Raw genomic sequence first — 57,283 nt, 5'->3', positions numbered from 1 at the left:
ATCTTATTGTTTACATTGTTTAAATGAACCTATATAAGAAAAAAAAAATATTGTATCCGTTGGTTAAAAAGACAAATATGATATTTACATATTTCTTCTTTTCAATAGATGTCATGACTAACATAGGAAAAATAGGTTGTACTTTGAAAGTAATTATCTCACTTATTAGATTTTTAATTTTTTCACTTATAGTATTTTTTTTTTAATTAGATCGGAAGCCAAAAGCAATTAGACCAAAAGGTGTTGATTTCAATTTGTGTGATTATTTAATTATGTTGCTTCAAAAAGAGTGTTTTACATCATTAATATAAAAATATTGTATGATACAGCTATAACTTTAGTTAAAGTGTTAAACTATTAGATTTATTACGAAACAAGTAGACTTATGAAAGATTGAAATGTAAAATATGTAAACTAAAAGGGGGGCAGATGGATACATCCAAAAAACAACGCTCCCTTGTAGTATGTATTCAAAAGTTGAGGGGGGCTGAGTGTCGGTTAAAAAATATTTAAACCGGCCAATAACAGTGACCCCCGCTTTCCCGACCGTAGTGCTGTGTACCCTTGGAAGGACCGGGTGTGCAACTTGGACAAATATGTGCAATAAATTAATTGGTCAATGGGAAACGCCTTTCGATATACTTTTTTGTAGTGATATATTATTTGATATTTACTTATTTTATATTGGGATTTAAAAAGAAAAAAATAGATCATGAATATGAATATGATTCAACGTATAGTTAAATTATACTCTATGAATCACCAAAATTAATAGTAATTGTTTATATAGATGTCTTAAATTATTTTAAAGATATTTAATGACGTGGTTTTGATGTGCCAAGATATTAAGACAATATAATTAAATAGTCATCTCAAAGTTTTCTTTAAATAGTCAATAACTCAATTTTCTGTTTTTTTCTTACCAACATAATCTTCTTTTGGCTTTTCTTTTCCCTAAAAACATTTAGTTATTCAACATTTTGGCTTTCTTGCCGAAATGGCCCAAATTGAATTAAATCAGCTTGTAGTTCATATGTTGCTCTCTATAAAAAAAAAATATGAGTTCGGTGTTTTATTTTATGAAATAGAACTTTTTTAATGAAGGTTTCGGACCAGTTTTTACGTACCGACTAATTATCCGTTGCAAATATAAGACTATGTCTTATGGAGTCATGCTCTGGAGTCACTGCAGATAAACATTGTAACATCTCATTTTTACAACAAAAAATTTGCATTTTTATTAGAGTAAAACATCCAAATTATAAATCCATTATTAAAAAAAATCGTTTATTCCAACATATATTTATTGAAAATCAGAGTAATATTAAAGCGTGTAATCTTCATTGATGTTGATGAATGTGTACAGTCACACATTCATCTGTCAATGATAATCGATGATACTTGAAACAATAAATAACTGTGTAGGCATAAAGCTTAGTGGGTTTCTCTCCAAAAAAACCTCATACGATAAACATACAAACATGCGTAACGACCCACAATCATCGGATTGGAATGTACATGCTCAATTAGTTTGCGGACTGAATGCCAACATGCAACGGGTCCAATCAGTCATCTAGTTGGAATTCCCATGGTTTGTTGGCCTACCACCTTAACCCAACCGCTCTTCTCAATCCTTTATGCCTATAGCTTACAATTGGCCCGCACCGGGTATCTTGGCCTACAGCACAAAGCAGGAGCGCCTCAACCCATTACCACCATATGTCGACATATAAACAGTCAAGGACCAAGTAGGCACATAATATAGGAAAACATCAATCATACAACTCACCATTGCCTACTAGTCATCTCACAACACATTGTACCGCTACCAGCTAACCTCCATGAAATACCAGAGGTGAGATAGCCACCCGAACAGATAATCCTACTCTAGAGCCACAACCAAACAAGGAACAAGCAAGAAAGCCTAGATCAAGAGTTCTCAGGCTATCCTACATGACTGCATATAGTCCCTATGACACTCTACTAAATGATAATCAGTATATCACTACTACAACATCCTATCATATAAGGGTATATACACAGATCTAGTAGATCACTATAGCACAACAAAACTAGTGGGCCGACATTGGCGCCTTCGACGGACGGATACAATGAGGCAAAACTCACCTAAATCGAAGAACCTTGAAACACTGCGATATGTTCCCTTCTGTACTGTTTGCTCCCGCGAATCCGCTAATCATCACAACCAAGTAAAACCTTAATCAACGGTCTAAAACCCTCAAGTTTGATCCAAAGTCAAACTTGGTCAAAAGTCAACGATCAACGAAAGTCAAAGCCCAAGGTTGTTGAGTACGCCCAACGAACTCAACATACGCCCATCGAATGCGACCTGTCCTCACTCCTCCATTAAGTAATTTATCCATTAAGGCCTTTTGTCCAGATCTTGGATCTAGACTTAGAACATCGACTTAAGTCAAAGTTTCCACCTTTAGGACTTTCCATTACTAGAAAATGTCCAAAAGCTAAAACCCTAACTTATTAATCCATTAAGTTATCATAACTCTTGCATGGAAGGGATAGAAGGACCAAGATCACATTTTTTGACAAACAATCCTGGAATATAAGAATCAAAGCACAATTTTGCGTCATACAAATTGGAAGGTTGTATAAGGGGGACACCTCACACCACGATTATGATGCATGAATGTTAATGAAGCGAGACACTTGATAAACGAAATGCATGAAGGGATAGCCAAAGCACACGAAAGGGCGGAGGCGATTATTCAGAAAATAGAAAGGTTAGGTTAGTACCGGCCCACCATAAATCAAGACATAGAGGACATAATCTACAAATGCGGAAAATTCCAAAAGCACGCCCCAATACCAAAAACAACAAGAGGAAAACTATTTAGTCTAGTATATAGTTCGAAAGCGGTAATACCATTGGAATTAATGGTACTCACCGAACGAATGAAAAATTATGATCAATAGACAAATCATGAGGGGTTAAAGATGAATTTAGAACTATCTATGGAAAGGTGAGAACTAGCAGCAATCAGGCAAGAGCACTACAAGAAGAAAACATAAAATCACTATAATCAACGAGCTAACAGTAGGTTTTTCAAGGTAGGGGAGCAAGTATTAAGGAACAACGAGGCGAGTAGACAAAAACCACAAGATAAAATAAAACCAGTATGGGAAGGACCTTATACAATATCCAAAGCAAACAAATATGGATCCTACATCTTGCAAATAACAGACGGGGAATGACACCCAGATCACAGCATGTGAAGAATTTAAGAAAATTTTATGTATGAATACATAGTTCGAAGAAAAAAGGGGGTTATAAAAAAAATCCAAGTATAATCTATCATGGGATACGCGAGAACCCAGTAGGAAGGCGGGAGTGTCTCGATCTAATCGAAATATGACTCACCCACAAGTAACATAACTTATCATGGGATACATGACAACCCAGTAGGAAACACCATGGTCTCGATCTAATCAAATTATGACTCATCCATACACAAAATAACCTATCATGGGGCACACGACAACTTGGTAGGAAGCGACATGGTATTGATCTAATAAAACTATGACACACCCATAAGCAACATAACTTATCATAGGAGACATGCCAACTCGATAGGAAGGCAACACAATCTCAATCTAATCGAACTATGACTCACCCATACAAAACATAACCTATCACGAGGGACATGACAACCTGGTAGTAAGTGGCATGGTCTCGATCTAATCAAACTATGACTCACCCATAAACAACATAACCTATCGAGGGATATACGACAACCCGGTAGGAAGGCGACATGGTCTTGATCTAATCAAACTATGAATCGCTCGTACACAACATAGCCTATCACAAGGAACATGACAACCTGGTAGGAAGTAACTTGATTTCATTCTAATCGTACCATAACATGCCCACAAGCAACATAACATATAACAAGGCCAAATATAACTCAACTGAAAGGCAGTATGGTTCTCCCCTAAATTAGAAAGAGATGTTAACACTATAGAATGAAAGAAAAAACCATAGTCTTGGTAAGGTAGCGGTGTTGCTTCAACACATTCCAACCATAACACAATCTTATACAACAAAACCTATCAAGAAATAGCACCATATCCTACACGATTAAAACAAACAAGGAAAGATGGAATATATTAGTTTTTAAATGTAGCATATCCCACAAGACATAACCCGATTACATTTGTAAGCCATCCCAAATTCAAAAGCTTGCTGCTAAAATGAGTGAAGTATAACCAGTCCACCCTATTCTTAAGACAATTTAGCATCAAGATGTGCCTGAAGAACATGAGTTTCTCACAAACAAGCTTTGTAATATGTCTTTAAAAGGGCACATTGATTATCTAAGACACATATCCTTTTTGACCTGGCGTAAAACTTATCACTCAAAAACTTACTGCTAAAAGGAGTAAAGTATAACAAGTCCATCTTGTTCTTACGACAATTTAGCAGCAAATTGCAAACAAGCTTTGTAATCAGCCTTATGGTGCCAAACCCGAACACTTATTTATGAATCTAATAGAAACGTGAAATAATAACAAAAGTATTTGACAAATAATAACAAATTTTAGTTATCGGTTTTTTCACTAAGAAAAATGTTCTCACAAAGAGAACGAGTACAATGATTCATAACTCACCAAGAACTCCCTTTATTTGATGATGTCAAAACTAAACTAATAAATAATGAAATAATAAATGAACCAATTAAATTTGAAGTGGAATTTTGATATATGTTCCCTCTTATATATAGCTCCCCCTCAGATAAACAACATCTGAGTTTTGCTCCCCCTTAGATGTATAACCTTCTTCTTTCAAGAGTGTCTATTATACTATGAATGATCAAGTAACAATATAGAAGAACTAAATATTTCTCCCCCTTTTTGACAGATTCAACAATCACTGCCTCCTTTTTTTATTTTTTTTAAGAAGACGACAAGTAACCTGTAATGAAAGAAACATCAAATAAAGTTAAAGGGAGGGATGTTTATGTCTCATACATTATATGGTGTAATACATGTGTTCTTTGACATGTGAAAGTTTGATGCTCTCAAATGTATGTTTTATGACAACGGTTCTTAGACATTAGTTTTGTTTTCATGCCTCTCACACTGTATGGGTGGTATAGTGTGTTCCTAGACATTGGGTTGCTGAAACTCCCTTATTATATGGTTTATTACAGAAATTCCTTAACATCAACAAAAAAGCATGTCTCATTCACTATCAGTGTCATAGCAAGATCATTAACATAGGGGAAAGATGTTTCAATAATTGTTGTTTTACAGCCAATCATTAACATCAATGAAAAGGATAGTAAGAGCTAGAATAAGATCCACCGTCAATTTAGATTGGCACCATGTCATACCTCAGACTAGGAGGTCAAAGACATGAATAACCCTTTGTCATTTAAGGACATGACAAGTAAATCTTACGCTGATGACTATGAAACCCCAATAATCCATTGGGTAATGCTCTATGTTTCAGCAGAACATGAGACTTGATGCATACGGTAATCATGCTTCCAAGGACAGAGTCAAGTAAGAAATGATTAACCAAGAAAATAAACACCCAAGCCTTTGAATAATTTTCTGATCTAGACTAGGAAGTCTCACACTGAAGGATATGTCAATGCATGAGAATCTTTGTGAGTGGGTGACTCAATGTCATTTAGGCAGATGGTCTCGTTGATGAGATACATAGAGAGATTTAGGCACGTACATCAACATGCTTATAGGGACAATGATTTGTCAATAGTTATATACTAGGCTTATGAAATGCCATCATCCAATCATGAAAAGCAAAATGGTCTTTAAAAGGAATGACCATATCTGATGGAGCTTGTGTAAGAGCCAACTCCAGAAATCAACCAGCTTCAAAGAATATTACAACCAACTTTTCAATTTTCATATTGGTTGCCTTTGTCAATATTAATTGCCCCCCCCCCCCTAAGCATGTGGTTCATTTCTTCCAGCATCTTGAGACACTTAGTCAATACGACTAGAGATTATATTTCGTCAATTCCATTAAAGTAGTGTAATGAATTAGCAAATTTTGAACCAAATGTGTATTGAAACATTAGCTAGACTGTCACCAAGACCTACTTGAAACTATCTAAAAACATCACATTATGAAACATCCATACTATCTCTTGTTTAACTTCAAATCAGTGTCTGATGCTAAAGAAATTTAAGCACACAAAAAGATAGTAGTGTTAGCACTTTAGGGGGTAAACAAATATAGATGTTCATAGATAATTTGAACACCAGACAAAACATTAAAATTTGTTCCCTAATGCTACTGACTTGAATTCTTTTCATTTTCATTGTTGCGGGCATTCTCCCCCTTATAATTTATCAAGATATAGAAAATATACACTTGAAATATTTTGCCAAAAAGACTTGCACAATGCTTGTTTTTTTAGTTTAGATTTAAAGTATAACTAGGATAACGAAAAAAATATAAAAGATGAAATTGAAATGAACTAAGAGGAAATAAATTTAACACCTAGAAACAAAAATAAAAAGTTTAACCTAAAAAGAAAAGCTAATTAAAACCTTAGAAAAACAAATTTTATTTTATTATATTATTTATATTTTTATTTAAAACATAACTAGAAAAGAAATATAAATATAAAACACAAAAAATTAAACAAATTAAAACGAAACAATTCTAATAACTATGAAGGAAAATACAAAAAAGAAAATTTATCTTGAAGAAAATTAACTAAAATGTATCGTCTCGAAAATTTCAACAAATTTAAACTTTTCAAAACGATCCTTTTACTAATAAACTATTTACAAAAATAGTGTTCTCAAACATTATTTGAAAATCAGAGTTTCCCAAGATCCAGTCTGTTGTAAAACCAAGGATGTGTACGGTCACACATTCGCCTTGCCAAAATCATGAGGAGCACCTGAAACAATAAACTAAAACCGTAAGCGTAAAGCTTAGCGAGTTTCCCCCAAAATACCACCACACAACAAATAACATATACCAACAAACAAACAACATGCATATAGAGTCTATAGTATGACCGAACCACCTTCACCGGGCCTACAGTCTATCTGGCTCACTCTCAGAACCTTCACCATGTCTGGTCCGCCCTCCCAGGCCTTCAGCCTATCTGGACCATTATCGGGGCCTTTGGCCTAACTGATATGTCATAATGGGTCTGCAGTCTATCCGGTCCGCCCTGGGTCTGTTGGCCTTCAGCACAAAGCAGGATCTCCTACACCCAACCAAAAACAATATGTCGACATATAACCAATCATTATCAAATAAGCACATAATACAGACAAAGAACAATCATACAACTCACTACAACATACTAATCCTCTCACAACATACAGTCCCGCTACCAGCTAACCCCCATAGATGTGTAACCGTAAGTAACCAGATGTGAGATAGCCACCCAAACAGATAGTCCTACTCTAGAGCCACAACCAAACAAAGAACATGCAAGAGATCCTAGACCAAGAGTTCTCAAGCTATCCTACATAACCACCGATAGTCCTTAAGGGAACCCCATAGATGATAACCAGCAAGCACAGATAACATACAGTTTTATAGGTTATTTCCACAAAGCAATATACTCGGTACCAAGAGACGGATCCAACTGATCACTACAACATATCAACATACTCAATACCAGAACACAAATCTAGCAGATCACTACAACATAACATCATACTCAATACTAGAACACAAATCTAATATATCATTACAGCATAACAGCATACTAAATATCACAATCCAAGGAATGCGTAACCGTATATACTTAAAGGTGAGGTAGTCACCCGGACAGGTGATCCTACTCTAAAACCACAACCAAGCAAGGAATAGGTAAGAGAGCTTAGATCAAGAGTCCTCCGTCTATCCTACATGATTATATATAGTCCCGAGGGCATCCCTCTACTACCAGATAATCAATAATAGTGGGCCGGCATTGGTGTCTTTGACCCACGGGTATAGTGAGGTGAAACTCACCTCGATGTGCATGCAGAAACCACTGTAGCAATGAAGGGCTCTACTAGCTTCAACTCACTTCCAAACACCTACAGGAAGATACTTGAGTCAATATCCGATCACATATCATAGTCACATGCAACAGTGACCACTTCTCATGAAATGATGATTAGGGTTTCAGATGAAATGACGATTAGGGTTTCACATGAAATGACGATTGGGTTTCACATGAAATGACGATTAGGTTTCACATGAAATGACAATTAGGTTTCATATGAAATGATGATTATGGTTAAGTAAGAACACTTAACCCATTATGGACTTAACCACTTAAAGGTATGATTGATTAAGGTTTGACTAAGTCATTTTCGTGTGAAATTATAATCTAGTCAACAACCCAAATACACACCCGATTATTGCCCAAAATAAAGCTCCTCGATTCTAGGGTTTTTACATAAAATGATAATTAGGGTGTTTGTAACACTCTAAAAATTCCAACCAATTTAAACTTTTCAAAACAACCCAATTTAATAAAGTTAATACAAAAAGGTTTCCAATACATTTATTATCAGAGTATTTCCCAGAAACCACATCGTAAACACATAAAACCCGAGGAGCGGTACGATCATTCCTTCGCCTTGCCACGGTCTCCTGAAGTACCTGAAAAACATTAAACCACAACTGTAAGCCCGAAAGCTTAGTGAGGTACCCCCAAAATACCAACCACATATGCCACGCATAACATATCATAACCGAACATAACAGTCATACACTTCAGGTCTACTAAGTGACTGGTCTTCCGCACTAGCCTACAGTCCACCTGGTCCACCCTCCAAGTCTAGCCATATACATCGAGTCTCCAGTGTGATTGGTCCGCCCGCACCGGGCCTTCAATCCACCTGGTCCACTCTCTGAGTCTACAGTATGACTGGCCCTCCCGCACCGGGCCTTCACTCGGCCTGGTCCACTCTCCGAGCCTCGGCACGTCTGGTCCGCCCTCGTGGGGCCTACAGCCTATCCGGACCGCTCGCTGGGCCTTCGGGATAACCGGTCCGCCCTGGGTATGTTGGCCTACAGCACAAAGCAGGACCCGCCTCAACCTAACCCCAGTCCAACAACCATGTTCACATAAACATATAATCATATAACAATCCATATCCAATCAAACCGATCTAGCAGATCACACAACATAACCTTATCCTAGCAAGGATACCGACCTAACTGGTCACTAGCATAACATCATCCTATATACCAGGATACCGACCTTAACCAGGTCTCTAACATATACCATCCTAACTACCAGGATGCAAACATAGCAAAGCAATAACATAACAACAATACCCGAATTACAATCCGATAAAGGGTCGGCCTTGGTGCCTTAGACCCTATTGATATAGTGAGGATAACTCACCTTGCAATTGCTGACTGAAAAGGATAAGATCACGCTGCTCCAACCTCCGACACGAACTCCACCACTGATCAATAGCAAAAGACTGAACTCAATAAATACCCATAATTACCAAAATACCCCTGGAAGTCAACCGGTCAACTCTTGGTCAAAGTCAAAGTCCTCAGTCAAAGTCAACCCTCCTGACTGACTCTACTCGCCGAGTCAAACCGCTGACTCGTCGAGTCCCCATGCTCTAAAACTCCCATAACACGACTCAACTCGCCGAGTCCCACAACTCTGAGTTTAACCGTACTCAACTCACTGAGTCATCCCTTGACTCACCGATTCACAGCTTAACCAGAAAAGGTTAGGACCTCACGACTAGACTCGCTGAGTCCAAGAACAGACTCGCCGAGTCCAAGGCTATCTTCAGCCAACTCGCCGAGTTTCTGCCTACCTTCAAGCAACTCGCCGAGTACACCCATGTTACTCGCCGAGTACCACTAGCTCTTAACCCATACAAAGGCTTTCCAAGCCACGCAGGGTCTCAAATCCATAGATCTACTCTTGTACAAGCCATCCATCACCTAAAGTAGCAAACTTTACGTGAATCCAAGGAGATCTAAGCATAATACACTCTTGGCTAAGGTTTGGGACTAAAAGGCTTCATCAACAGCTCTTGAACAGGGACTTTATGCTCTTTTGGATCATCACTACTCTAGATCTGAGGTAGCAACCTCAGATCCAACCTCCAAACTCAAGATAACACTAGATAAATTCCCAAAAATCCCACAAATGATAGATGTAGATGGATAACAGCTCAAGCAACGAATCCTTACCTCCAAAGAAGACTCCAACAGAAGAATAAGCCAAAACCTTGCAAAGCCCCTTGTTCCAAGCCTCTTAATCTTCAAAGATTTCTTCAACAAACACTCCTTCAAGATCCAAATGCTCTCTAATTCTCTGTGACACCTAAATTTTTGCAAAAATTTTAAACTTTAAAAACCCATCTTAAATTAAATTAAAACAACAGAAATAGTCATAACATAATCCATCAACTTAATAATCATATAAAATAAGTGCGGAAGTAATAATAATAATAAGGTCCCAACAAAAATAACTAGTAGCGATGTCCCGGTGCTCCATGTCAAGCCTTAGCCTCTTTAATCTTAACTCCTGAAAAGTTATAAGGGAAACCATAAGCACAAAGCTTAGTGAATTCAAACACAGACATTGTACTAACATTCATATTTACTAACCCTAATACATTTCCAATTATAATTATATGATAAGGGCAAAGAACGAATCAATGCCTATAATACAAGAAGGACTTGTAGGTTTGAGCCGCACCGGGAAGATCCCGTATCACTTGGCCCTAATCACCGCACCTCACGATGAGTATTACGTTGGTGATCTTACCTACCCACCGCACCGGTAAATCCGTATCCTTTGGTGGGGTCCCCATATCCATGATTAGTTACATACAGTGCACATGTACGAATTGAAACAATACTTATATAGCATGCTTTTATAATAAATTCAAATAATCACACACGAGCTAACTAGCAAACACAATCATCAATACAACGGTGTGAGAGAACTCACCTTGAGTGAGTAGTAAGGATGGATAAGAATCAAATAATGCTACCAAGCTCGAGCAAATTTCAAAACCTCACCTAAGAAGGACTAAAGGTTAGAAAGGAGAAGTAATGAAGCTATGAGTTGAGAAAAGAGTAATCACAGCAAGGTCTCTAAAACAGACCTGCTGTTTAAAACGGATTTACTCCAAAATCTAAAACAGAAACATAACTTTAACTAAATTTTATAGGAAACTATGATTTCTTAGGATTCCAGAACTATAAAAAACTCATTCTAACTCCAAAAGCTGAATTAAATATGAATTTTACAAAATGGTGTATCACTTCTGTCTCCAACAATACAGTCAAGTGATGTTGGCCAATTCTACCTAACTTGTGAGTAGAATTCGTCCAAACCAAAATTAATAGAAGTAAAGGACATATAAATGAAAGTCTCAAAGTTGGAATTGAATGAAAATCATCTCCCAAACTCCAGATATAAAATTCACATTGTGGACAATCACAGCACTAGCAAAAGCTGGTGACTGTCCACTGATCTGGAGTGTGGACCCATTCTAACCAATTTATAATTGGAAATAACACCCCATCTTCTCCAGATCTTAAATTCATAATATAAGGAACATATAGGAACTTGGAATCACTCTGGATCCTTTTCCAATCCTTAGAAATGATGAAAACAAAATGGCATATCAGAACAGACCCGGATCAGACCTAACAGAAAAGATGCCATTCTTTCCCATAGATAAAGTCCTTATCAGTGAGGTTGGCCTTATTAAGAAAGTTAGCCAACTCAATTTGTGAACTTTTGGAACTGGTTTGGGGTCCGTTTGATTTCTAGAGCTCAAGATATTAGTTTTACAAAATGACTACAGATCTGATGGAAAACAGAATCGTAGCCACCCGTGATTCCTTTTTGGCTTATCCATCCTTCTCCCTTTGAAACACATTTTAAGATGTGTTCATCATCCCAATTTAGTCCCCATGATAATGGTGGTACTAAAAAGGGTTAGGTATCATTAGGATTTCATTTTTCCACAAGATTGTAATAACAATCAACATGAAAATGAACATAAAGCACATAAAATCACCATTCTCCCTTTTAGGGTTTCCATGATCTTTTGCCACATGTAATCCCCTAGATCCATCATCCAAAATATATGGGGTGAAGATAGGACCTTGAGATGATGTATAACATACAATTACAAATCAAATAAGAAGGAGAAGAAGTGAAGATGAAATCATAAAACTAGAACAAGGTTATGAATCAAGTTGTAAGAAATGATAAGGAGGTTCATACCAATATGAATCAAGGATGGAAATGAACAAGAATTAAGCTCCAAACAATATCCCTTTGGCTGCTCTTGATCCCAAAGAGATAGAGGATGATTTTAGAGAGAGAGAGAACGAGGGAGGGTTTAGAGTGTTTTTCTTGTGTGTGTTCCAAATGACTCAATTAACACATTAAGTACTATTTACTAGATGGACTTTGCAAATATGCCCATAGTCCATGGACTTCAATAAAAGGAGTTTACAAGATGATCAAAAGAGTCCAATAACATAAGAAATCAGACATTGTTTAAATAAATTAACCCAAGGTTACAAGGATAATTAAAAATAAATAACCAAACGCACCGAGAAAAACCGAGGCGTTACAACTCTCCCCCACTAAGAACGGACTTCGTCCTCGAAGTCAACACCTAGAAACAGATCCGGATAATGAGCCCGCATCTCGCATTCCGGTTCCCAAGTCCATTCCGAACCCTTCCTATGTTGCCACTGCACCTTAACCAGGTTTATAGTCTTGTTGCAGAGAGCTTTCGTCTTTCGTTTTAAAATAGCAATTGGTTTCTCAACATAATTGAGACGCTCGTTAATCTGTATGTCCTCCAGTGGTATCACAGCGGTCTCATCAACAATGCATTTTCATAACTGAGACACGTGGAATGTATTATGAATTAGACTAAGCTCGTCAGGAAGCTCTAAACGATAAGCCACCTTCCCTACACGGGCTATGACCTTGTAGGGTCCAATGAATCGGGGTCCGAGCTTTCCCCGCTTCCGAAATTGAATCACACCTTTCCAGGGGGAGACTTTAAGCAACACATAATCTCCCACCTGGAACTCAAGATTGGAGCGTCTTTTGTCGGCATAACTTTTCTGACGACTGCTCGCTGTGACCAAATGATCTCGAATCACTTAGATTTTCTCCGTAGTTCGTAGCACGATATCGGTACTCCCAAGTACCCTCTGCCCAACCTCGCCCCAACAAACGGGCGTCCTGCACTTCCTCCCGTACAAGGCTTCATATGGAGGCATTTTAATGCCCGAGTGATAGCTATTGTTATAAGAAAACTCAGCTAGATGTAGATGGTCATCCCAACTACCCCCAAAATCAATCGCACATGCCCTAAGCATGTCCTCCAAGGTCTGAATCGTCCGCTCACTCTGCCCGTCTGTCTGCGGATGGAAGGCGGTACTAAAATGTAATCGTGTGCCCAATTCCTCTTGAAACTTCCTCCAGAACCGAGAGGTAAATCGGGTGTCTCGATCGGAGACGATAGAAACGGGCACCCCATGTAATGAGACAATCTCCCGAACAAAGATCTCGACTAATTTCTACGCCGATGAGCTCTCCTTTATAGCCAGAAAGTGAGCACTCTTAGTCAAACGATCAACAATCACCCATATCGTATCGGATCCTCGGGCAGTTCTAGGAAGTTTTGTAATGAAGTCCATGGTTAGATGCTCCCATTTCCATTAAGGAATCTCCAATGGTTGCAACTTCCCATGCGGTTTTTGGTGTTCCGCCTTGACCTTTCGACAGGTCATACATTCTTCCACAAATTGAGCCACATCATTCTTCATTCCATGCCACCAGTAAGCCTCATGAAGGTCCCAATACATTTTAGTAGCACCAGGATGGATATAAATTTTTTACTTATTAGACTCATCCATTAGGGCCCGGTATATGGAACCCAAACCCTACCGTAGCGAGTCAGCAAACCCCACCCGTCTCGTTCCATCTTAGGCAACTCTTTCCCAATCTTCTCACGCCTGATGTTTTCCTCCAGTATTGCCGTCTTTTGGGCGTCCCGGATTAGATCTAACAAAGACGACACCATCGTGATCCGGAGACACTTAGCTCGAATCGGTTCGGCAGATTGTTTACGACTGAGAGCATCTGCTACCACATTAGCTTTACCGGGGTGGTAGTGAATTTCACAATCATAATCTTTTACAACATCCAACCATCAGATCTGCCTCATGTTCAAATCCCGCTGCTCGAACAAATATTTCAGACTCTTATGGTTAGTGTATATGATAAACTTCACTCCATAGAGATAGTGTCTCCAAATCTTAAGAGCGAAAACAACAACCCCAAGCTCCAAATCATGAGTGGGGTAGTTTCGTTCGTGGGGTTTCAGCTGTCAGGAGGCATAGGCTATCACCCTATCTCGTTGCATTAACACGGCACCAAGACCCTAAAGCGATGCATCACAGTAAACCACCATATCCTCAACCCCATCAGGTAAGGCCAAAATCGGAGCATCACACAATCGTTTCCTTAACTTATCAAACGCCAGTTGCTGCTCCGGGCCCCAAACGAAATTCATTGATTTCTTGGTCAATTGGGTGAGTGGTAAGGCGATTTTAGAGAAATTTTCAATGAACCTCCCGTAATAACCGGCTAAACCCAAGAAACTGCGAATTTCAGAAGGTGTTTTTGGAATCTTCCATTGTTTAACCGCATTAACCTTGGCTTGATCGACCTTAATACCGTGTTTGTTTACCACATGCCCCAAGAACTGAACTTCTTCCAACCAAAATTCACATTTTGAGAATTTAGCATAAAGCCTTTCTCTTGCCAGAGTTTCCAGAATCTCCCGAAGGTGTTGCTGATGCTCCTCTTTGCTCTTAGAATAGACTAAGATGTCATCTATGAACACTATGACCGAACAGTCAAGCATCAGGCTACACACCCGGTTCATGAGATCTATAAATGCTGCGGGTGCATTAGTGAGCCCAAAAGGCATCACCACGAATTCAAAGTGCCCATATCGAGTACGGAATGTTGTTTTCTCAATGTCTTCTTCACGAACCCACATCTGATGGTAACCGGAACGTAAATCAATCTTGGAAAACCAAGATGCTCCCTGAAGCTGATCGAAAAGATCGTCAATACGTGGCAACGGGTACCTATTCTTTATCGTGCGCTTGTTTAGCTCCCTATAATCAATACACATTCGCTGGGATCCATCTTTCTTCTTCACAAAGAGAATAGGAGCACCCCAAGGCGAGCAGCTTGGCCGTATAAACCCTTTATCACTTAGTTCTTGAAGTTGATCTTGGAGCTCTTTCATTTCAGGTGGTGCCAAGCGGTAAGGAGATTTCGCTACCGGAGTCGCACCTGGCACCAAATCAATGCGAAACTCCACTTGCCAAATAGGTGGCAAGCCAGGGAGTTCCTCCGGAAAGACATCGCTGAAGTCGGAAATGGTAGGAACGTCGTCTAGTGCTATAGCAGAAGAGCAAGAAGCCATAGCCAGGCGTGGAATGTCCCCTTGAATAATAAGTTCTCCACCTCTAGGGTTTTGAACACGAACTTGCTTCTTACGACAGTGGATTTCCGCATCAAACGCATCAAGCCAATCCATGCCTATGATAACGCAGAGCTCTCGCATTGCAATAGGGATAAGATCAATGGGGAATTCAACTCCAAAAAACTCGAGAGTGTAACCCCGATAAACATCGGTGACATAAATAGTGCGGTTGTCGGCAACATCGACAACCATTGGGTGAGCCAATTTTCCGATACTACGCCCCAAACGATTAATAAACGTGTGAGATACAAAAGAATGGGTAGCACCGCTATCAAACATAACAACATCGGGCTCAGAATCTAGCAAATAAGTGCCTGCCACTGTCGTTGTAATCACCGGCTCCTCCACAGTCATCTGGTGAGCACGACCTCGTGTCACCATAGTGGTTCCCTTAGAGGACGATGCAATTGTAGGATTTGTACCCCCGTCTCCTTTACCAGTCTTCAACTTCGGGCATTCAGCCTTCTTGTGTCCCGTCTCGTTGCAGTGATAGCAGATGGGAAGTGCAGAAGTAATATGAGGTACTGCACTCGCAGGGGGATCCCTACAATTCTTCCAATGATGCCCTGGCTTTTTGCAGTTGTAGCATATCAACAGATTTTTCTCGCCCTGAAGACGTCCTATACTCATACCTTGACTTACTACCCTGCTTTTGCTTTTTCTGGGCATCTCTGGATGTCTTGGAAGAGGTGTCATTGGCCTTCCTCTTGGACTGGGTCAGCAACTCGATTTCCCTCCTCCTCGCTACATTATGATCGCAGATAAAGTCGAGAACTCCTGCATGCTAACGATTTCCCGAATCTCGGTACGTAGGATAGCCGTGTACCGGCTGCCTAACCAGGCCTCGTTCCCAGCAAACGAGGGGCAAAAAGATAGCATCTCCAAGAACTTGGCGTTCAGGTCACTAACGGACTCGGTAGTCTGCTGTAAGGCCATGAACTCTTGCTGCATACGCTGCTGCTCCACCTTAGGCACATATTGTGCCTCGAACCTCTCCACAAATTGGGCCCAAGACATGGCCCTCACTTCTTCTTCGTTCAATAGAGCGGTGATGGTGTTCCACCATGTCTTTCCCCTTTTTTTACAGCTGATTCATGGCGATCACTGCTTTGTACTGGTCCGGACACCCAACACTTATGAAGGCACCCTCAACATTTGACACCTAGGGCTTAGCAGCAATTGGGTCGGATTCACCATTCCAAAGAGGAAGGCTACACTTGTTGAACTTCTCGAAGTAGTATGCTGAATCCTGAACAGGCAGAGCCAGTAATGCTTCCCCAAGAATAGCCGCGAGGCGCTCATCCAGAAGAGCACCGAATTGGTTGATCATGCGTTGGTCACACCCGGGATTAGTTCGTTGAAACCGTTATTGAATTCCTCAGTGACAATATCCCTAACTTGCTCCATTTGGAGCTGATTAAGTCGAGCAGGCGGAGCCATTGGTATCCACAGAAGAAGGAAAATCTTAGAAACAATTCAGCCTAGATATTTCAAGGAAGACAAAACACTCAGCTTGCCGAAATTTTTTCAACCTTGCCCCGACTCGAAACCGGCACCGATGTTTCAAATAGTAGGGGCCCTTCTACTACCTTCCACACAAGTTCCAATTTCGCATTCGCGTCTAGTTTCAAAATTTCCAGTTCGCTCTAGCCGTTAATTTTACAACTCTCTCACATGTTAACACTAACTAAGTGTGTAATCTAATATTTTAAGGCTAGTAGAATCCAATTCATAGTCAACAATTTAACATAAACATTTAACATAAGAAATAAGGCTTACTTGGCTGGCTGACTGGCACACCGCGACATCTTCCACTACTAGTCTTCAGCAGGTTTGAAAAATATTTTAAAAAGAAAATAAACTCTTATAGAGCCTCAAATTTGAGTCTAGAACATCCACAAGAATGCCTAGTTCCCTCAAACTGTGGCTCTGATACCAACTTGTGACACCCAAATTTTTGCAAAAAATTTAAACTTTTAAAACCCATCTTAAATTAAATTAAAACAACATAAATAGTTATAACATAATCCATCAACTTAATAATCATATAAAATAAGTGCGGAAATAATAATAATAATAAGGTCCCAACAAAAATAACTAGTAGCGATGTCCCGGTGCTCCATGTCAAGCCTTAGCCTCTTTAATCTTAACACCTGAAAAGTTATAAGGGAAACCATAAGCACAAAGCTTAGTGAATTCAAACACAGACATTGTACTAACATTCATATTTACTAACCCTAATCCATTTTACAATTATAATTATATGATAAGGGCAAAGAACGAATCAATTCCTATAATACAAGAAGGACTTGTAGGTTTGAGCCGCACCGGGAAGATCCCGTATCACTTGGCCCTAATCACCGCACCTCACGATGAGTATTACGTTGGTGATCTTACCTACCCACCGCACCGGTAAATCCGTATCCTTTGGTGGTGTCCCCATATCCATGATTAGTTACATACAGTGCACATGTACGAATTGAAACAATACTTATATAGCATGCTTTTATAATAAATTCAAATAATCACACACGAGCTAACTAGCAAACACAATCATCAATACAACGGTGTGAGAGAACTCACATTGAGTGAGTATTAAGGATAGCTAAGAATCAAATAATGCTACCAAGCTCGAGCAAACTTCAAAACCTCACCTAAGAAGGACTAAAGGTTAGAAAGGAGACGTAATGAAGCTATGAGTTGAGAAAAGAGTAATCACAGCAAGGTCTCTAAAACAGACCTGCTGTTTAAAACGGATTTACTCCAAAATCTAAAACAGAAACATAACTTTAACTAAATTTTATAGGAAACTATGATTTCTTAGGATTTCAGAACTATAAAGAACTCATTCTAACTCCAAAAGCTGAATTAAATATGAATTTTACAAAATGGTGTATCACTTCTGTCTCCAACAATACAGTCAAGTGATGTTGGCCAATTCTACCTAACTTGTGAGTAGAATTCGTCCAAACCAAAATTAATAGAAGTAAAGGACATATAAATGAAAGTCTCAGAGTTGGAATTGAATGAAAAGCATCTCCCAAACTCCAGATATAAAATTCACATTGTGGACAATCACAGCACTAGCAAAAGCTGGTGACTGCCCACTGATCTGGAGTGTGGACCCATTCTAACAAATTTATAATTGGAAATAACATCCCATCTTCTCCAGATCTTAAATTCATAATATAAGGAACATGTAGGAACTTGGAATCACTATGGATCCTTTTCCAAGCCTTAGAAATGATGAAAACAAAATGGCATATCAGAACAGACCCGGATCAGACCTAACAGAAAAGATGCCATTCTTTCCCATAGATAAAGTCCTTATCAGTGAGGTTGGCCTTATTAATAAAGTTAGCCAAGTCAATTTGTGAACTTTTGGAACTGGTTTGGGGTCCGTTTGATTTCTAGAGCTCAAGATATGAGTTTTACAAAATGACTACAAATCTGATGGAAAACAGAATCGTAGCCACCCGTGATTCCTTTTTGGCTTATCCATCCTTCTCCCTTTGAAACACATTTTAAGATGTGTTCATCATCCCAATTTAGTCCCCATGATAATGGTGGTACTAAAAAGGGTTAGGTATCATTAGGATTTCATTTTTCCACAAGATTGTAATAACAATCAACATGAAAATGAACATAAAGCACATAAAATCACCATTCTCCCTTTTAGGGTTTCCATGATCTTTTGCCACATGTAATCCCCTAGAGCCATCATCCAACATATATGGGGTGAATATAGGACCTTGAGATGATGTATAACATACAATTACAAATCAAATAAGAAGGAGAAGAAGTGAAGATGAAATCATAAAACTAGAACAAGGTTATGAATCAAGTTGTAAGAAATGTTAAGGAGGTTCATACCAATATGAATCAAGGCTGGAAATAAACAAGAATTAAGCTCCAAACAACATCCCCTTGGATGCTCTTGATCCCAAAGAGATAGAGGACGATTTTAGAGAGAGAGAGGGAGGGTTTAGAGTGTTTTTCTTGTGTGTGTTCCAAATGACTCAATTAACACATTAAGTACTATTTACTAGATGGACTTTGCAAATAGGCCCATAGTCCATGGACTTCAATAAAAGGAGTTTACAAGATGATCAAAAGAGTCCAATAACATAAGAAATCAGACATTGCTTAAATAAATTAACCCAAGGTTACAAGGATAATTGAAAATAAATAACCAAACGTACCAAGAAAAACCGGGGAGTTACATTCTCTCACATACGAATATTAGGGTTTCTGGACTTCAAGGGAGAGCAAAGAGGCTGGGGAGAGGGTATTATGTTCTTTATATAGGGCTAAATCCCTGGGATTAGGGTTTTCTCCACACAACACTAACTCTTCGAGTCCAGCCGCTGACTCGCCGAGTTGGCCACTTAACACGCGACTAGAATTGCGACCTTACTCGCCGAGTCCACCCATGGACTCCCCGAGTTGACCATTCACAATTTCACTTTGAACCCTGAACTTGCACTCCTGAACTCGGGATGTTATAGTGTTCCTCACTTAACTCATTAAGGACTTAATCCATTAAGTCTAATATTGCATCAAGTTAATTTTGGAGAATTATTAAGTTATTATTTTGGGATTAATTAATAGTTTTAACGTGCATCCCGACCAACTCCAAAATTTGGGTTTTCTTGATATTAGGGTTTTCTAAACCCTAACTAGGGTTTCTAACCCCTAAAGTTAATTGATTATCTAATTAAATAAATATATAAATAAATAATCAATTGGGCACCACCCACTGCCACCTTGGGCAGTAGTGGTCGGCGGAGGTCCATGGTGGCAGGAGGCGGCAGCCACCCACACACGGTGGCAGTTTGAGTAATATTCCATGAATCCAATGTACATACAATTTCTTACAACACACACACACACACACGCATACACACTATCACCAAAAGAACAAGGAACTAGCCCAATACAACCACCAAAAACGGTGGCCGACGACGACATGAAGTGGTAGCCACCACCTCACGATGGTGGTGTTGAGTTTTTCTTCGGTTCTCTGGCTAAGATTCATTCCTACCACCTTACAACATTAAAAAACACACATAAACACCATATCAAACATACACGGCCACTACACACAGTGGCTGGTGGCGGCAGAAAAAGGCAAGACAGCGACGTTGGTGGTTCTTCTCATTTTCCAGCCAGCCAAAGACGCACCCACGCACACCTCACGACTGTAGCAGCGACACACACACACACATACACATGAAACACGAAACACAAGCCCCAATTATAAAATACACTCATACGAACTCAGCCACCCTCATGGCGGCTTGTGGCAGTCGGAGCAATGGCAACAATACATGACAGAAATAGATGGAAAAGAAAATGTGTGTGATATCTAACCGAGAACAGTAGCGGTGGCAGCCTGGACTTCGTCTTCCGATCTGTTTGACTGAAACTACGCCAACTTGCGGTGATGGTATTCGTCGGCCACCGAAAGTTGCAGCGGTGATTGGCTTCGATGGTGCTGGGCAATGACGAAGAGGTTGGAGGCGTCAAAGGGGGGTGGCGGCGACTGGAAGATAGAGGGATAAAGTGGTGGCGGTTGAGGGATTGCTAGGGTTTCTTTTTGAGGTTGCGGTTCACAAAATGAAGGGACGATGGAAGGGTGACGGGTATTAACCCGTCTCTTTCTAACTTATGCCAAAATTTCACTTTCAGTCCCTCCCTCATCCATCTTTTCCAATTCAAGTCCATAAAATACCAAACAGACCTTGCTTCATGAATTTCTTTACATCTCAAGTCATAATGTTACACCATAGACCCTGAATTCTGGAAATTATATCATTGAACTCTTTATGGCCAACACTGATCAACTATTACGGATTTATGGCTAAAATAAAATAAAAATATAAATTTCATCTCGGGGTTTTAGTGTTTATTATTTATTTATTTATTAATCTTATTTTATTTTATTATTTTATTTTTTTAAACGAAATGTTAGAATTCTCCCCACTTAAATTAGATTTCGTCCTCGAAATTAGTTCTCGCTTCTACTTCATGATGCACTCCCCCACAACAACCAAGATGAACGAAAATTCGCAGAATTAATCGGTCTCCGAGCTTCTCGGCCAAACGTCGAAACTCTAATCCTACACCAAAAAGGGCATCACCACAATAAGAACTAACCGATCTCATATTGAGCTGAGCCACACTCTTACTCTGCTCCGACAACCCAACTAAGTTATCCACTATCAACACTGGGGATCACCCTCGATCAGACGATAACCGACAAGTAGACCCTCAATTTTGAGCTCCTAATACCTTAAGGTTTAAGCACAAATATGCTCTTCACATGATAACACCTAAGACTAATACGAATCGAAGGGGAAGTCCAACAGCCGACGATGATCTTGTTGTGAAAACGGAGGACTTAGCAGAAGTCTGAAACTCAGAGAAATCTGGTTGAAACCGAATCTTGGCACAAAGCCTTCCTGTTGCGGGGTTCCACCCCCCACTTGAATTATGCTAAAATCTGAGAGCTTTATATTCCTTTGATACTTAGACTAACTCAGACTTTATTACTTGATCCCAATCACTGATATCCACATGCATAGGCGAATCTGAAACCACATGACATTCACAACTGCCGATACACATACAATCACGACCAAAGAAAAATAATCCACATATAACAAGAGATCAATTGAAACAAAGCTAGATAAGATAATTCCATTTAACTGATCATCCAAAATTACAATTGAACCTTGAAACACAAACAAGACTACAAATAATTATGAATACTACCACAACCGCTAACTAGAAGAACTGCCAACTCAAATATCGATCTTCAGGACCCTGAAGGTCCCCTGACGACCAGTGGGTAACTGGCAAGCTAAGGGTGTAGGATCCATCACCTCACTGAGAAGCGGGAATGAGTCCTAACGTGGCCTTCCTAACCACAATGAAAAGAAACTCACACACTCCGCCTGTAATCTCTCCCAAAATAACCCTCCTTGCCACACCGACGATATGTAACAAATCTGTGCCTCCCTCCTACTGGTCCTGAATTCTGGCCGACGGACTTGAACCGATTTGCTGCAGACTGGGACTGATCCGGAGCCTGACACTACTCCCTCACCTGGGTCTCTATCTCAATCTCTCGCCTCCTCGCGGCCTCCTGTAACTCCAGTAAAGTATACACCGCTGTGTAGCAATAAATTGTCTGGTGCCAGCCTTGAGCATGCTCAGATAACGAGTCATCTGAGCCTGCTCGGATGCAAACTCCAGGGAAAACATCTCCCTCTCAGTGAACATGCGGGTGATCTCCGCCACCAACTCAGTACCCTGTCTCATCTCCAAAAACTCTTGTTCTAGTCGCTCTCGCTCAACCCGTGGAATGTAGCGAGCGCAAAACATCTCCCTGAACTGATCCCAAGTAACTGCAAATCTTTGATCATCAAAATATGACCTTGTCATCAATCTCAAACAGTCCTTTGCTCCGGACCTCAACAACTTCAAAGCATACCTGACCTTCTGGTTAGTAGGACAGGAGTATGTGAAGAAACATCCCTCCACATCAGATAACCAGATCATCATTATGATCGGGTCCAAGACCCCATCAACCTCTAGGGGCTTCGTACGATCGAAGTCCAGATACTGGAAATTTCTCTCTCCTCGAGCCCTAATGGCAGCGACATCCACAGTGGCTGCAACAACAACAACCTCAGAAAGTGTAGCATATCGGTCATCAAAGTACTCGATCGTCACAACCTTGACAGATTCAACCAGTTCCGACAGCTGATCCCGTATAATGGCCATAACCTCCTCACGGAGAATCCCATTAATCCTGGCATCCAACTCATCTGATCTCATCTGTCCAATTATCCCTGACAATGTTGGCCCGCCCTGACTGCTACCTCCTGATCCCGATCTGGATCCGGTCTCGAATCAACTTGTAACCACCATACTGAAAAATACACCAGAAAGATATCAAGTATTCCACATAACCAATGGCGAACCAACTTCCAACAAAACCCTAGGGGTTGTAACTTTCTTGCTATGCGTATGTGTCTTTTGCTTTCAGTAGTATGAGCCCATACTACCTTCCACACCTACCCATATTTGTGACAACTGTCAATTTCCGGTCAAGCAAAGTCAATGAGTCAAACCGGTAAACTAAATTAGTGCTTGTATGATAAGGCTTACTCTATGTTTAATAATGTACAACTCTCTATCTTAATACAAAGTATCACTCAGAAGTTTCATATGTTCAAAATTTTTAAACCCTAACCAGGGTGAGTGATGTAACGACTCTATTAAAGCACTATTAAGTACCCTTTAGGGGCTTAAGACACTCATAACAAGGCATAATAGGGTTCACAAGCCTTGCATTACGAGGCCAAACACTAACAAAGGCTACAAAAAAAGTCTCTCTCAATCTCTCCCACTCTATCTCTATCTCTCCCAAATCTCTCCCACTCTGTCTCAAACCTCTTGGTAATAAAAATCACATTTTCCAACGTGTATATGAACATCCATGCCATCCCAAACCTTCCCTTGGTCGAAAACAGGTTAAAAAGGAAGAAAGAGGTCAAAAAGGGGTCTGGAGGTTCCCACGTTACTGTTCACATGCGAACGCTCACAGGCCTTCGTATGCACTAAAAACGTTCGCTTCTTATTCAATGTTTGCAACTTAGCCGGGAAATCTCGCACGAACCCTAGCCTCTCGGATCCTTTCGCTTCTGATCGACAAGATTCGCATAATACTCCTCTCGCAGCGAACCAGGCAAGTTCGCATTCTAGCCGGGCATCCTCGCCTGCGAGCCCCTCGCTCCGATCCTCACCCTCACAATCAACTAGGTTCATAGCCTCCTCACTGAGAGCTCTTTCATAACCTCCTTCATACCGAAATCCTTTCCACTTGCGGACCTCATCGGGTGCGAAACCCTCCCCCACTATGAACCCACCTTAGCAGCCACTACCTTCTCAAATCACGAACCCTCTCGGACATCAGAAGCCCTCGCAGGTTCGCGTCTTCCTTCCCGGTTTTCGACCACTTTCGCATTTTAAGCCCATTTTTGATGATTTTAACGTGGGAATTTCACCAAATTCGTATTTTCATCATTTTAAACCCTCCAAACTCATATTTTATTCCCATCTTGAAGATTTATTATCTATAAATCATATCTTTTATGCAAGATAACACATGAAGATTTGTTGACTTTTCCCATAAAGTTATGACACCAAGCCATCCCCACATCAACTTTATGTCACTATTCACACTCTACCTAGTCAAATCATTGTCCTTTTCAACTTTACCCAACACTCCATCAGATTTGTCCTTGACCAAATCTACTCAAGAAATTTTTATTCTTCACCTATAAAATCTCATTTGCATCCTCCGAAAACAAACTTTTTTTTCTCTCTCTCTCTCTGGAATTCAACATCCACAGTAAGTCTCGAGATTTTCCTCCATTCTTGGTAAGTTCTTCATTCTACTCCTAAATATTCTACACTTCTTCATACAAATCATGGACCATTTACACAAATATCGTCATATTTGTTCTTAGGATCTTCAAATCCTCAAGCCTCCTTCAAGTGTTCTTGACTTGAAAATCCCCTTCTTTAACCTTCCACCTCAGGGAATCACTCAAGGTGAGTTCGTACCCCTATCTTTTCATGTTGTCATCAAGTTTAAGGGGGAGAATACAAGTTGCAACACCAAAAACATATTCTAACACAACCAACAATTTTTAATAGAAAAGTTAGGGCCCGTTCACGAATTGTTTTGACCATCTTAAACTAAATATTTTTCAAAACTGTCCAATATGAATTTAGTTCAGGTTTATACCTTTCTAATGACTACTTGCACACGTTCATATGATTTTTCTAAATTTATGGTGATTTTTACAAAACTGTCTATCATTTCAGAAATGGTTTCGTACCAATCTGTGAATATGAACATTTTCACACTGGTTAGACACCTCTAAAAATCATAATAAAAATTATGAACAAACGAGAAACATTTTATAAACTCTCAGAGTTTATGGATTCAGTTTTTGACTTACAGTGATTTTTCTATGAACTTTCTAAAAACAGTGACAGAAAAGTTAAAACTAGTAAAATAGTTTATAAATTCATTAACACTTTGTAACATGTTGAGCAAAGTGTATAACAATGTTTAGCTACATCTTGATTGTATTTCATGTTAGTTTACTTTCATGAAACTGAAATTTTCATTTATCATAAGGATTTTCATTCACTGCAAACAAATAGGATAAACTATAATAGGTATAGTTTATGGCACATAACACTACGAACATACCAAGGAAGGTTCCATTTACACTACAAAAAGGGTTCTCATTTGCACTACACGTAAACTCGTTGAATCAAATTTGTGAGACATTGCTTCATTGTATTCTTTATAGTACTGTTTAAAGACCTGTATTATAACCATAGTCTCATGTAGGGAGAGCGTGATACATATATACAGATCTATATTGGGACTGACAATCCCGCACCTTAGCTGCATGCAACAGCCAAACTGGTAGATATGGGGTAACAAATGTCAAAACATTATGACGTCTGAAGTACGTCGTAACAAGCTTACTATGTCAATTGCACGGTTATAATAACTCACATAAGGAAACAACGACACATACAGTTTACGGGAATTTTTACATTCAAAAGGGTTTTAATTATTCAAAACTACATATACTATCATAAGTATGGAAAATACTTGTACATTTCGGTCTTTGGGTCTTAAGACTACAACTCATTTTATAAGGAAAATATTGGATTTTTCTTGGACGTACACTACATTTACAAAGAAAGGTTTTCAACTCTACATACAAAAGGTTATGCACTCAACAACTTAATTGTTGACACTATTTCAAAATTACTTGTATTATCAGGTAATCAGTAAAAATAGGTAATTGCCAGCTTTTGAGGGTGGAACGCTACGAAGTTAGACAAACCATTTTATCATTATATTGAAATCGATTTTGAAACACGTAACTCATGAAACCATGTAACTTTCTCGATTATATTTATGATGGTTTTATTTACTTTGATCACTATTATACTCGTGGTTATGATACTATACATGAAGTCCTCCACCCCGGACGTTTCCGCTATCCTTGGTTTGGGGGTGTGACAATATTTGTCTCAAGTATCCTCACAACACCCTAACAATATATATAAGCATGGCCAACACTGAATTCTCACTCTTAAAGGAAGGCTAAATATCTCACAACTGGCCGAACGACCCTGCAAAACTCATCCATGAAACTTCCACCAACCCTGCATCACTCGTGTATGCTAGTCATACATAACGCTGGACCCTATAGACATTCAAATATCTGATCCTACCCTAAGTCCTTCATCAAACAAGAACAGGAAATAAGGTCAAACCAAACATTCTTGGGCTATAAGATCTTAATTATGTACAACTATGATGCATACACTAAGCAACTACAGTAATGATGTCAATTTCATATAAGAAAAACCCTAGGCTAGCAAGCATCATATAATCAGGAAACTCTATCATGCAATTCCTGAAGATCCTTAGCCTATCACAAGCATGCTATTCTAACATAACATAATATAATCTCTGTAAGTCCCAAATCTGCTTGTGTATCAATCAGATCCGTTTGATGGTGCGGAATCCCAATCAAACGGATGATGCCAGATCAAAATAGAAGAGAAGAAGAAGAAGAAGAATATGAATCTATGATGTATTCAAGATTGGAATGATGAAAAATACACAAGTGTCACACCCCCGAACCAGGCGGCGGAAACGTCCGGGGGCTGTTGTGACTCAATTGTAAACCATAACATTGAATATATATGAAACATAACAATATTCGTCACCATGCATTAATATATTACAACCAGTAGCGTTTACATGAAATACACTGTTTAAATATTACATTCCCAAAAATAAATTGTTCGATTCGTACATAAATAAACTGCAAGCCATCACTGAATATGATTTCCTTTGATTCACTGGTTCCCTGAGAATACAAGTATTTTGAAAAACGTCAACATATGGAATGTTGGTGAGTTCATAAGTTGTATTTGAAAAACAATGTTTCGTATTGTTTGAAAACCACCAGAAAATCCGATATTTTCTGAAAAGAGAAGCTTTTGAAAACGGTTGTGAAGATCCATAAGTATGCTTGTTTGTTTCTATACTTGTAAAAATTGTTCACTAAAATTGTATGCATTTCGAATCCGATATGTATTGAAAAAACCTAGGAAAACCCGATGTTTTCCCTAATCCTTTGAAATCCATGAAGTTACGTTGAAACCATTGCAAAAAGAGTAGTCTCATTCCCAGGCGACGTTGGATTATTTTTAGCATGATTATTTGCTACAAACACGCGTTACACAAACGACTCGTCTATAGCTATACCAACGATCCCGTAGGCGTCGTCCGTACTAATCACGTTATCCAGCCGTCCTGACTACGTGTAGTCCCACATCCGAAGAGAAAGAGGACACGGAGACCTCGATGACTCCATTAGCCGGTTGGGGATAAAAAGGTACGAGGGGTCCCAGACCCGCCTCGCATAAAAGGCAGACTCTACTAGCGACACTAAAGGACCCTTGGGGACTAGTAGTCTACAAGCCATTGAAAGTCCGGTTACGTCGTGTCGGATCGGTAAAACCCAACACTTCGTAAGATTGAAGTCTTCGGGCCTTAAGATCAGGTCGTCGGGCTAGCTAGGCTCAACGAACAAGATTTTACACTTGTGGGGCCCAAAGATAGTGCGTAGACGTCTGTGCACACTCGCATGTATAATGAATTCCCAATCGTTATTTGTATGAATCGTAGTATTGAAGTATCATAGTGTCGTCGCGTTAGTAGTTTCGGATTTTTATTGGTTCGAGACCGAACCAATTCGTTTAACAACGACTTTTGGTGTTGTAATGTATTGTATTTTGTCGATAGTCGTGGTACCATTATTTGGTCAAATTGCATGCATTGAATTAGTCTTGAAAATTTTCTGTTTTCAGCCCCTCCTTGTTTGTAAAATTTACTTTTTCAACCCTTTATTTAAATACTTTCCGGTTTGGTCCTTAAATCAATTTTCTTGACATTTTAACACCAAAAATTATTGAAATAAATATTTTTCAGCATATTTTAAACAGCTTAAGTCCCTGGAATTTCAGTTTTTCTCGGTTATAACCCTTCTTTTCGCAATTTTGACAATTTTGGCCCAAATTGTAAAATTTTTGCAACTTTGGTCCTTTTTAAATTTAAAAAGAATTTTAAACCTTCGAAAAGGACTTGGATCACTTATGGTCCACTGTTTTACAGAAAATCACAGTTTTGGCCCTCCAAAACAGAAAAATTCGCATAATGGGCCTCATTGGGCCGAAAATGTCATTTTTAGCCCATTAAGCTTGAAATTTATGTTTTTAATCCTCTAAATGAGTAAATTTCCAGAATTTGTTTTATTGAAACTGTTTTGGCACACCTCATCCATCAGAATTCGTGATATGTCAATTTGGACCCTTAATTTTGTATTTTTCACATTTTAGGCCCAAGATTTGTGTTTTTAGCCCAAAGAAAATTGTTACTAAACTACTTAGCCATTTTTCTTGAAACACTTTGTATGTAGAAACATATTTGATGCAAAAATCATTTAACATAAGATATATCTCGGTTTTAAGGGGTTTTATGGCTAGATCCAACATTTTAGCACACAAAAGCATACATGTAAGCATGGAAATCATACAAGGCATACAAAAACATATAGATCTACACTTTCACTTGTATTCCTCCCCCACAAAACTCATAAAAACAGAAAATAGGGGGTATGAAGCTCACCTTGGGTGTGGGGGTTCGGTTTTGCAAAGAAAATGGAAGGAAAATGAAGTGATTTTCGGCCTTAGCACCCTTCCTTGGTAGATCTCGAGTTTGGTGACTTCTAAGGTGTATGATCACAAGTTGGAATAGATTTAGAAGAGGTTTTTGATGGAATGAAATAGCTAGATCATATATATAAGTAAATACTTACCTAAGATGGTGATTAGCTTGAAAGATCCTCTTGAAAGCTTCTAAAAATCTCGAAATTATGAAGAGAGGAAGGAGAGAGTTTCTTGAGTGTTCTTGAGAGAGTTTGTGAAATGTGTATGTGTTTGAGGTGTGGCCGAGAGTGAGAGAGAGAGGAAGAAGAGATGATATTTGAGGTGATGTGCATGGAAGAATGAGAAATAATGCATGGATGTCCAATGGATAAAAATGAGGTGGCAATGGTAAAGTCAACTCTCCTCGTGGGCTTGATTTGGGCCGAAAATGATGGAGGAAAAGAGAATGTTTGGGCCTTAAATACTTAAGCCCAATTTTCATGGTTAAGTTGAGTGATTTTTGATCCAAATAAATTTAAAGGAAACTTTTATGACTTGTTAGGGTCAAATTAGGTTAATTATGGTTCATAGTCATTAATTTATTTCATTCTAGGCCCAATGTGGCCCAAAATGTTGAAATAATTTAGTGTGGGTCCAATTAGAGCCCAATTAGGGTTCTAAGCCCATGATAGTCTAATTGGAAGCTTATTGGTCCATTTGGATCCAATAAGGAAGTTCTAGTCCAAGGTGTACCTAAATAAGAACTTCTAGGGTTTCCAATTGTTTGATGACTATTTGTGGTACTTTGTATGATGTATTTACTTGAAGTTTTTGAAGTCATAATCATAGGTGTTACACATGTTCTTAAGCTTTTGATTCACATTAGCTTGAGTGTATAGATTACATGACACAAAATTTCCAGTTGTGACATCATCCCCCCGTTAGAGGGAATTTCGTCCCGAAATTCTGTTTGAAAGCTAGATTTGAGAATGCTAGAATAGGTGAGGGTACTTTTGCTTCATTTGGTCTTCGCATTCCCAAGTGAATTCTGGCCCACGCTTTGCGTTCCACCGTACCTTCACGATTGGGATGCGGCTTTGTTTAGTACGCTTCACCTCCCTGTCCATGATTTCGACTGGTTCTTCGACGAACAGGAGATTCTCATTGATTTCGATTTCGTCAAGAGGAATGACAAGGGTTTCGTCTGATAGGCACTTCTTTAGGTTTGAGACATGAAACACGGGGTGTACACCGTTTAGCTCCACGGGTAGTTGTAGTCTGTAGGCTACCGGACCTATTCGGGCGACGATTTCGAAAGGTCCAATGTATCGCGGGTTCAGCTTTCCCCGTTTTCCGAAACGTATAACCCCTTTCCAGGGTGAGACCTTCAATAATACTCGGTCACCGACCTGGAATTCTAAGGGCTTTCGCCGTCTATCAGCGTAGCTCTTTTGTCGATCACGCGATGCTTGTAATCGAGCTTTGATCTGGACGATCTTTTCTGTGGTTTCGCGAATGATCTCTGGTCCCGTTAGTGCCCTGTTTGACGTATGCATTTTTGCTAGCTGGGTGTCACCTACTTCCTCCCAACATAACGGCGATCTACATTTACGCCCGTACAGTGCTTCGAAAGGAGCCACCTTGATGCTCGAATGGTAACTATTGTTATATGAGAATTCGATCAACGGTAGGTGGGTGTCCCAAGACTTTCCAAAGTCTATCACACAAGCACGAAGCATGTCTTCAAGCGTTTGAATGGTTCGTTCACTTTGACCGTCCGTTTGTGGGTGATATGCGGTACTCATAGCGAGATGAGTTCCCATTGCCTTGTGGAGTGATTGCCAAAAGCGCGATGTGAACCTACTGTCCCTATCCGAGATGATAGATTTTGGCACTCCATGGAGTCTTACGATTTCTCGTAGGTACAATCGCGTCAGTCTCTCCATCTTGTAGGATTCTTTGATTGGCAGGAAGTGGGCAGATTTCGTCAGTCGGTCGATTATTACCCATATGGTGTCCAGTCCGTCCAACGTCTTGGGCAGCCTGGTCACGAAATCCATAGAAATCCCCTCCCATTTCCACTCAGGGATTGCCGGTTGCTGTAACAATCCGGAAGGTTTCTGGTACTCCACCTTTACTTTGGCGCACGTAAGGCACTTACTAACATAGGTCGCGATTTCCGCCTTCATGTTAGGCCACCAATAGTGTTGTTTAATGTCCAAGTACATCTTGTCCGAACCGGGATGAATGGAGTATCGTGTCTTGTGAGCTTCCTTCATAACGGTCTCCCTAAATCCTCCGATTTTTGGGACCCAAATACGGTTCATAAAGTAGTATACCCCATTCTCTTTTGCTTCTAGGTTCTTCTCTATCCCGCGCAATGCCTCGCTAGTTCTATTTTCCGCTTTCATAGCCTCTGACTGGGCTAATGCAATTTGAGTGGCCAGATGAGACTGAATAGTTATCAAGTGTGTTTTCGTATGGCGATTAGAGTACTCCTTCCGACTTAATGCATCAGCTACCACGTTGGCCTTGCCTGGATGGTACTTGATCTCGCATTCGTAGTCGTTTAGCAATTCCACCCATCTTCGTTGTCTCATGTTTAGCTCTTTCTGATTCAAGATGTGCTGGAGGCTCTTGTGGTCCGTGAAAATGGTGCACTTTGTACCGTACAGGTAGTGCCTCCAAATTTTCAGAGCGAAGACCACGGCTCCCAGTTCTAGGTCATGGGTCGTGTAATTTACTTCGTGCGTCTTTAGCTGGCAGGACGCATATGCTATCACTCTTCCACGTTGCATGAGAACGCAACCTAAGCCTTGATTCGACGCGTCACAGTAGACTACAAAATCTTCCGTTCCTTCGTGTAGAGATAGCACAGGAGCGCTACAGAGAGCTTGCTTCAAGGTTCGAAACGCAATTTCTTGTTGGTCTGTCCATTTGAATGGCACGCCCTTTTGCGTAAGCAAGGTAAGCGGCTTGGCGATCTTAGAGAAGTTTTGGATGAATCTCCTATAGTAGCCTGCTAGGCCTAAGAACTGACGAATTTCTGTGGGCGTAGTCGGAGTTGCCCATCCTTCCACAGCTTTGACCTTAGAGGGATCCACATGAATTCCATCTTGGCTAACTACGTGACCTAGAAAATTCAGGCTCCGTAGCCAAAACTCACACTTAGAGAGTTTGGCGTAAAGATTTTCCGATCGCAGCGTCTCTAGGACTTGTCAGAGATGTTGGCCATGCTCCTCTTTGCTTCGAGAATAGACGAGGATGTCATCGATAAACACAATGACGAAGTTGTCAAGGAACGGTCGACAGATTCGATTCATTAGGTCCATGAATGCGGCAGGTGCATTTGTTAGACCGAAGGGCATTACGACGAATTCATAATGTCCGTAGCGGGTTCGGAAGGCGGTTTTAGGAATATCCTCTTCTCGGACTTTGAGTTGGTGGTATCCGGACCGTAAATCTATTTTAGAAAAATAACTAGCTCCTTGGAGCTGGTCGAATAGATCATCGATTCGCGGGAGTGGGTAGCGGTTTTTAACAGTGAGCTTATTTAACTCTCTGTAATCGATGCACATTCTGAAAGATCCGTCCTTCTTTTTGACAAAGAGCACCGGAGCTCCCCACGGCGAGTAGCTAGGTCGTATAAATCCCTTATCCAGAAGCTCACTGAGTTGGCTGGACAATTCCTGCATTTCAGCAGGAGCCAATCGATATGGTGATTTAGCGAGAGGAGTCGCTCCTGGAACAAGGTCGATTCGGAACTCAACCTGTCTCTCTGGGGGTACTCCTGGAAGATCTTCAGGAAACACGTCCGGGAATTCACACGCTACCGGAATATCTTGGATGTTAGTTTCTTCTTTGGCCCTGTCCACTATGTGAGCCAAGAACGCCAAATTATTCTTTCGCAGATGTTTTTGTGCTTTGATGCACGAGATGAGGCGAAGATTCGTGCTAGGTTTGTCTTCGTAAATTACTAGGGTTTCGTGATTCGGGAGACGAAGGCGAACGGCCTTCTCGTGGCACATAATCTCAGCATGGTGGGGGCTTAACCAATCCATGCCGATAATCACATCGAAACTCCTAATTGATACTGGCATTAAGTTTATTCGAAAAACGTGTTGGTTGAGGGTTAGGGTACATCCGATGTAGATTTCCCTAGTGGATTTGGTTTTCCCATTGGCCATTTCCACCGTATAGGTTTCATTTAGCTTCTGGGGTTGTTGTTTTAATAAATGTTTAAACTTCTCGCTTACGAAACTTCGCTCCGCTTCGGTATCAAATAAGATGTATGCATAAGTGTGGTTTAGGGGAAACGTACCGGTCACAACTGCGGGGTCCTGAACTGCATCACTCTGACCCATAGTCAACATTCTTCCTGTTCCCCTGTTTCCTGAGTTGTTGTTAGGGCAATCTCGGCGGAAATGCCCCGTCCTTCCACACCCGAAGCAGGTGTGGCTAGGCCCTGCATTATTGCCGCCGGCATTGGTGTTGTTGTTATTGCGGTAGTTGTTGTTGTTGTTGTTCTGGTTGTTTCCCTGACTCTGGTTCCTAGGAGGGTACGTCCTGCAGAACCTTGCAGTGTGTCCCCTTCGGTTGCAACTGGTGCAATGGAGTTCCTTGCATTCGCCGTGATGGTGGAGGCCGCACTTATTGCAACTGGGAAGATTACCGGAGTAGGGTCTTGAAGCATTTGAAGCAGCTGAGGCTGGAGCATGTGGTGTGGCTGGAACCGGTGCGGTGACAACGTTAACTGCCACTGTCTGCTGCTTTTTAGAGGTCTCGGGGCCCTGACGCCCCTTTCTCTTGTTGTTCCATCCCTTCTTACCATCACCCTCCTTTTTCTTCTCAGTCTCCACTGGCTTCTCGCCCTTCTTGTTGTTATGATCATATAGCCTCTTTGCCAATCTCTTCGCACTGTCAAACGTTTCGGGATTTGCAGCTATCACATTCCCCTGAATGGGAGGTGTCAGTCCCCAGATGAATCGTTCGATCTTCTTTCCTTCTGATGTGATCATACCCGGGCACAACAGAGATAGTTCGCTAAATCTCGATATGTAGGCATCGATGTTCGCATTCTGCACAGTGAGGTTCAATAACTCCTGCTCCATCTTTTGTATTTCGCCTCGGGGGCAGTACTTAGCCATTAACATTTCTTACATTTCTGCCCAGGGGATATAGTTGGCGACAGGGAGCGTCATAGCTTCCACGTGTCCGTTCCACCAAGTGAGTGCTTGGTCCACAAAAGTACAGGCCGCGAACTTCACCTTCATCTGCTCGGGGCACTCGCATATCTCGAATACCGACTCTACCTTCTCGATCCATCGCTTCAGAGTGATCACTCCTCCAGTGTCGTTGAAAGCTCGTGGTTTAGCGTTCGCAAAGTCCTTATAGGTGCACGTTTTAGTGGGTCCTTGGTTCGTCCCGTTGTTCGAACTTCCGGATCCTTGCCCGTTACCTCCTCCGTTGTTCCCTCGGTGAAGTTGTGCCATAGCTGCTGTGACCGCAGCAGACACGGCTGCCTGGAAAGCAGTGGAGTCAACTTCGGGCGGGGTTGGTTCGGGATTTCCGCGAGTAGCTGGGCGAGGCATCTTTCTGTCATGAAACGGAAAGATGTTGAGTGTACGTGGTTTCTGTGAGGTTGTGATCCTACTAACTAGGTGTATGATGCGAACCTAAACATTACTACCATCGAGCCTACAATCATAACGTCTCAACACATAACAACTGATAATATCATAGCAAAACACACAAAAGTTCATTAATATTATCCGCATGTAATACAAGAAAATTTGCTCGTAAGAGGATACATGAGTGACACTAATCCGACAGCATAACGGCTCCATGAGTAGTGTAGTCACTTAAACATAGAGCCGGAGTACATAACATAGTTCCTAATGACCTACTATGATAAGTCTATCCCTAACCGCGATGAGCTGCGTCAGGAGGTGGTGCCGAAGATGTGGATGCTCCCTGAAGACGAGTCACCAAGCATTCTGCGTCCTGAAGTCGAGACTCCCACCTTACCTGCCTCATGTGAAACTCCCGGAGGACATCACGCGTCTCCTGTTCCGCATGCTCGACCCTAGTCCACAACTGGCGTACTTGATCAGCAGTGCCCTGAGCAAGGTCGCCGGTGTCCCGTAATCGTCTCACCATGACCGGTAGGGCTCGGTCGGCCGGTCCTCCGTCCCTCAAGTCAAAGAACTCACGTGACATGCCAAACGGGGGTCGCTGTCCCTGATGTCTGCTCCATCTCCAAAGATCAATGCCCCAAGGAGGGGTGGGTCCATTGGGTCCCACACGATAAGCAGGCACCCTGATCGGGTAAGGGGGGTTGATGACCTCGGACTCTGCGTCCGAATCACCCCCTTCGCTGTCATCGAGCTCTTCTTCGAAATTTTCTTCGTCTTCTTCGGGGTCGGCAGGCTCGCCCTCGACTTCGGCCTCTGGTTCCCCGTCAGATTCCTCTTCGGGGTCTTCTTCAAGTTCCTCTTCAGGCTCTTCCTCAGGCTCCTCCTCCTCTAGCCACCCGTTGTTTCCTTGATTAGGGAAGTAGGGGTCTCCAGGGTGATGAAAACCGGCCATGCTGTCTGCGCGAGTACGTAAATATGCTAACATTATTTCTATGTGCTATAACTATTGTACAGACTAAGCGAACGTTCTCTTTCTGGTGATAAAGGTATAGTTTTAGGTTTCCTAGCTGTCCCAATCTTATCAAGACGTGTGCTAGTTTTACATTGGAGGGAACGTAGTTGATCAGGCTACATTCACTCCTCGGTATCACTATGAACAGTCCCGATTTAACCGAGATGCCAGCATTATTGTGTTTGATTCGGCGTTAGGTCCTTATTTCTAATGCAAGCAAGTGTGTTTTATTTACTTGTTTTGTTTAGAGTTATGTTAGTCCCTCTTTTGGTTTATAGTTGCATATCAATGTGTGGCTCGACATGCTAGTTCACTATAAACAAAGCTCTGATACCAACCTGTCACACCCCCGAACCAGGCGGCGGAAACGTCCGGGGGCTGTTGTGACTCAATTGTATACCATAACATTGAATATATATGAAACATAACAATATTCGTCTCCATGCATTAATATATTACAACCAGTAGCGTTTACATGAAATACACTGTTTAAATATTACATTCCCAAAAATAAATTGTTCGATTCGTACATAAATAAACTGCAAGCCATCACTGAATATGATTTCCTTTGATTCACTGGTTCCCTGAGAATACAAGTATTTTGAAAAACGTCAACATATGGAATGTTGGTGAGTTCATAAGTTGTATTTGAAAAACAATGTTTCGTATCGTTTGAAAACCACCAGAAAATCCGATATTTTCTGAAAAGAGAAGCTTTTGAAAACGGTTGTGAAGATCCATAAGTATGCTTGTTTGTTTCTATACTTGTAAAAATTGTTCACTAAAATTGTATGCATTTCGAATCCGATATGTATTGAAAAAACCTAGGAAAACCCGATGTTTTCCCTAATCCTTTGAAATCCATGAAGTTACGTTGAAACCATTGCAAAAAGAGTAGTCTCATTCCCAGGCGACGTTGGATTATTTTTTAGCATGATTATTTGCTACAAACACGCGTTACACAAACGACTCGTCTATAGCTATACCAACGATCCCGTAGGCGTCGTCCGTACTAATCACGTTATCCAGCCGTCCTGACTACGTGTAGTCCCACATCCGAAGAGAAAGAGGACACGGAGACCTCGATGACTCCATTAGCCGGTTGGGGATAAAAAGGTACGAGGGGTCCCAGACCCGCCTCGCATAAAAGGCAGACTCTACTAGCGACACTAAAGGACCCTTGGGGACTAGTAGTCTACAAGCCATTGAAAGTCCGGTTACGTCGTGTCGGATCGGTAAAACCCAACACTTCGTAAGATTGAAGTCTTCGGGCCTTAAGATCAGGTCGTCGGGCTAGCTAGGCTCAACGAACAAGATTTTACACTTGTGGGGCCCAAAGATAGTGCGTAGACGTCTGTGCACACTCGCATGTATAATGAATTCCCAATCGTTATTTGTATGAATCGTAGTATTGAAGTATCATAGTGTCGTCGCGTTAGTAGTTTCGGATTTTTATTGGTTCGAGACCGAACCAATTCGTTTAACAACGACTTTTGGTGTTGTAATGTATTGTATTTTGTCGATAGTCGTGGTACCATTATTTGGTCAAATTGCATGCATTGAATTAGTCTTGAAAATTTTCTGTTTTCAGCCCCTCCTTGTTTGTAAAATTTACTTTTTCAACCCTTTATTTAAATACTTTCCGGTTTGGTCCTTAAATCAATTTTCTTGACATTTTAACACCAAAAATTATTGAAATAAATATTTTTCAGCATATTTTAAACAGCTTAAGTCCCTGGAATTTCAGTTTTTCTCGGTTATAACCCTTCTTTTCGCAATTTTGACAATTTTGGCCCAAATTGTAAAATTTTTGCAACTTTGGTCCTTTTTAAATTTAAAAAGCATTTTAAACCTTCGAAAAGGACTTGGATCACTTATGGTCCACTGTTTTACAGAAAATCACAGTTTTGGCCCTCCAAAACAGAAAAATTCGCATAATGGGCCTCATTGGGCCGAAAATGTCATTTTTAGCCCATTAAGCTTGAAATTTATGTTTTTAATCCTCTAAATGAGTAAATTTCCAGAATTTGTTTTATTGAAACTGTTTTGGCACACCTCATCCATCAGAATTCGTGATATGTCAATTTGGGCCCTTAATTTTGTATTTTTCACATTTTAGGCCCAAGATTTGTGTTTTTAGCCCAAAGAAAATTGTTACTAAACTACTTAGCCATTTTTCTTGAAACACTTTGTATGTAGAAACATATTTGATGCAAAAATCATTTAACATAAGATATATCTCGGTTTTGAGGGGTTTTATGGCTAGATCCAACATTTTAGCACACAAAAGCATACATGTAAGCATGGAAATCATACAAGGCATACAAAAACATATAGATCTACACTTTCACTTGTATTCCCCCCCCACAAAACTCATAAAAACAGAAAATAGGGGGTATGAAGCTCACCTTGGGTGTGGGGGTTCGGTTTTGCAAAGAAAATGGAAGGAAAATGAAGTGATTTTCGGCCTTAGCACCCTTACTTGGTAGATCTCGAGTTTGGTGACTTCTAAGGTGTATGATCACAAGTTGGAATAGATTTAGAAGAGGTTTTTGATGGAATGAAATAGCTAGATCATATATATAAGTAAATACTTACCTAAGATGGTGATTAGCTTGAAAGATCCTCTTGAAAGCTTCTAAAAATCTCGAAATTATGAGGAGAGGAAGGAGAGAGTTTCTTGAGTGTTCTTGAGAGAGTTTGTGAAATGTGTATGTGTTTGAGGTGTGGCCGAGAATGAGAGAGAGAGGAAGAAGAGATGATATTTGAGGTGATGTGCATGGAAGAATGAGAAATAATGCATGGATGTCCAATGGATAAAAATGAGGTGGCAATGGTAAAGTCAACTCTCCTCTTGGGCTTGATTTGGGCCGAAAATGATGGAGGAAAAGAGAATGTTTGGGCCTTAAATACTTAAGCCCAATTTTCATGGTTAAGTTGAGTGATTTTTGATCCAAATAAATTTAAAGGAAACTTTTATGACTTGTTAGGGTCAAATTAGGTTAATTATGGTTCATAGTCATTAATTTATTTCATTCTAGGCCCAATCTGGCCCAAAATGTTGAAATAATTTAGTGTGGGTCCAATTAGAGCCCAATTAGGGTTCTAAGCCCATGATAGTCTAATTGGAAGCTTATTGGTCCATTTGGATCCAATAAGGGAGTTCTAGTCCAAGGTGTACCTAAATAAGAACTTCTAGGGTTTCCAATTGTTTGATGACTATTTGTGGTACTTTGTATGATGTATTTACTTGAAGTTTTTGAAGTCATAATCATAGGTGTTACACATGTTCTTAAGCTTTTGATTCACATTAGCTTGAGTGTATAGATTACATGACACAAAATTTCCAGTTGTGACAACAAGATTCACACACACTTGCACCTTCTCTCCTTTCTCTCTCTAGAACACCTTAGAATACACACACTTAAGCTCCTCTAGCTGTACACTCTCATGCACTCCTCACCATATATACGAGACATGGGCCGTGAACAGGTTCACGGCCGTAAACCTGTTCACGGCCGTAAACACAACCGTAAACAAACATACAACCGTAAACACCAAGTTGTTTACGATCCTAGACTGAAAAATATATTTTCCTAGAAAATTAAAGTATAAACCAATATTTTAAACCCAACAATCTCTCCCTTGGTTTATAGCTTTCTTTTCTAATTGAACCAACAAGCTCCCCCTAAAAAGTAGTTGCCTTTTCATGTCAATATTCATTTAGAATTTGGCTTCACTATTTATCTTTGATTTCTTCACAGCTTCAAGATGAACTTGATGAATCTTCAATAAATGACTTCATCTTGAGCAGTTGGGATTTTCTTCAGAATTTGACATTGAACGCACATTGGGTGAGGAGGCTTCTTGAAAAGATTCTTGAAAGATAGCGCTTTCAGCTTGAGAATCTTCAAAGAGAACTAATCTTTTGGATCACTTCAGCAGGTTCATAGATAGCAACAGACTGATTGAGGAGGCTTCAATGCAATCCGTCATATAATCTTCAAGAACAGCTTCACCTTGCTTCTGGGGTTGAAAGATTGAATGTTGAAAGAATAATCTTCATTTCTTGCTCATTCGAATGAGAATTCTTCTATAATCACGAATGAAGCCTCGACTCAGAAATTCTCGATACAGTCTCCATGAGTCTCATCTACATCTGAATTCACTTTTCAAGACAAAACAAAATTAAAAGAAAACTTAGCACACAATATTTTTTGGAATTTTCATATTTTCTGAAAAATAAACAGAAACAAAAATATTTTTGGATTTTTTATATATATTTTTGAACAAGAAGTAAAACAAAAATAACACTATTTTTGGATTTTTGATTTTTTCTGATTTTTGTTTGATTTTTGATTGATTTTTTTAATTCTCCCCCTAAATTTGTGCATAGAGGAAAACTAAGAACAAATTTAATAAAAAACAAAAATATTTTGGATCAAAGCTGTGACATCTCCAAAATCTCGGCCAGAAAAGACCGATTTTCATTTATGCTTTTAAAATAATTTCAGAGTAAATCCTTTTGATTTAGCAGAGTTGCGGAATTTGTTCCCAAAAACAAAACGTGATGAAATAATATTTACCAAAGCATTTCATAAAGAAATGTATTTTCATTATATAATCAAAACTCGGGGTGTCATGTTCCGATATAGACCATAAATCATAAACGATAACATTACAAGTCATTCAACAAATATATACATATACAGACTTGTAAACAAAAGAACTTGATGCATGCATGCATGTCTGGATCTGGTCAATTGCCAGTATTATGGTCCACTTAAACACGAAGGATATCGACAAATCTTTCTAAATTAACCATTTAGCCGATGACGACCACGGGTATTGTTGTCCACTTAAATTAAACAGCGAGATCTACATACAACCTCTTAAATGGTTCAATTTTAGTTGCAATAGAATGTGTTTCACGCTTCCCGATATACCCTGGTTGTCAAGAACTACCTAAGGACTCCTTACGTTAGGTGGGTAAACAATTATTGAGGAGGAAGACAGATTTAGAGATAGATGCATATGTTGTGTCCCAGGTCGGATCTCTTTCAATCACGCAGAGGGGGCAACATATGACTTACATAGATAGAGGGATTGAGAGGTAGAATGTTGTATATGCCGTGTCCTAGGTCGGATCTTCCGATCACGCAGAGGGGACAACATATGGCTAACAGATAGAAAGAATTTCATAAATAAGGAGGTGCGTAGATTTAGAGTTGCATATGTTGCAATCCAGGCCGGATCTCTTCCAATCACGCAGAAGAAGCAACATATGTCTGACAGATGGAAAGCAAGAAAATAATTTCCTACATACCTACTTTATCAGAACCAGTCACCCTATTATAACCAGAATTAAGGACATAAGTCCGTACATCAAGGAAAAGTTAAGCCACAGTTCTAGATGCGTATTAACTTAGTGTATCACGTGGGTTCCCGTGTTTATCTCACTGCTCAATCTACCTGAGCGTCGTATGGTCAGTCCAAACAATCCTATCTAATTCCACACTGTCAAATCCTTCGTGCCTACCAGCACATTGAACACAGAGTCTATACAATTCACATTCAGTCCTTTACACATGTTTTAGACTACCCGTTATCACTTTCTTGATATCACTTCCCGATTAACAAATGTAACACCCTATTTATTTATTAGATAAATAAATAAATTAATGAACGAATAGTAGCCCTAAAATAAATAATTGAAAGTTTTGGGGGTTAAAAAGTTATAATTGAAAGTTTAGAGGGTTAAATGGTAAATTTCAGACTTAATTCTTAAAGAGAGTTGAAGGTCGGGGATAAAAAGGTAATTGTTGGATTTGATTTGCAAAATATTTTCAAGTGGAGGGCTATTTGGTAAGTTTTGGACCCAAAATGAAAGGAAATTATGGAATTAGGGGCTAAAGGGTAAATGTTGGATTTAATTTGAAGAAAATTATGTGGAGGAGGGACTGAACGCGGAAAAAAGGAGTTAAGTTTGGAATGAGACGGGGGCTTATAACCCGTCATCTCCGCACATTACTAACCTTAACACTAGCAGGAAAACCGACCCGAGGTCTGACTTATCCAAACTCACTCACAATGCAAAGCGATACGTATTCCCAACATCCATCTAGTAGTAGTAAAAGATGACATACCCGCAACATCTGGAGGAATCCGAGTCACCTCCAGCTGATATGATCAACCCTGCCACACATGTAGCAGCCTACAACCTTGGAGTGAAAAACTCTCTCGTGCACTTTCTCGTACGCGTTGCACTGACTCCGGCCCTGTTGTCCTTTCACCCAATGATTAGAAGTCATGGGTCTCTTCCCAGGACCCTCTACAATACGCACCTGGCATGAACATCTCTTTACAGGGTGTTCCAAATCGATCTCACATCTGCAACTTCTTGGAAATCATATCCTTCAGGGTCTAACACCCTGTCACGCTCACTAGCTCGCTTGCCCATGGCTAAGCTGCAACAACCAGAACATCCTCTATCCCAAACTGGGTCACTAACTCCTCCCCGAAGCTTCTCAGATTCTCCAAGACTCTCACTGATTCGAGTATGGATCCTGTGCTTTCTGTAGTACGGGCCCAATACTACCTTCCACACCTATCCATACTTTCCTCAGCGATCCTCCCGAATCCTCCAAGTCACTTCCTCAATATGGTATACCCAAGTCTCAATGAGCCTCACTACTAACCCACTGAAATATATCCTAGCCTTTCCTAGGTTCCCGAACTCAGCCAGTCCTCAACTACTGAAAGATTCTCAGTAATGTCAACTAGCTACCTTATGAATATAGCCACATGCAACAGAGATCAGATAATCCTTCGAGTAAGAGACCCAACCCTATAACGGTTGGACTCAGACAAGAGTTGTGTAATAGGGTCAAGTCCATCACTCTGAGATTATCCAGCCTGTGCCGCATGTGACTTAGCATATTCACTTAATAGTTAGTCCACATGACTAAAAGTCTCACAAAGCACAAAGCAAGCAACATTTAGACAACGGAAAATCTAACCATCATATTCCAATCAAATCATAATATCCTCTAATCAGGAATCTGTACATGAAACTCAAAGGCTCGTACAATCAGACATAACCTAAACATGCTATCCTATCACCGACTGTTCAGTACTAGCATGCAAGTCTACAAGCACATACAATAGGCATATAAGGCATCATTCCTAGATCCTTAGCCCTAATCTAGCATGTAGTTCTCATAATCATATCATAACATAACATATCATAACATGTATGGGTATTTTGGGGAAAACTTACTTGAGCTCGGCTGATTGCACGCATCACACACCTTGTTATTTTCAAGGTTCTTTCCTCTTTCAAATTCTTTTCAAACTTCTTTTCATAAAATGATTTTACTTTCGAAAATTTTCATACCAAGTCCTTAGTTTGAGTTCAGACACGCCTGAGAGTGTGCCCGAATCCCTCAAACCAAGGCTTTGATAGCAACTTGTAACATCCCAAAATTCAAGGCCAAAAATTTTGTTTTGATTAAGTTATAATATAAAACCATCAGTAATAAAACATTCATATTCATATCTCATGTCAAAACCAAAGTGTCATTAATCAAAGCATTATCATTCCGGATATTCGCCAGGTTCTATGCGGGGTATTATTTAGAGGATATTCGGTCCGGGTTAGAGCGATAGTTCTCTAGTGAAATCAGCGTTTAGTGGTTCTATCATGGTTCATGTATGGTTGACGATCGTCTATGGATGAACTTTGGAGTTCAAGGCACTACCGTTGCTAGGGAAGGACTGGTAGCATGAAGATAATGGATTCAGTTGCGAGTGTTACACGCTTGGGTGTTCTGTCTTTAGATGTTCAAGAGAATTGCGTTTCTCGCATGGGTTGTGTTCGGTCAGAGTTCAATAGCGCTACGAGATTGAGAGTGGGAGCGAGGATTCGTCAGCTAGAGTGAAGATTAAGGCCTTCAATTAACAGCATGTGAGATGGATTGACGTGTCAGACTGGATCAAATTTCAAGAGTACTCATCAAGATTTCCAAGGATGGGAGATCTCAAGGTTTAATCGGTGATTAAACGCTAGCATTGGCAGGCATAGGTTGTCATCAGTGGGATATTAGAAAGCGAGAAGGATTGGGAATCCTTCAATTCTCATATACAGTGAAGACTTAGTCGAATCTAAGTAGGGGAGAGAATTTTCGTAAAGTTCTCCAAATGTGAGTTCTGGTTGCATGAGGTGCAATCTCTTGGGCACCTTGTCAACCAGAAGGGCATTCTGGTCGATCCAGCCAAGATAGAGGCCATGACGTAGTGGGAGATTCCGAGGTCTCCAACTGAGATTCGGAGCTTCCTGGGTCTAGCGGATTATTACCGGATATTTATATGGGACTTCTCCGAAAATGAGGTACCTTTGACCCGACTGACTAAGAAGTAAGTGACCTTTCATTGGGGGCCTGAGCCGCAGACAACCTTTGAGGCTCTCAGATAGTGTTTGTGTGAGGCATCGAATCTCACCCTGCCAGAGGGTGTAGATGATTTTGTGGTTTGCTGTGACACTTCGATCACGGGCATGGGTGCGGTACTGATGCAGCGAGGTCACGTGATAGCAGGTTTAGGGAAGCAAGTTAGAGCTCCAGTTAGGACTCAAGTTCAGTTGTGCGTTAGGTCGAGTGCGTGTTCGACCGGTATGGAAAGTGTTGTAAGACTACGAGGGTAGCCGTAGCATTCACTAGCGATCAGGTAGAATGGAAAGTGTTGTAAGACTACGGGGGTAGCCGTAACATTCACTAGCAATCAGATAGTATGGAAAGTGTTGTAAGACTACGGGGGTAGCTGTAGCATTCACTAGTGGTCAGTTAGTATGGAAAGTGTTGTAAGACTACGGGGGTAGCCGTAGCATTCACTAGTGGTCAGTTAGCATGGGAAGTGTTGTAAGACTGTGGGGGTAGTCATAGAATTCATTAGCGTTCAGATAGTGATAGAGTGTCATGAGACTGTGGGTGTAGCCACATCATTCACTAGGTTAATAGATAGTGTGAGCGCGTTGTTAGGACGCGGAAGGAACAGTAGTACCCACCAGTTCGGGTGTAACAATGAGGATATGGAAATCCACGAATTGGATTTCAGAATTACCCATATGGATTAGATCTAGTTAGGCCAGCGATACGACCGTTGGAATGTCACTACAGTTATGAGATCAGGAAAGCAATGGACTGCTTAAGGATTTGTGAGATAAGGCTACCATTGGTCAGGTAGCAATCACTTTTAGTCTTGGATTTGATGATGACAAGATTTGATGCATGGACCCGATCGGTTAGATCAGAAGGATGTTTGAGCCACAGTGGCGTGGTAACTAGTGGCAACTAGTTCTAGAGAAGGATTTCGTTCAGAAGTTTGGTGAGGCGACTAAGTGGGAGTCCCTTGGATCCACAGTCGGGTCGGACCCCATTATTTTAGACGACTGACAGAAGAATTGAGATGAGGGAGGTCTCGATAGGTTTTAGAAAGAAAATATGTAGCAGCATACTGCTTCAGGCAGATCGGTGTTCGAGCAGTCTCAGTGTTTGGGCAGTGTTAGCATTTATTCTTCAGGTTGCGAGTACGGACGAAATAACTAGATGATTGGGGAGTGACAAGTCACTCATAACAGGAGTATCTAAGCCTTGTCCAGGTACAAGCGATTTGCAGAGATAATTAGGTCTGTGATCATGTTTATAGTGGGAACCTCGAGTTATCAGAAGTTAAGTAGTCAGTTAAGGGATAAACAAACTAGATTCAACAATAATGATCCATTATGAGCGGTCTTTCAGGGATTCAAACCGTCTCAAGACAACAGATTTTAGATAGAGTAGATGTGATCTTATTTCGAGAAATTCGTTCATGTGAGGATTTTCAGGCTTTACGAGGATTGGTCATGGCTACCCTTGGAAGGATAGGGTGTGCCCAGGTTGGTGACCATGCTACTAGAGTGGTTGGGCGAGTAAGGAATGGTAAGGAATGATTTCGAGGACAAAATCTAATTTAAGTGGGGGAGAGTTGTAACACCCTGTTTATTTATTAGAGAATTAAATAAATTAATGAACGAATAGTAGCCCTAAAATAAATAATTGAAAGTTTGGGGGTTAAAAAGTTATAATTGAAAGTTTAGAGGGTTAAATGGTAAATTTCAAACTTAATTTGTAAAGTGGGTTGAAAGTCGAGGATAAAAAGGTAATTGTTGGATTTGCTTTGCAAAAGATTCTCAAGTGGAGGGCTATTTGGTAAGTTTTGGACCCAAAATGAAAGGAAATTATGGAATTAGGGGCTAAAGGGTAAATGTTGGATTTAATTTGAAGAAAATTCTGTGGAGGAGGGACTGAACGTGGAAAAAAGGAGTTAAGTTTGGAATGAGATGGGGGCTTATAACCCGTCATCACCGCATGTTACTAACCCTAATCCTAATGGAATCAGCCGCCACCCTACTCCTATCTCCAGTCGCCACCGTCAAAGTGACGAGTTCAGCCACCATTCCTTGCCCGCAACTTTGCCGTCAAGCACCACTACCTCATCCGCTTCCGGTCACTTTGTGTACCACAGAGAGAGAGAGAGAGAGGGAGAACCGCACAAGCCGGAGATGGAAACACAAACGTCGATGCATGGGTCGTGATCGGTCGGAGTGTTGAGCCGTTGTATCGTTTCCGTGAAGATAGGACCACCACAGTCAGACGTCGCGACTACCCTTCCCATCGACGTCGGATGCTTCCGTTGCCGTCAATGAAGACCAAGCGGGGCCTTTTCTGCCGTAGATGTTGCTGCCATTAATATCGTCCCCCAAGCTTGAATACCAGTCGTGGTGCATGTTCCAGCTCGACTATGGGTCCGTGTTTCAGTGGTTGGTGTGTGTTTGTTGTCCGATAACAAGGAAGAACCACCATGGCGGCCAGCCATGGTGGCTTCCGTCGATGATGCCGCTGCTGTCGTTGCCATATGCCACCAAGTGGGTGGCTGGGGTCTTTTGTGAACAGATAGTATGTTGGGTGTGGTTTCAATGGGCCGGAAAACTGAAAACAGCCACTACCACCACTGTGAGGTGGTGGCTGCCACCATGTGCCGCCATGTGTGTGTGTTTATGTTAGTTAGTATGGGTGTTACTTTTGGTATTTCATTGTAAATTGTAAAAGAAAAATGGAATATTAAGAAAGAAACCCTAACCACCACCGACCATCGTGTCGGGTGGCGGTGTGCCTCATTGATGTTGTGATTTGGTTTGGATGTTTGGACAAGGGACTAAAACCCTAATGGGCCTTGTAAACCCTAATGGGCCCAAAGAAGCCTTAATGGGCTTCATGAAACCCTATTGGGCCTAAGGAATCCCTAATTGACGTTAATACCCAAACATGTGTCTAATGGGTCTAATGGACCCTAATTGACCTTAGGAAACCCGAAACCCTAATGGGCTTAAGGACCTAGCTATTGGGCCTATTGGGCTAAGATGGGGATTGGAAACCCTAAATAGGGTTTAGAAAACCCTAATATTGGATTTATGGGCTTGGACCTATCGGGACCCACATTTGGGCCACTGGAATGGAATTGTGTGTTAAGACCAATCACATCATATGATTTATTTAGAAGAGTGATGGACTTAATGGATTAAGTCCTTAATGGGTTAAGTGAGAAACACTTAACCCTAATTGTCATTTTATGTGAAACCCTAATTTCACTTGGGTTTATTGTTGGGCCTTTCTATTGGGCCTTGATGATTGGGTTATTAATGGGCCATCCAAGATCAAGCAAATGGACTAGAATAATTAATGGGCCTTGTGGTAAGGCCTGTATGAGGAGTTGGGCCCAATTTGGAAAATTAGGCCATAGATGGGCCATAGTTTGGGCCTTCATGATTATGAGGTATTGGGCCATTAAAATACCAAATGTTGGACTGGAATTTTGGTTGGGTCTTTAAATAAGACCATGTATAGGCCTGGGCCCAATTTGGAAAATTGGGCCATGTGTTGGGCTTTGATTTCCTAGTTGACTTTGTGCCTATGGATTGGGCCTTGGGCTTGCATAAAGCCAAGCTTGGGGTAATGTAGTAATTATCCAAAGTATGTACTCATGCTTGTGCAGTGGAACCCATTTATTAATTGGGTGTTATTTTGGTGTTGACAGTTCGGGAATCTGTCAGCCAGCAGCTGGGGTTGAGTCTGTGGGACTTCAGCAGTGTGGGATTGTGTCTACGGGACTTCAACGACGTTAGGTGAGTTACATTCCAGTAGCGGTGGGTCTACGGCCACAATGCCGGCCCACCAGTAGGAGATGTATGTTATATGATTGTCTTTGTGATATTCATCTAGGTTTGCTACTACCTGTTATGTTATATGTTGGCATGATATGTTATATGTGATAGTGGTAGTAGGGGGAAAATAGTCCCCAAGTTCGGTTGTTAGGACCAGATGGTAGGTCGGACACCCCATATATGTCTGACAATATGTTATGATATGTTTATATGCTGGCATGATATGTTATATGTGATAGTGGTAATAGGAGGGAAATAGTCCCCAAGTTCGGTTGTTAGGACCGAAGGGTAGTTCGAACACCCCATATATGTCTGATAGTATGTTTATGTTATGATTTATGTGATAGTAGCAGTAGGGGTAGAATAGTCCCCGAGGTTCGGTTGTTAGGACCGATGGGTAGGTCATCACCCCATAACGACTTGACACGGGTAGGTCGGCAGAACCAATGAAAGAGAAACTCAGGAGTATAAAGAAGAAAAACTCAAACCATAATTCACCAATTGAATTTGCATCCATGGTCTGAGAACAGCACGCATTATCTCATAACATATTCGAAAATTCTTCATGTCATTAAGCACTAACCCCATGTGTGATCCCTACCTTTCTTCCATTCCCGCAAAGGACACATATTATCAAACAAAGTTATGAGTGTTGCACAGTTGAGAGATGTCTCCTATCATGTGTCTGGAACAACCACTACCAACAAACCAAAGTCTGATGATATGCCTCTATAACTGTTCCGACACAGAGTGGGATCAGTTGGTCTTTGGAACTTAGTCCATTTTGAAACTGGGTTGACCGTTGTCATCCTTGCAAGGTACTCTCTCCCATGACATATCCTGCTTATCACAAACAGAAGATGTAGAAATATTAGAATCATTGGAAGATTTAGGAGATTGAACCTTTGGTACCCATTTATAGTTGGATTTAACTTATTTCTTGTTTGATCCAATGGGTTCCTCGGCACTTGATTTTGAACTTGAAGCCGATCTTCAAGATGACTTTGAGCTAACTAATATTGGTTTCACTGGAGCGTCTCTTGGATTGGACTTCTTGGCCGACATTCCCTTCTTGTTCTTGGGAGTTGGATTCTTGGCCTTGTGGGTTTGATTCTTAGCCTTGTGCGTGTTCCAGTCACCATTGTGCATTTGTGACCTCGAATGATTTCTTTTGAATAATCTCCCACTTTGCGCGTTCTGCCATCCTTGTGCGTAGTAGGGAACATATGCACGATTTGGACAATTTCTGGCAATGTGTCCAGGTGTTCCACAATGAAAACATGTCTTTTTCTTCACTGGGAAGTTGTTTCTTCCTATCCTTAGTGGCGTAATCTTGCCTTGTCTTTGATTGTTCCCACAAGGACACTTGCAGCAAGCACTTTGTTTTGCTTGTGTTGGTGGCCTGTATTTACCAATAGCAGTTTGATCAAAAGCAACTGAGTTCGAAGCAACAAATTCTGAGTTCAAGGAGTCATTGGTTTGTTCAATAGTGTTCTCCTCTTTCTCATCTTTCGCTACTTTACCTGCACATGTAACAGAATCATTAAAAACGTTCACCTCAACCTTTTCTGGCACAATCATAGCAGGTTTCTCATGTTGAAGATGTGCCTCGCTGTCTATTTCTTCCCGTGTCATAAGGATGGATGTGTAGTTATGATTGAAAGGAGGAGGAACACTATCATACCCTAGACCCTTTTGTTGGTTATCTTCAAATTTCAAACAATTGTCAATCATGGACACAACTACCTCACTTGACACATCAAACTTCTTAAAGTTGAATTCAACATCTTTATATGTTGCTTTTAATTCATCAAGTTCGGCAGTTACAGTGGCAAACTCTTTCTTAACATATTTATAGTTTACGCATTTGTTACTATATTCTTCTTGAAGTTTTTGGAAGTCCTCGGTTTTTGGCAAGCTCTTTCTTAACATATTTATAGTTTCTGGCCTTTCCTAAGTTGGTACCCCTCCCATTTAAGGTCCTCGTTTTCTCTTTTTAATAAATCTATTTGTTCACGAAGAAATTTAATCGTAGCTTCACAAGATGGAGTACATGAAACATCGTTGACAGGGAGGGATGCAGAACCCATTTTTATCAAAAATGCCCTTTGACTAAAAATCTCAAAAGTCAACCTTAAAAGTCAAATTTAAAAAGTCAAACCGAAAAGCTAAATTTGAAAATTTAAAAGTTAAACGAGAAAGTCAAAGTTTAAAGTCAAAGGTCAAACTTGAAAGTCAAAGTCAAAATTTTAAGTCAAAAGTCAAAAATAAAGTCAAGAGTTAAAAGTTAAAAACTTTGGGTTGAAAGTGAAATCTTAAAATTGAAAAAATTGATTTTTTGGGCAAAATTTGTTAAAAATGGGAAATTGGGTTCGAATGGGAGTCATTTTGAATTAAATTCAGAAGGAGTGAAATATGTGGCTTCCTAGTCCTACCGGTAAGGCGCTTGTTTGAAGAAGGGAGGCACCTGAGTTCGATTCCAGGCAGGCTCAAAATTGTTTCCTATTTTTTAAGTGAACGCTGCTTCACACCAATGCTAGCTGTGAACAAGGCTAGCCGCAAACTCCTAGACGTAAGCGCCCCAAGCCGTAAATGGGTTTACGGCCGACAACCCTTCAAGGGTCGTAAACCCTTTTTGCTCCAAAGTCGACCAAAAACTCGTTTTTATCAAAAATGCAAAGAAAAAACCCCCCTTATTTTGCTAAGATCTATCCAAAAAACATATAAATCCTTTAAAAATAAGAGCAAATACGTTCTAGATCTAACAAAATTGATAGATACAATCCAATCTCTGATACCACTTATAAGTCCCAAATCTGCTTGTGTAATAATCAGATCCGTTTGATGGTGCGGAATACCACTCAAACGGATGATGCCAGATCAAAATAGAAGAGAAGAAGAAGAAGAATATGAATCTATGATGTATTTAAGATTGGAATGATGAACAATACACAAGATTCACACACACTTGCACCTTCTCTCTTTTCTCTCTCTAGAACACCTTAGAATACATACACTTAAGCTCCTCTAGCCGTACACTCTCATGTCCTCCTCAACATATATATACGAGACATGGGTTGTGAATAGGTTCACGGTCGTAAACCTATTCACGACCGTAAACACAAACGTAAACAGACATACTGCCGTAAACACCAAGTTGTTTACGGTCCTATACTGAAACATATATTTTCCTAGAAAAATAAGTATAAACCAATATTTTAGACCCAACAATCTCAAATAACTGGGTGATAATTTGGGGTCTACTTACTGGCTTCGACTGATCATACACATCTCATCCTCCTTGATTATTTTTAAAACTGTTTGAAAATTGTTTTAAAAAAAATCTTTTTCCTTAGTTTGAGACTGGATTCACGTGAGTGTTCCTCTAATTCACTCAAACCAAGGCTCTGATACCAACTTGTAATGTCCCAAAAATTTCAACAAATTTAAACTTTTCAAAATGATCCTTTTACTAATATAATGTTTACAAAAATAGTGTTCTCAAACATTATTTGAAAATAAGAGTTTCCTAAGATCCAATCTGCTGTAAAACCAAGGATGTGTATGGTCACGCCTTTGCCTTTCCAGAATTATCAGGAGCACCTGAAACAATAAATTAAAACCGTAAGCATAAAGCTTAGTGAGTTTCCCTCAAAATACCACCACACAATAGATAACATCTACCAACAAACAAACAACATGCATATAGAGTATATATTACGACTGAATCACCCTCACCGAGGCTGCAGTCTATCTGGCCCACTCTTAAAACCTTCAGCATGTTTGGTCTGCCCTCTTGGGCCTTCATTCTGTCTGGACCATTCTCCGGGCTTCAGCCTAACTGATATGCCCTAATGGGACTGCAGTCTATCCGGTCTGATCTGGGTCTGTTGGCCTTCAGCACAAAGCAGGACCGCCTCAACCCAAGCAAACACAATATGTCGACATATAACCAATCATGATCAAGTAGGCACATAATATAGGCAAATAAGAATCATACAACTCACTACCGCCTACTAATCCTGTCACAACATACAGTCCCACTACCAGCTAACCCCCATAGAATGTGTAACCGTAAGTAACCATAGGTGAGATAGCCACCCGAACAGATAGTCCTACACTAGAGCCATAACCAAACAAGGAACATGCAAGAGATTCTAGACCAAGAGTTCTCAGGCTATCCTATATAACCACCGACAATCCCTAAGGGCACCCCATAGATGATAACCATCAAGCACATATAACATACAGTTCTACAGGTTATTTCCACAAAGAAACATACTCAATACCAAGAGACATATCTAACTGATCACTACAACATATCAGTAGACTCAAAACTAGAACACAGATCTAGCAGATCACTACAACATAACAACATACTCAATAACAGAACACAAATCTAATAGATCACTACAACATTAGAGCATACTAAATATCACAATCCAAGGAATGCATAACTGTATATACTCAGATGTGAGATAGTCTCCCGGACAGGTGATCCTAGTTTAAAACCACAACCAAACAAGGAACATGTAAGAGAGCTTAGATCAAGAGTCCCCAGTCTATCCTACATGACTATATACAGTCCCTAGGGCATCCCTCTACTAACGGATAATCAATAATAGTGGGCCGACATTGGTGCCTTCGACCCACGAGTATAGTGAGGCAAAACTCACCTCGATATGCGGGCAGAAACACTGTAGCAATGAAGGGATCTACCAGCTTCAACTCACTTCCAAACACGTATAGGAAGATATTTGAGTCAATATCCGATCACAGATCATAGTCACATGCAACAGTGACCACTTCTCATGAAATGATGATTAGGGTTTCACATGAAATGACGATTAGGGTTTCACATGAAATGACAATTAGGTTTCATATGAAATGACGATTAGGGTTTCACATGAAAATGACGATTAGGTTTCACATGAAATGGCGATTAGGTTTCACATGAAATGACAATTAGGGTTAAGTAAGAACACTTAACCCATTAAGGAATTAACCACTTATGGGTATGATTGATGAATATTTGACTTAGTCGTTTTTGGGTGAAATAATAATCCAGTCAACAGCCCAAATACGCGCCCGATTATTGCCTAAAATAAAGCTCCTCGATTCTAGGTTTTTTACATAAAATGATAATTAGGGTTAGTGTTCCCCACTTAACCCATTAAGGACTTAATCCATTAAGTCTAATATTGTATCAAGTTATTATGGAGAATTATTAAGTTATTATTTTGGGTTTAATTAAGAGTTTTAACGCGGGTCCCGACCAACTCCAAAATTAGGGTTTCTTGATATTAGGGTTTCCTAAACCCTAATTAGCATTTCCAACCCCTAAAGTTAATTGATTATCTAAATAAATAATAATCAATTGGGAACCACCCACTGCCACCTCTGGCAGTGGTGGTCGACGGACGTCTATGGCGGCAGGAGGCGACAGCCACCCGCACACGACGACAGTTTGAGTAATATTCCAACAATCCAATGAACATACGATTTCTCACAACACACACACACACACACACTAGCACCAAAAGAACAAGGAACAAGCCGAATATAACCACCAAAATGGGAGGTCGACAGTGACAGGAAGTCGCAGCCACCACCTCACAGTGGCGGTGTTGAGTTTTTCTTTAGTTCTCCGGCCAAAATTTGTTCCTACCATCTTACAACATTAAAACACACACATAAACACCATATCACACACACAACCACCAAACACGGTGGCTGTTGGCGGCAGAAAAAGGCAACACAGCGGCGTTGGTGGTTCTTCCCACTTTCCGGCCAGCCAAAGATGCACCCACGCACACCTCATGACTGTAGCAGCGACACACACACACGAAACAAGAAACACAAGATTTAATTATGAAATACACTCATACGAACTCAGCCACCCTCATGGCGGGTTGTGGTAGTCGGAGAAATGGCAACAATACGTGATAGAAAGAGATGGAAAAGAAAATGTGCGTGACTTCTAACCGAGAACAGTAGCAGCGTCAGCCTGGACTTCATCTTCCGATTTCCCTGACTGATACGACGCCAACTTGTGGTGATGGTATTCATCGGCACCTGGAAGTTGCAACGGTGATTGGCTTCCACGGTGCAGGGCAACGACGAAGAGGTTGGAGGCGTCAAGGGGGGTGGAGGTGGCTGGAAGATGGAGGGATAAGGTGCTGGCGGCTGAGAGATTGCTAGGGTTAGGGTTTCTTTTGGAGGTTGCGGTTCATAAAATGAAGGGATGATGGAAGGGTTACGGGTATTAACCCGTCTCTTACCAACTTATGCCAAAATTTCACTTTCAGTCCCTCCCTCATCTATCTTTTCCAATTCAAGTTAAGAAAAGACCAAACATACCTTGCTTCATGAATTTCTGTACATCTCAAGTCCTAATGTTACATCATAGACCCCAAATTCTGGAAATTATATCATTTAAGTCTTTATGGCCTACACTGATCAATTATTACAGATTTATGGCTAAAATAAAATAAAAATATAAATTTCATCTCGGGGTTTTAGGGTTTATTATTTATTTATTTATTAATCTTATTTTGTTTTATTTTATTTTATTATTTTATTTTTTTAAACGAAATGTTACAATTCTCCCCGCTAAAATTAGATTTCGTCCTCGAAATTAGCTCTTGCTTCTACTTCATGATGCACTCTGTAAGTCCTTAATTTGCCCGTGTATCAGTCAGATCCGTTTGATGGTGCGGAATCCCAATCAAACAGATGATGTCAGATCAAATAGAAGAGAAAGAGAAGAAGAATAATATGAATCTTGAATGTATTGATAATATGAATTAAGTTCCTTACAATAAGATTCACCCACACAAACTTTCTTTCTCTCTGTCCGTAAACTCCTTAGGGTTCTTCAATCTCTACTCCTCACCCTAACACCTCTATTTATACTTGGAATATGGGTCGGATAACACATGGGCCGTAAATGAGTTTACAGCCGTAAGGTGTTTACGACCGTAAACTCAGCCGTAAACTAGACCATAAATCCATAAATATTACAGAAAAATACAATTGCCCAGAAAAGTAAAGTATAAACCATATTTTGACCCAACACACTTCCCCACAACAACCAAGATGAACGAAAATTCGTAGAATTAATCGCTCTCCGAGCATCTCGGCCAAACATCGACACTCTAATCCTACACCAAAAGGGGCATCACCACAATAAGAACTAACTGATCTCATATTGAACTGAGCCACACTCTTACTCTGCTCCGACAACCCAACTGAGTTATCCACTATCAACACTGGGGATCACCCTTGATCAGTCGATAACTGATAAGCAGACCCTCAATTTTGAGCTCCTAACACCTTAAGGTTTAAGCACAAATATGCTCTTCACATGATAACACCTAAGACTAATACGAATCGAAGGGGGAAGTCCAACAACTGACGATGATCTTGTTGTGAAAACAGAGGACTTAGCAGAAGTCTGAAACTCGGAGAAATCTGGTTGAAACCGAATCTTGGCACAAAGCCTTCTTGATGCGAGGTTCCACCCTCCCCCACTTGAATTATGCTAGAATCTGAGAGATTTGTATTCCATCGATACTCATACTAACTCGGACTTTATTACTTGATCCCAACCACTGATATCCACATGCATAGGCGAATCTGAAGCCACATGACATTCATAACTTCCGATACACATACAATCACGACGAAAGAAAATTAATCCAAACATAACAAGAGATCAATTGAAACAAAGCTAGATAAGATAATTCCATTTAACTGATCATCCAAAATTACAAATAAACCTTGAAACACAAACAGGACTACATATAATTACCAATACTACCACAACTGTTAACTAGAAGAACTGCCAACTCAAATATTGGTCCTCGGGACCCGTACGGTCCACTGACGACCATCGGGTAACTTCCAAGCTAAGGGTGTAGGATCCATCGCCTCACTGAGAAGCGGGAATGAGTCCTGACGTGGCCTTCCTAACCGCAATGAAAAAAAACTCGCACACTCTGCCTGCAATCTCTCCTAAAATGACCTTCCTTTCCATACCGACTACATGTAACAGATCTGCGCCTCCCTGTAACTGGTCCTGAATTTTGGCCAGCGCACTTGAACCGCTTTGCTGCAGACTGGAACTGATCCAGAGCCTAACACTGCTCCCTCACCTGGGGCTCTATCTCAATCTCTCATCTCCTCGTGGCCTCCTATAACTCCTATAAAGTATATATTGGATTAGGTGTCTAAGCCCATTGTTGGGTTTTCTATGCATCAAATACACCTAAGTGTACACGCATCCTATGGATCTATGGCTTCATGCTAACTACATCAACCCTAGAAAACTAAAACATAAGTAAGAGAACATACCTCTTATGTAGCCCTTGATCTCCATGCTTGAGATCTTGAACCTCCATGAAGTTGCTTGGATGAAATGACCCAAACCAGACTCCCTCTAATGGTATCACACCCAATGACACCAAAGAGTGGAATAAAATAACTTAGAGAAGGGTCAATTTCACAAACCTAAAGGGGTTAGAAATCTCCCCTAAGAGGGGGAGGAAGAAGGGTTGGCGAATACTTTAAGACAAGGTGCAAGGAGGAATGAAATCCCTAAGGATGACAATGGAGTGCTTTGAAACCCCACAATCTCCCCCTCAAAGTATGGAATGGATGGCAATGCTTTAACTTCCAAAACAAGCATCTGACAAATAAAAAGATCTGCAACGAGGAATATATGAAGCAATCCACGAATCTTGATTCTTCAATAGTCTTCAAACACGGGCTCTAGGATATATAAACCAAGCACTGAAGTGATGTCTTTAAACTTCATTTTCTAATGTAATCCCAAAAAAAAAAATCTTCATGAAAACCAAACCTACCATGAAAAAACCTATTTCAGAACAAAGAAACCAAATCACTTCTTGTCTTTGAAGAGCTCCCCCTCCAAGTCACAATGATCTTCAAATAAGCTAATGATATAAGCTATCAAAAAATATCATGTAG

General features: G+C 40.4%; 1 protein-coding gene across 1 annotated transcript; it reads right to left on the bottom strand.

Annotated features, from left to right (window-relative positions):
- Positions 1 to 6,501: 6,501 nt before the first annotated feature.
- On the bottom strand, positions 6,502 to 16,254 carry LOC145049376 (uncharacterized). The gene is made up of 2 exons (XM_078997793.1): positions 15,398 to 16,254; positions 6,502 to 6,508 (listed from the first exon to the last, which is right to left on the bottom strand). The coding sequence occupies exons 1-2, from the start codon at positions 16,252 to 16,254 to the stop codon at positions 6,502 to 6,504; spliced, it is 864 nt and encodes a 287-aa protein (XP_078853919.1).
- Between the last annotated feature and the right edge of the window lie 41,029 nt (positions 16,255 to 57,283).

This window comes from Lactuca serriola, chromosome 5, assembly GCF_051521515.1.
Source record: "Lactuca serriola cultivar US96UC23 chromosome 5, Lser_US96UC23_V15, whole genome shotgun sequence".
NCBI lineage: Eukaryota > Viridiplantae > Streptophyta > Magnoliopsida > Asterales > Asteraceae > Lactuca > Lactuca serriola.
The sequence above is the reverse complement of the archived record's forward strand: the minus strand, read 5'-3'. Positions and strand labels throughout refer to the sequence as shown.

Bases quoted from the DNA above. Each gene is read 5' to 3' on its own strand.
- LOC145049376 (XM_078997793.1), bottom strand. From the start codon at position 16,254: ATGACACCTCTTCCAAGACATCCAGAGATGCCCAGAAAAAGCAAAAGC.